Here is a 72,089-nt window from a genome sequence, read left to right as displayed (position 1 = left end):
GACGTTGGTGTGTTGGTGGTCCTTGTCGTCTGGGGCTGGGCGCTCATGTATGTACCGGCTCACTCCTGGTGGCCGATTGGCGGGGCCTGGGGGCTGTGGCCCGGCTGGGCCCCTTCCGGGGGGTGGGATGCCCTCAGGCCTCTGGCCTCTGGGCCTGAAGCTCGGTCCTCTCTGGCACAGCTGGCTGCTGGCAGAGCCCGCGGGCACGCCACTGCAACCCCCTCTGGCCTCTGCTCCGTAGCTGCTGGGTGACCTCTCATTTGGGGCTCTACTCAGCTCTTCCCAGGAGGGTGGCACGGTTCCCCCCCTTTTGGTGGTCCTCCTCGGGTCCTTGTACTCTGGGGCCTCTGGATATCTGGGGCCTGGATCTCCTCCATACCTGCTTCATACCCTGGTGGACGGGGCTGTGGCTCCCCCCACACTCCCTAGCAGATCATTACATGGAGAAACCTTTGGAATGCAAGCATGCTGATCCACACAGGTATGCTGCCTCAAAGCACATTGTGCGCTGTCTATCTTGCGTGCTGCACAATATCGTTTAATATTTAGTATCTACTGCTAGCTAGTTTATTGTGATGGTGCTTTTTTTTTTTTCTTATTATGTTGCTCTTTGTTGTTTGCTTTCTCTTCTGTTTTTTTTCTCCATACAGGTGATCCAGGTGTTTTGTTTTTTTTGTTTGTTTGTTTGTTTGTTTTTTCTCTCTTCCCCCCCTTCTCACCGTCTCTTCTCCCCTTTGGTTTTCTTTCTCTCCCTCTCTTTCTTTCACTCTTTCTCCCTGTCCTATCCCACAGTCATGTCTGTCCCGTTTGTAGCAACTGAAAATAAAATAAATTCATAATTATAATAAAGGTCAATCAAATGGACCAATATGGCAAGGCCATGATGATCCACTTGGTAAAATAAATCCGCTTGGCATCTTTCTTGGCCTTAAGACAACAATTCTGATGGCTAAAGATCCAAACGGGACAAAAAGAAATAAAATAAAATAAAAAAGAAACGTACAAGTGAATATCATCAGCATAACAGTGATAAGAAATGTCCTCAAAAGAGCCCATTATATGCTGGAGGCGGAGAAGATAAATTAAAAACAATAAAGGCCCCAAAACTGACCCTTGAGGGACACCATAAGTAAGGGAGGTAGAGGATGACCTAAAATCAAACATTTGTCTTCTCATTTCTCAGCACAAATGCTCTGAAGAATAACATCCGGCACCTTCTTTTGTTTCTGATTGGATGTGATGGACAAAAGCAGTGTTTGTTATTTTCATTCTAATGTGGACGGAGACCGCCACAGAAAAGGATCGGTGATGGAGATAAGAGGAGAAGCACTCTAAGGCAGTTCCAGATACACCAACCCAATTTTTCAGCCTTTCAATGAGGATGTGATGGTCAACTGTGTCGAAAGCTGATGTGAGGTCCAACATGAGTAGAACAGAGCATTTACCTGCATCATTATTCATCAAGATATTTCTTGAGACCCTAAGAAGGGCTGTCTCCGTGGAGTGAAATCGACGAAAACCGGACTGAAACCATGTTTATGTAGAGCTGCCATAAGTTGCTGAGCCACAACCTTTTCTAGAAGCTTAGTAATTAACGGTAACTTAGAGATAGGTCTGTAGCTGCTCCTAAGAGAGGGGTCAAGCTGAGGTTGTTTTAAAAGTGGGAGAATAGCAGCGTTTTTAAAATAAACCGGAACTATACCAGATGCCAGTGAAGAGTTGATTAAAGTGAGCACACATGGGCCAATAGACATTTTTGAATAATGATGCAGGTATAATGTCAAGTAAACAGGAGGATGCTTTCACTGAATTCACTAATTTTACCAGCTCAGGTAGTGAAACAGGAGAGAAAGTATCCAAGATAATGGGCCGGGATGGGGTAGAGATCGAGATAACAGGTGCTGAGTGTGTAAAATTCATTCTCACGTTATGAATTTTTGCGGGTCGTCCAGCCCTGGCCGTGAGGTGTCCCTTATTTATTTTTCAGGGAGTTGGCAACCGTAGATGAACATCATTCAGAGAACAGCTTCCAGCTTCTTTTGTTCTGCTACAGTTTGGATGGATTTGCATTGCAAAGAGACTGAAGTGGATAGGGTCAGGAGGTCAAAGGTCAGAGCTCCTGTGGGTCTGAGGGCGGCCTCACGCTGGAGAAGGATGAAGGAGTCTGACCTGAGCCAGTGTTTGACATGAACACATCAGCACTGCTGTCAGTGAGCCTAACGACAGCCGTTAGCATCATTTCAGTGTTTCAGTCATAAAAACACTTCCTGTCTCTGTGGTGGTTACAGTGACATCATGCAGTTTGTGCTTTGACCTCCAGAGGGCGACAAATCAGCACAGACAGAGAGCTCCATTCAAACTTTGCTGCCATCAGTAATAATTCTTCAAAGATAATCATCAGTGTTTGAGCAGCTATGATATCAGGGACAATCTAGACATATGTGACAATACTGAACATGTCACATGACACACCTTAAACATCATGTGATCCACTCTCAGTCTGCACTTTCATTCATGACTTCAACAGGTTGAAATGAGCTTTGAAGAAACATCAGTTTAGTGCTGAAATATTTAAACACTGAAGGAAGAAGCCTAACAACAGCCGTTAGCATCATTTCAGTGTTTCAGTCATAAAAACACTTCCTGTCTCTGTGGTGGTTACAGTGACATCATGCAGTTTGTGCTTTCACCTCCAGAGGGCCTCTCTGTTGCTGTGTGCAGCAGCCTGTGTCACTCATGCAGTCATGCACTGCGGTCTCATAAGGAAACTCAGCTTTTTGATATAAAGTTTTTCTTGTTCATATATATATATACATACATACATACATACATTGGGTGAATGTGCAGTAGTAGCAGCCAGCAGGTGAATTCTGTACCTTGTCTGGACTGTTGTGGGAAGGACTCTGTCCTTAGTCTATGGTGTTTAACACTTTTGCACCACAAGGAAAAGGCCGGACGGTGAACGCGCTTGTCCACAAAGCTGAGGTCAGCAGTACAGCCACCTCCGGGTGGTCCGGGCAAATCCAGGTTTTGATTGCATGATTTTTTTCTATGAAGTGTGTAGAAACTGAGGAATGCAGTAAAGAGAAGTGTGTGTGTAAGAAGTGCTGTGGGTGTGTGTATAACCGAGAGTGATGGAAAGAGATGTGTTAAAATGTGGACAGAAGAATAAGAGAGGGAAAGTGTTAATGAGCAGTGATGAAAATGATATTAAATAAATGTTTTAGTGTGTTAGCACAGGTGGCTGCGGAACTGGATCAACGTCCTCCACAAGCACAGCGGCCGGAGCAAAATGATAGATCAACATAATTGGAACCACACCAGCCTGTGTTTTGGCTGAATATTACACAGCTTCACTCCATGTACACCTCACGATGAAGAACAAGCTTCGAGGGCAATCAATCTCTCCCTGAAGAGAAAATGCAGTTCGAGAGCAACTGCGTCGACTTCAAGACTCAACAATGTGAACACACAGCAACACTGCCCTAAACCTTACAGGGTTCAGCAGCATGTACACATGCCATAGTGGATGGAAGCATGCGCTCCCAATCACAAGCTGGGAGGTTCACCAGCAACATCAATGTGTGTGAATGGACTTGAGAAGACTGTCTCAGTTTCACATTTGCTATACTGGGAACTGAAATGGCAAAGACTGAAAAGAGTGAAAGACAAAAGGCAAAGCTGAAGAAGAACGGCCCCCTGGGCCTCTGACACGCCACCACCGTGAACTGCTGCCGATGCAGGAGAGAGACAGAAGCTGTGAGAGGTGGGGAGAAGAGAGCATGGAGGTCTGTTGTTGTTAATGTGAGAACACATGAACGTTGGGCTGGAAAACTGTGGCCGGCTGTCTTGTGGAGGTTGATAAAGAGTCCGTAGGATCGCTACAAAGGTAAAACTAAATCACACACAAACACACATAAACAGAGAAATGTGAAGGAAAGGCAGCTTTGAGGACAAAGCCCTGCTGAACCTGCAGCTCCACTGCACACACAGCCATTAACCTGCCTACTAACACACACACATGCAATGAAGATCAGCTTGTTATCTGTCGTCAGTGTTAAAATTGTGCAAATTTCACAGACACTTGTTATCAAACGCTGAGTGTATCCACTGCTGACAGTTAACTCTCTGGGTTACAGGACAACAGTTTAACTTTTGTGGGAAAAAATTCTGGTTTGACCAACCAGTGATCAGACAATAAGTTTAGTTGTTAATATAGTAAATTGTCAAATACTTTCTGCTTGATTGGTGCAGCACAAGTAATTTACTGTAAGAAGTAAATTCTCTTTTGTCATAATATTTTGAACACGCATCTCTGTCCTGTCAACTTGGTGGGTTAATAGCTGATATGCAAATTAGCTGATTGTTACTAGATCAGGGAAGGATGGGGCACAGGCCACCCCCACAAGCAGACTGGCCACCCCAGGTGCCACCCCGAAGCTAAAACAATAAAATTCAATCAAATATCAAATGTCCGATTATGTTTTCACAGTGAAGCTCAGATATCCGAGTGCAAGTGAATGCAGCATCGGCTTCTGCACTATGAGCATCACGTTAGCAAAGGTAGGAGAGCCAAGCAGAAAGATGGCACTGCAAGAAACAGTTTTTCGGAGAAAGATTAACAGGTTAAGATAGCTGGACAGGCCATCGGACATACCGGGTGTGCTGATGACTTATTTTTTTTTATTTTTTTTGTAACGGCATGAACAATGAGAGGTGGTGGATTGGCCAGATGCAGGTCGATGTGTAGAAATAACTCCGTTGTTTGGTGGTGGCTATGGCAGGGCTTCCACAGAGGCAACAGGTGGATGAGGGAAGGGGAGGCAGGAGGAGCAGAGACCCGAGGCAGCCACCGGTCCGAGTGTCAGGTGAACTGAACTTCAGGTAAGAAGTTATGACCTGCAGTCTATCTGGGTCAGATATGAACTAAGTTTAGGTGGAGTTATTTTCGTTGTGCTGACTTTTTACAGTCAGTTACAATAACTCGTACTGCGTGCTAGCTAGCATGACGGAGTTTCTATACAGCTGTTCGGTTGCTATGATGTTACTGATAGTGAACTTTATTTTATTCATAAGGTTAGTTAGTAGAGTTGCCAACGGCTCCTTAAAAAATGGAATGGTCCCTCATTCAGAGACAATATTACACGTTTGTATTGAGCTGAGAAGAGACGCAGTTTGTCCCGAACTTTAGCTAGAATGGAAAAAGACACAAAGCTGGATTTATTCTGTCTTTATGCTGCACAGCTGCCTCTTCTCTCATCCTCTCCCCTCCCTCTCCTGTTTCTACTTCAATCATGAAACTGATCGATGATCAGCTGATCGGCTTTTCTCTCTTGTTTATTTATCGCCCACTTTGTGCCAGAAAGAGGAAACCAGCAGATGTCGCGCTAAACAACAGCAGCACGTTTAAGCTTGATCAGCTGTTGTTAGAATGTATTTAATATTAATTTCTAGTATCAGCTGATGTTTGCTGGAGCCACAGCTGTAAAGCTGCTGGTCATGATGGTTTGGATATGTGGTGAGAGGGAAACATGAAGATGAAACCAGGAGATGTCCTTACTGAATCATCAGAGCTGTGATGGAGAAACAGGTTTACCTTTTAGGTGACATGGATGAGTTGAAGTTATGAACTGTTTCTGAGAGACAAATAACACCAGGATCCTTTTCTAAGCAGCTGACAGCTGGTAACTGTGCAGGGGCGGGTCTAGCAAAGTGTTGCCAGGGGGCCAGGTAGGGCATTAACAGGGAAAGGTGGGCACAAAGAAATACTTTTCTTTCTTATTCTCATTTAAAATATCTAGCTTTTATTAAATAATTATCTAAATCTTACAACCAAAGTTTTTATCTGATGTAAAATGTATAGAAATCATACATATACCAACAAGACTGTACATCACTGTCACAACAGGGTTTGTTTTCAGTCAAAGGCTTTATGGCTTTAATACCTGGGGGGCCGGTCTGTAGTGAAAATGCCCGATTTTCTGTCCCAGTCCAGCCCTGCAGGTTAATACTGGCAGTGTCACCATGCCAGCTGACTGTATTTCATCATCAGCCAGTGTTGTTCTTTATCAATATTACCAAAGTTTACCATAAGGCAGCATAGAAAGTATTTACTTGCTTTCAGGTTTTATTCAAATGTTAGTCTTTTCAGTTGTTTCCCCACTTTTTTCCTGTTTCAAAATCAAACACCAGTTTGTGAGAAGATTATCTTCTTTTTTTAACAGGCAGATAAAGTTTTGCATTGGCTAATTTGTCAATTGTTTGTTACAAATGTTCGTATTTTAATATTCAAAAATGTTTTTGCCCAAAACATATGTGCACTATATGTCAGTAAAAATGCTATGCAAATATTGATGTCCTTGAATGCTGAGTAAACACTGACAAAGCACTGATTGTATCTCTTGTACTTTATCAACGCAGTATCTAAAAACTTTGCACCGTAGTGGTTAAAATCTCATTCTAATAAGAGTTAAAAGTGCATTTGGTTATTAGGTTTATAGGATTATTGAATTATGGTTAACGGTTGGTAGAATTGTTTTTAACATTATCTGCCAATTACATCTGCCACCCTTCTCCAAATCTGTGCCCCTACCTGGCCCCCCCAACAAACATTTCTAGACACGCCACTGGCAGCAGCCAGAGTATTGCTGGAAGAAATCATCCCAAGGGTGGAATCTCCAGACTGAGATTGAGACTGGGTGCTGATCAGAAGTCTTCAGAGACCCAGCGAGAACTAGGAAACACTCATGCCAAGCTCCAACTCAGCGACAGCAGAGCAGACTCTGTGCCACCCAAGAGGGATCAGCGAATGAATGCAGATAACACCTGCTTAAACAACCAATCAGTTTCCCTGGAAAGCTTAGTATGTTTTTAAGTTAAGGAGGTCGTTGGTGTGACGTTAATAATCATTTTATAAATGATATGCATTCACATAACTCTCCGAACATCACAAACTCTGTTAGAGTCCTGAGCCTGAGTAGAAGTGATTGGAGTAATTATAGCATGCACGTTTTACAGCAACTTGTGCGCATTTTGTAGGGTAGGTAGACTGATTATCTAGCATGTCAGTTCCTGATGCGTAAGTGCATTAGGCCCTCATTGTCTGAGTAAACATAGTAACAATAGTTGTGAGTTCTTTTGACATGTGTACTCAGCTTTGACATGTTGTTTGACACTGTAAAGTAGGATTTTGGGTTCATCACATTTCAACGATTGATTTTGATAGGTCTCAAACATGCTGGAAGCACCTAAAAAATGAGGTTGTTCTTCTAGAGTTAAATGTGGTGGTTTTGGTTTCCCCAATCACTGCTGTGGGGACAGTAAAGATAATTGTAAATGCCTTTGAGAGGGTTTACACTGTGTAAATGGGTCTACAGTAGTAACGAGTACAGCACAATGTACTGACTGATAGAGAGGAAAGATCAATCTCTCTGTTGTAAATGTAGCTCAGAAGTGTTTGATATATGTTGGCTGTGTGGAAATTCATGGCTACTTCTGGGTTTTACCCCAGACTTTGGGAAGCACTAACTTTGAAGTTAGTTTAGGTTTGTGGTATTCACTTAGGTTATAGTCACTGTCCTTGATGGCAAACATCTGGACAGGGCAAAGCAAATGGCACAAAGGAGTGTGTGATGTTTGGTCAGGCATGTGTGCCTCAATCCCTAATAACACTGGGGATGGGGGTCTTTTACAGAAACTGTTAATAAATTGGGAAACATGGGTTGATTTAATGATAAAGTGGAAAATATATCACACACTGAAAGACTTCCTTATCTCAACAACAGGTTCTTATGAAAGAGCAGCTTGATGTAACTAAGGGTAAAGTTTTCTTTGCAGATGAACAACAGAGGCTGTTTCATTTTGTATATGATCTCATATTGTGTTTTCTTTTATGGTATCTGCCATCCTTCAAACAAAGGGTGGAGACTCAGATGGAGCGAAGATGACCATAAAGTGTGAATTTGTTTTTTTCCTTCTGACTATAGGGAGGATGCACATTATGGAATTTCTTTGAGTACGTAATTGTGCTGATGTTCAGTAGTTAGAAAAGAAATCTCCATGTTTTTATGTGATTCTTAATTGTGGCATCACAAAGGGTGGAGTGTGGTGGCGGATTTCTTTTCTCATGTATTAATCACATATTTAATCACATCACATTAGTTATAGTAATATCACTTTCTCACTTTACCATAGTGAGAGCACTCCTGTCACTAGTTTACATGCACGTGGAAAGTTACCACAGGGAGGCCGTTGTAATGGGAGACGTTAAACAGATAGTGGGACTCCTGCTTATCAGGGATGTAAATCTTTAGGTGACGGCCAAGCAGAAAACAAGGTCATAATTCTCTCTGTGAGGGAGGAGGTATGGCCCCCTGTGAGAGGGGGGGGGCTATACCAACATGTGAGAGTCTGTGGATGTTCTTTGTCTGTGTGTCTGTATAGAAGATGTGAGGGCGGTGGCCACAGAGATGGTCCTGGTGTTTCACTGGGATGCTCTCTCCACATTGCAGTGTGTTTATTAAACCCACAAATCAAGCTCACTGACTGTGTTGCAGGTTATTGTTAAATTTTCCATAACAACATCAACTAAAGAAGGATTTTAATTAATTTTTGAATACGATGGAATATTTCAGTTAACCCTTAATGGCTTTGAGGATAAGTGTCCTTTAATTTATGAGGAACATTATCTGTCTCGCTCATGTCTGCGGTGGGCTCGCTTAGCAAGGGTCGAACCTTAGGACCCTTACTGGATACAGACGCCCCAGAATGAAGAGAATATCTATGGTTTTGTAGTTTTTCTCAGGAAATCATCCTTCAGTCTTCCTCAGTTTCTTTAAGTCACCAACTGGACCTGCTTGCTGAGATTTGGTCAAACCTGCAAAAACTGAAGTTTATGTGAGACGTCGTGGCCCTTTTTACACATGAGCTCTGGTTTCCATTTTATCAAGATATTTGCTAATAAATAACTTTTACTGTCAGCTGACCAGGAGGGCAAAGTGGTAGCAATCATGTACAACAATGTGTATAACCTCACACATTTTTCCCAAACTGAAACCAGATCAGTAAAGTAGATGAGATGTCAGTGAATAAAGCACAGGGGCAAGTTAAAGTAAAGTCTAATTTATTTATTGGTTTAGGGCTCAGAAAACAAAGAATCACATGTTGAAATTAATGCACAGGAAACATCAAATTAGTATTTTGTCATGGCTGTGTGCAGGCTGGCAGGGAGAAAGGACCCAAAATGCAGGACTCAAAGGCAGACGTAAACTCGAAAACACTCAGCTTTGTTGCTGATAGCAACAGAACAGGAACTTTACTAAATTGAGACAAAAACAAACTAAGCAGGCAGGCAGAACACACAGTAACGTGAGAGTACGATGCAACAGGGAGCACAGGAAAACACAGGGCTTAAATACACAGGAAGTAATCAGGGAATGGAAACAGGAGGGGAACACAGCTGGAAGAAACCACACCCGACGAGACAGGCGAAACGTAACCTGAACCCACAGAACCAACAAAAGATTATTAAATCCTTGAAAGCTTCCTTCCTCAAAGGTTAGTGATGATTTTCTAAAAAACACTTGGTGGAGCGTTTCAGTCTGATTTCATCAATAATCCAACTCAGTACATCCCATCCACGCAAGCATGTGTTACCTGCTCAGCTGATCTTTAATGATTCGATGTTAAAACTTTATTTTTAAACAACTAAAGGTTTTAACTCCAGAGAATTTTGCTCATTCGGGTTACTTCAGGGTTAACCCTGAGTTTTCTGTCCTACGGAGCTGGTTCACAATCTCAAACAGCTGCAGCTGAGAGAACATAAACTCAAACTGTCAGGAGCAGGTTATGTCTTTTAAAGCGTGCTTTCAGTGACATATTGATTATCTGCTGGGTGAAATGTGTTCGTGTGATCAGAAAATGATTCTGCTCTGCTGATGAGTCTGTTCCACTGCCACAAACATGAAACACACACCTCGATACCTTTTCAACCAACCACACCTGTGAAATAAACAGCCATACTGAGCGTTGATCGCTTTTACAACAGGATTGTATTTTACTGGTATTTCTTTTATACTCCTTTTTTATTCCTAATGTCTGTTGTGTTGTAAGGAGCGTTTTCTGTGGAAGATGGGGAAACCCTGGGTTAACTCAAGTTTATATCTGTTTATCCTGATAAGTAAAAATAATACTAATGAAGGGTGATCAGGCCTTTCCTCAAGATCTGCCCCAAAAACAATCAGAGCTCATATTTGCATAATTACTTTATTTTTTATTCAATTACTTTATTGTGTACTTCAACTTTCAGCGTTGCAACGCTGAAGTTTGTCATGCTGGATTTAATGGTGACATTAATATCTGTGTGAGTCAGATCATAGCCATCAGCTTTTCCTCTGACAAACCCTCTCTCAGGAGTGCGATACATCTTACGATAAAGAGCACTATCAGTGTTTGTTTCCCCGTCAAAGACTCCGACGGCGCACCAGTTAGAGTACAGGCCGTAGTCAAAAGGAACCGAGAACAGGACGGCTATTTTCTTATCAGCTCTGTCTGCAGCTGTATCGTAGAGATCGTAGGTGAAGACTCCAACAGATCCTCGCGCTGTGCCGCCAGTCTTAGAGAACAGAGCGCTGCCACATTCAGAAGGCCCAAGTTTTGTTGGCAAAGGGATTTGGCAGAGTCCGCTAACAAGATGCAGACTAGTGAGAAAAAGAAAAATATGAATTAATATTCTTATTCCAACAGGACCCGAACTCTCATAATGAGTCAGGTGGATGAGTTTGTTTAGAGAAAGAAACATGGACAGGGCTATTGCTGCTGAGATGACAACATCGTGTCAGTGTTCAGAAGAAATTTACTGCTCGTCTGATTCCTTCTGTTACTTTTATCAGTGAGGTGTCAGGTGATGTGCAGGCAGCATCTCAGTCACAGTAAGAAGTGTGGTCACCTGGGGTTTTGAAGGGTGTAGCCCTCAGTCTTGTTCGTAATATGAATGACGGACTGCCGAGCGCCCATGGTGTCCGCAAACTAAAGAACAAAAAGAGAGAGAAGAACGTGTTCCTGTCTGTGGGAGCATCTCTGTTCGTAAGACAGTAAACGTGATACAAACACCATCATGTCGTCCACTGTTACAGCCCCAGTGCTCCACCCTGTGGGACTTTTCCAATAAGAGAGACTTTACCTAAAAAGTTTCCTTCAAAAGGCTCTGCAGCTTTATTATTTATTAAAAACAGTTTGAACATGGAGCACTGTGTGTGCGAGCAGCTGTGACTCACGTTTCCACAGCGAGCGCTCCGAACGAAACGATGACAAACAGATTCTGAACACGTCAGAGAAAGGAACATCTTTGTCTGTGTTTCAGTCAAATAAACAAGCTCGGACTCACAGTGATGAGATGAATTCAGGTGATCGGTCACCAGTGTTCGTGTGCAGTCCTTGCAGTCTGACTGAGACCAAACAATCCTCTGTTTGTACCCTGAAAGTGAAGCAGAACGTCTGTTCATGAACTAAAGGAGATTTGTAGAGAGATTTTTTTTCCCTTTCCAGAAAAAAATACTACCTCATTTTTTTTCTGGAGATTCGAGAAAAATGTTTTTTTACTCTGACACGTTTTGGTTTATTTCTTTTTGATTGGTCACTAAGATATTTAAAGCAAATCCCCCTCTCGCCCCTGTGGGCTGTCTTTATTGTTCAAGCTCGTATTTGATAGCTAAAGGCTGCACACTAAAACTGGTGATTATTCACTCTGAATTATTCTTATAGGTCGTCCAACTATAAGGTTGCTTTGAAGGTAACATTGTGGTGTTTATCCAGTTGGATTAAGTTTGCAAATGTGCAAAGGGCTGATTATGTTTGCAAGCAGCATATTCCATTAATATTAATTGCAAATCACTGAATGCAGGACATCATGATCGGGAGCTAAATGAAAGCACAGCTCACTCAACACAAGCTGAACAGCAGAGAGGGAGGAGAGCAGTGAAGAGTAACCCATCTGGCTACACTAAGTAACAGTTACTGTGGAATAGCTCAGGCCGCATTCAGTGTGTTTCGTCTGATTCCTGGACTCTGATCACGCACTAACAGGTCATGGCGGACACGCTCGGCCTCGTTGGGCCAGCTGTGAGTCCGTTACCGTGAACTATGGAGCGGCAGATTTGTGCTGGAACTGAGCTACACACAGCTGATGTTGATGTGTGCATCGGAGACCATTCAGATGGAAACCTGCAGACCCACAGAGCTGAGAACTGTCTCTGCACATCTGCCTGTGTTAGAACAGGAAGTAGTTTCTAATTTCATCAAGCTTGTCAACTTCCTGTGGTCGCAGCGATGTTAAAAACAGGAAGTGTGGTTGCTAAGCTGTTGCTATGTGTGCTGATGTCACACAGACTAGGATGAGGTGCAATATATTGGACAATTCACACAATTCACAGTATATCGGTTTAGTATTCACCTCTCTCGAATAAAACACCACCAAAAATGTGTTTTCCTATTAAAGGTGACAAATTTTGTAATGTAATGTGATGCGTTACACACAAACAAGCCTTACTGCTCGTATTTATCAGGTTTTCTCCTCGTGCACTTAACAAAATAGAAATACAGGTGTAGTTCATTACCCCGTCTGCTTTTTGTAAAGATGACTTTATTCTGATGTCATTGTTTGATAGAAACACGTCTGTCTAGTGGCTAGAATGCTGGCAGTGCGCCCAGTCACCGCTCACTGTTTTAGGACATTTAAATGCAAAAATGAGCCAAGTTCTTGGGCACATTTTAATGTCCGGTAAAGTTAGCGTTGTAATAGCAAAAAAGTATTTTTGATGCAATTGCATTTAAAAACAAAAGTGACATTTTTTTCTCCCCTCTGAGGTCAGTGGGAGGAGGCACAGACCCACCATTTAAACTGAACCCTTTTTGGTTACACACTTTTTGTTGTGAAGTCACAACAGTCCAATGGGCTTGTACAGGGCGATGGCTGTGTAGATTTTTACCAGAGGTAGAACGTGAAATATTTGACTCGTTCTATCACTGAAACTGATCCTGTGACTACTGCTGTTTCACACTAATGGATTCAGAGGACTCGCCAAGAAAAGAAAAGCAGCCCAGTCAAGAAGAGCAATGGAAAAACAAGAGAAAAACAAAGCAAAGTATAAGAAAGATTATAGGAAAGTACTTGACAAATCACTCAAGAAACAAGACACATTGCTAATTACATTATCGTATTTATTCAATTTACACTGAAATATTGATCCAATTTTTAAATACATTCAATGAGTTAAAGAAAACTAAATTCCTGCACGACTGATTTTTCACAAGGTGCCCCTGTGTGTCTACCATCCTCTCAGTGTTGGGATGGTGAATGAAGGAGTTTTGTGCAGTTCCAGCAGAGACACTAAAACACAGCAGTGATTGTGTCCAAACAGACAAACATGAACTAAATGCAGTGAAGCTGCTGTTTGTCTGAGTGCATCAAATGTCTGAGGGAGCTCACTGCACAGGAACGTTTACTTTTATTTCACTGTGAAGGCTGAACCCTCTCTGAAGTCAGCAGCATCATTTCAGAGTTTTAGAGTCAAACATTTCTAACAGGAAGTGATCAGAAGTCTACAAAAGGCTCTGAATCCTCAAACACTGAGAGGAAATCTGCTGTTCAAGCTGCTGATCGTGTTGTCAACATTTCAACACTAACTCCAGATGTTTCCAGTTGCACATCCATCACATCAGGGAAGTTCTGGCAGCAAAAACTGATCAAAGGCTGAAAACACTCATTTATCTGTGAGCAGCATCAACTTTTAGACAACAGGAAACATCAGCAAGCATTTTTACATCAGTCCCAAAATGAACAGAGCTGCTGCCTCCATCTACAAACTGCCCCACATGCAGAACCACAAACTCCACCCTGCACTGAGAACTGAAAAAGTCTTCACTGTTACTTTTCTACAGATCATCACTGAAAATATCATAACTGACTCATCATGGAGTCTTTTTTCCTTCAAACTACAAACATCCTGGACATTAAATGTTTCTGTAAACAGCAGCTGAAACTTCCAGGAACTGAAGACAAAACTTCAGACTTCAACACAAACAAATGTATGAACCCGGTCTCTGCCGCCATCTTTTATATACAAGCTATAGATAGTCTACAGTGGAAATAATAATAGAAACCAGCAAACACACAATCACGAAAAAGCAGAAGTTATACTGATGTTAGCCAGGGAAACATTACAGACTGCTTCCATTACCTTCACAGCGTCAGTCACAAACATTTACTTCAGGAAAGTGAAATTAAAGTTTGAACAGGAAGGAAACACCCACAGAGGCATCTGAGGACACCGAAACAAACACACTCTGTGCTGCGTTCTAGTGCATCTTGGAAACTCCCAAAGCTCTGGCAGGTTATGTAAAGGTGATTTATTTCTTCCGGTTTTCCTGTTTGAAACACAAACATCCGTCATCACTTTGTTGTTCTTCTTCCTGCAGCGTTTGAATATTTAAACACTGAACTGATGTTGGTTCAAAGCTCATTTCAACCTGTTGAAGTCATGACTGAAAGTGCAGACTGAGAGTGGATCACATGATGTTTGAGGTGTGTCATGTGACATGTTCAGTATTGTCACACATGTCTAGATTGTCCCTGATATCATAACTGCTCAAACACTGATGATTATATTTGAAGAATTATTACTGATGGCAGCAAAGTTTGAATGGAGCTCTCTGTCTGTGCTGATTTGTCGCCCTCTGGAGGTCAAAGCACAAACTGCATGATGTCACTGTAACCACCACAGAGACAGGAAGTGTTTTTATGACTGAAACACTGAAATGATGCTAACGGCTGTCGTTAGGCTCACTGACAGCAGTGCTGATGTGTTCATGTCAAACACTGGCTCAGGTCAGACTCCTTCATCCTTCTCCAACATGAATGGTAAATGGCCTGCATTTGTATAGCGCTGTACTCAGTCCCTAAGGACCCCAAAGCGCTTTACACTACATTCAGTCATTCACCCATTCACACACACATTCACACACTGGTGATGCTACATTGTAGCCACAGCCACCCTGGGGCGCACTGACAGAGGCGAGGCTGCCGGACACTGGCGCCACCGGGCCCTCTGACCACCACCAGTAGGCAAATCTTGCCCAAGGATATTTGGCATGCAGCCAGGAGGCAGCCTGGGATCGAACCACCGACCTTCTGATTAGTGGCTGACCTGCTCTGCCACCTGAGCTACAGCCACCCCATGAGGCTGCCCTCAGACCCACAGGAGCTCTGACCTTTGACCTCCTGACCCTAACCATTTTAGTCTCTTTGCCTCTTTAATGCAAATCCATCTAAACTGTAGCCGAGCAAAAGACGCTGTAAGCTGTTCTATGAATGATGTTCAAAGCAGAGTTTCTGTTTCCAGCTCAGACGTGTTAAACGCTGCTGCTGTGCTACATTTGTCATTTCCTGCTTTCACTGCCATCCATGTCAAAGCGCTGAAGTCATCTGATCACTTTAATGCAGTAAAACAGGAGCTGTAAGTCTGACATTTATTTACTGTCATCACAAACACACACAGCTGGATCAGCACCCAGACAAAGGGCTGAAAAGATGAAAATCAGCATCTGATTTCTATTATATATCCTTTTTATGTGGATGCACTTTTCTATCTGTCGGTGCTGAAGCAGACGTCACTGATCACATGACTCTGAGGGATGTTTCCAGCACCTCACTGAATCTGAGCCATGAAGATTTAAGGTGGCTCTGAAAGCAAAGCAGGTCTGAGGCTACGTCCACACGTACCCGGGTATTTTTGAAAACGCAGATTTTTCTATGCGTTTGCACCTTCTGTCCACACGTAAACGGCGTTTTCTGTCACTGAAAACAGGGATTTCTAAAAACGCCGGCCAGGGTGGATATTTTCGAAAACTCCGTTTTTGCGTTTACGTGTGGACGAGAAAAACGGAGAAAACGCAGCGTCAAAGATATGCGCCTTTTTTGACGTCACACAGTGCGCCACGTTATTGTTTCGGTGAAATGAATTTCTACAATACTGTTACTGTTAATTCTACTCTCTGCAGTGTTTAAATGCTTACATATACACACAGTTACTGTCCCTCCACACATACGACTCGGTTCTGCTTCTATGCCCCAGCTTTGTTTACTTTTTCCCACCGAGGCTTCTAGACTTCTGATTGGCCAACATTTCTGCACGGTTAGGAATCTAGCTCCACCTGTTGCTTTGGCATGTTCATAGCAGCGTTTTCCTTCATTTCTGCCTTTATGTGTGGACGGGATTATTTTTTAAAATGAAAACGGAAAATCTCCGTTTTCAAAAATACCCGTGTACGTGTGGACAACCTGAGCCTGTGTTAGGAAGCTGTACCTAATAAAGTGGAGAGTCATGTGGTCAAAGCAAGGCCCTGGTACCCTGACAGAGAGCGAGCGCAGTCATCCTAATGTGTGACATCACTTCTAACCAGAGAGCATTCAGCTTTCACAGCAGCCAACATCCTGTCACACTGAGCATGTGCAAACACAGCAGCCAACATCCTGTCACACTGAGCATGTGCAAACACAGCAGCCAACATCCTGTCACACTGAGCATGTGCAAACACAGCAGCCAACATCCTGTCACACTGAGCATGTGCAAACACAGCTCTCAGCTTCCATCACTCACAAGCTCCACCCTCCATTTATGTCACAGCTGCTAAATTAGACTGAAGCCAGACTCAAACAGAACACAGACTGAAAGAGAGAGCGCTGCTCCATCTCTGGACCCAAATATATGTTCCACCACCACGCTGCAATGCATCCTGGGATAGGGTGGGCCCACCTGTCCTTCAAATCCAGGGAGAAGGAGGACACGTTTGTGGGAGCCTGGTTTTAATGTTTTATTTGGGAACAGAATGGTGTGTATGTGTGAGTTTGGTGATTGAGTTTTTATTATGAATTTTTTATGAATTATTATGTCTTTTTTTTATGTTTATGGACAACAGATGGAAATTAGCCCTTGGCTATAATCTGGTATGTTTACATTCATGTAATTTTTTTACATTTATGTTCATTACCATGCACTGTCCAAAATAAATAAATTAAATATTTCAACATTGAATTGATGTTTCTTTAAAGCTCATTTCAACCTGTTGAAGTCATGAATGAAAGTGCAGACTGAGAGTGGATCACATGATGTTGAAGGTGTGTCATGTGACATGTTCAGTATTGTCACACATGTCTAGATTGTCCCTGATATCATAACTGCTCAAACACTGATGATTATATTTGAAGAATTATTACTGATGGCAGCAAAGTTTGAATGGAGCTCTCTGTCTGTGCTGATTTGTCGCCCTCTGGAGGTCAAAACACAGTTTGTACGTGTTTTGGATTTTGTACGTGTTTTGGAGTTTGCATGTGTTTTGGATTTTGTACGTGTTTTGGATTTTGTAAGTGTTTTGGATTTTGTACGTGTTTTGGATTTTGTAAGTGTTTTGGATTTTGTATGTGTTTTGGAGTTTGCATGTGTTTTGGATTTTGTAAGTGTTTTGGATTTTGTACGTGTTTTGGAGTTTGCACGTGTTTTGGAGTTTGCATGTGTTTTGGAGTTTGCATGTGTTTTGGATTTTGTACGTGTTTTGGATTTTGTACGTGTTTTGGAGTTTGCACGTGTTTTGGAGTTTGCACGTGTTTTGGAGTTTGCATGTGTTTTGGATTTTGTACGTGTTTTGGATTTTGTACGTGTTTTGGATTTTGTACGTGTTTTGGAGTTTGTACGTGTTTTGGATTTTGTAAGTGGTTCAGTCTGGGTTTAGATCTCATGTTAGCGCAAACATTATTGCATGTTACCCACAATTCATGTGAAACTTTTACAGTGGAATCATTCACATGTTAGCTGTTGTACTGCTGGACCATTTCTAATGTGCATTTAACTGTATGATCTCTAATCAATGATCCAAATCATTGATTCAACTCATCAAAGCCCCAAAAATGGACTTTAAATACTCGATTTGTGACATTTGAAGTCAAATGTGAAGAAATGATTTCTGTCATTACTGCTGCAGACAGACAAATATCAAAGCTGAGTTTTTGTCAAAGTACAGGCATGATGAAAAATGTGTATTTCATTGTTTTCCATGTTCTAATAAACATACATCACCAGTTCTTGATTGAGTCTTTGTGTTACTGTTTGTGTGCACAGTCCATCAATGGGCATTATTAGCAGTTATCAGCCCCATAACTGTGGCTCAGATTGGCCCTCCTGCACCTGCTAGCAGGCTCAGTAGGTTGTTATCACCAATTGGTGAGCCGGATCGCTGTGTCACTGTTGGAGGGACGATGATGAATCCAGATCCAGTACAGAGAGACTTCACTTCACACTGAGACGGGTGCATAGCAGCTTACTACTGAAAATGTCTATTTAATCAGTTTGAATATGATTTCCTGATGAACAGAAACAGATTTCATAATGAAAAGACTCTTTTGCCACGAGCATCATCTGTATGATGGAAGTTGAGCCTGGCAATAGTTTTTTGCTAGTATATTACTTAACCTGAGGCTAACTTCAAAGCACGCCATGAGAGTGTTAATAACGTTACTAATGTTCAGTTACACTTTACTAGGTCACATCTGTGACACACGTCACTTAAATAAAGAAGGAAATATTGGCTCTGTTTTATCTGCTGGGCCCAAAAGTGACTCCTGTATTTAAACTGCTATGAATAACTTGTTGGTCTATAATATGTGAAACATGTGTCAAATGTATCCATCATGAAAGATATCAGGTCATCTTGAGCCACAAAAACATTCCTATCATGAGGTACACAGCAAATTCAAAAGTGTTAAATGTTTTGGTGTTAATAGTCTCCTTGCAAAAGTAGAGTTAATTTTACTCTAAGCAGAGTCACATTCTTTTAATGTAACTCTGAGGTGTAAAATGATAGTAGTTAAAATCAAGTGTTAAAAATGAGTGTTTCTATGTCAAATCTGGAGGTGTTACAATGGAAACATTAACTCTTGACCTCTTAACTCTGAACTCCTAGAGGGGCTATGACACCAACAGAGTAAATTCACAGACTCCGCCCCCAGCACGGCTCCAATCGAAGCTGAAGTGAAGCCGTTTCAGAACATTTTGCTCTACATATTTGAGTTGTTTGCCATGCTTGGTAAGTCATTTTTTTAAAGATTGTTTCAATTATTATTATGAGCTTTTACTTCTGTGGCTCTTTGGAGTTGAGACAAAGCTGTGTGAAAGGCATTAGCCATGTTGCTCGCTGATAGCATAATATTCTGTTTTAGCTAGCTGAAAGGTATTGTTTGCGGGCAAATACCACAGCCTTGAAAAAAGCTTGCATGTGAATTTTCAGTCAAACTTTTGGTCAAATACACCTAAAACAATGTGTAGAATGTGAAATGTTGGTATAATGGTGCTACTTGAAGCCTGAAAACGATCACCCATAAAAGAAAAACGAGCAAACAGCAGTAGCAGACGTCCTGACTGGATTCTACGTTAGCATAGATCCCTCCAGAGTTTTGTGCACACGGTTTAGGTAAAAATGAAAAAGGTTGAGGTTTTACATTTAGTTCAGTATTACCTGTTGCCTGTGTCCTTGTCTTTTGGGAAAATACTTTACACAAGTAATGGCTCAAAGAGGATTCCTTTTTTTTTTACTGTGCTGCAATTGTTTACTGGATTATTTGTGCCATTAATTAGTGTCAACTAATTTTTATTCAATCTCCGCACAGGATATGCTTGTGAAGATGGAATATGGGGGAGAGCAGAAGTGCGTTGAAGTTCCACAAAGTGATGAATGAAGGACATGCATATTGTATTGAAGAAATAAGTGATGAGATGCTGTTATTTGCATTTACCATGTCAGACCTTTTGATAAACACAATTCTAATGAAAGTGAGAACATGTACACTGTTACATCTTTCAGAAAATGTTTTGAAATTGTGGTGCACAGTTCAGAATAAATGTTTTTCAAAAACCATTGCGTCTTTTTAGTAAATGTTTATTTCCAAAAGAAATTTCTAGAAGTTCAGAACAGTAAAATTCCCGCTTTTTAGAATGAATTAGAAGATAACTCTTACGTAGTTAAACTAAAATACTCTTTGAGAGTTAATATATAAACTCTTAACACCAAGTGTTAAATTATCAACTCCAGACAGATTTAGTGTTTAACACTAAATCAGAGTTAACGTACCAACTCTCCAAAAAGAGTTAAATTAACACTCTCTGGTGTGGACCCATATAGACACTTTAATAGTGCTTCTCTCAATGACTATCGCCCTGTAGCCCTCACCTCAGTAGTGATGAAGTGCTTTGAACGCCTGGTCAGAGACTTCATCATTTCTTCACTACCAGACACACTGGACCCACTACAGTTCGCTTACCGTCCAAATCGTTCCACAGACGATGCCATCTCTCATCTCCTCCACACATCACTCACTCACTTGGACACTAGAAGGGGGAATTATGTTAAAATGCTCTTCATAGACTACAGCTCTGCATTTAACACCATAATTCCCTCCACACTCACCACCAAGCTGGAGCATCTGGGACTCAGCTCATCTATGTGTCAGTGGATCTCCAACTTCCTAACTGGCAGACCACAGGCAGTAAGGATGGGCGGACATGTCTCAGCCTCCACCACTCTCAGCACTGGAGCCCCCCAGGGGTGTGTTCTGAGCCCCCTGCTGTACTCTCTGTACACATATGACTGCGTGGCCACTACCAGCTCCACCACCATCATCAAGTTTGCTGACGACACCGTCGTGGTGGGCCTGATCTCTGATAACAACGAGACGGCCTACCTGAAGGAGATTAGGAATCTGGAGAACTGGTGCAAGAGGAACAACCTCCTTCTAAACGTCAGTAAGACAAAGGAGCTGATAGTGGACTTCAGCACTAAGCAGGAGAGGAACTACCAGACCCCCGTCATCAACGAGTGCCCAGTGGAGAGAGTGGACAGCTTCAAATACCTCGGAGTTCACATCACGCAGGACCTGTCATGGTCCTGTCACATCAACACCGTGGTGAAAAAGGCCCGTCAGCGTCTCTACCACCTCAGACGCTTGAGAGACTTCCAACTGCCCTCCAAGGTGCTCAGGAACTTTTACTCGTGCACCATAGAGAGCATCCTGGCGGGAAACATCTTAACCTGGTTCGGGAACAGCACCATGCAGGACAGACGAGCTCTACAGAGGGTTGTGCAATCAGCTGAGCGCACCATCCGCTCCGAGCTCCCTGACCTGCACTCAATCTACAGCAGGCGGTGCTGGACCAAGGCCAGGAAGATGGTGAAGGACCTCAGCCATCCCAACAACAGACTGTTCTCTCTGTTGAGGTCAGGAAAGCGATTCCACTCCCTGAAGACCAACACAGAGAGACTGAGGAGGAGCTTCTTCCCGCAGGCGATACGGTCTCTCAATCACACCACCACACAGTACTGACCCACACATATAGTTCTTACACACACACTGGACTTTCTGGACTTTGTTTTCACTTAAATCACTCTAAGCATATTTGCACTGCACAAGACATAATGTGGATTGCACAACACTGGTCACTATATTCTTCATTTCCAGTTAATGCTTGTACAGCTGCTGTTATTGTGTGTGTGTGTGTGTGTGTGTGTGTGTGTGTGTGTGTGTGTGTGTGCATATATATATTTATTTATTTATTTATATTTCTTCATACATTCTTATATAGTTCTATATTGTGTATTGTGTATTTTGTTGTACAGTTATTTTATTTTCAACTTTAATTTATATATTTTATCTTATTCTCCCAGTTAAATTTACCCTTCATTCTAATTTGTGTTGTACAGTTATTTAATTTTTAACCTTAATTTTTTATATTTTATTCCTTCCTAGTTAAATTTACCCTTTAATTCTTCATATTTTTTCCCTATCTTATTCATAGCCCCCTTTTTTTTTTTTTTCCCCCTCTTTAGGTCACGAGCAGTTGTCTAAGCATTTCACTGCATATCGTACTGTGTATGACTGTGTACGTGACAAATAAAAAATTTGAACTTGAATTTGAAAATCAAATCCGACAGTGTTAATTTGGACATGCTGGATTTGCTGTGTAGAAGCTGGAATCAGTTTGTTGCAGACGTTTATATATCTGATATTTATCCAGTTAAAAGCTGAAATTCAAAAATGTTTTTTCCAGAGTCGTCTTTTCAAGAGGAGCAGAAACTGCAACAAATATAACAACAGTTATTTAAGGCTGTTTTAAACGGCCACAAAGGAGCAGATTGGTTATAATGCAGCTGCTTCAGAGGAATAAACACTGTTTTTATTTCATGTGTAACACCTTTCAATGATGTGTTGACTAAAGTCTATTGACCAGTGTAAGTAAAGACATCACACACACACACACACACATGGAAACACTGAAACCTGTTTGTGGTGCAGCAGCGGTCCCAGCTGCTCGCCTTTATCTAGACTGGGTTGGCTGCTTATCTCAATATAATCATTGTTTAAAGTTCTCAGTGTTTCTGTGTTGCTTTGTATAGGATCTCCCAGCATCATCACTGTGCTGTCCAATCATTGTGTGCGAGGTTAGCCTTATAGTGCGATGTGTGTTTGCACAAAGAGAAGCATGTGTGTCAAATATAAATAAGCACAGAACAGAAAAAGCTGCTCGTTTCTTCTGTTTAGAGTCAAGTTAGTGTTTTGTGTCTTTGTTTGAGGCCTGATGTCAAGCAGAGGTGTGTGTAACTGCACTGCTCTGTTATATGTGTGAAGTGTGTGCTTCTCTTCAGCATCATCTTTGTCACTGCTGATTCCTTTGTGTCATCATGTGTTGAGAAGAGAGAACAGTTATAACGGAGGAGCAAAAGGAAGCCCTGAAATCTGCATCAACAAGGAAGTGTTGGCTCACCAGTGATCCCAGCAGAGCCACTGGTTTGGCTCCAGTTGTTCTAGATTCAATGATGTTGTTGCTACAGATACATGTCAGCATCTTTATTGTAGTAAAGTCTTGTAACCTGAAGATAGAAACAAGGCAGCAAACAGCTCCATGATCTGATCTTAATGATGTTGTTTTTATTCCTGTCTGTCAGAACTGGATTGGAAACTATCAAAGGTCTAAAAACAGCCTCGACCCTCCCACAGAGCAAACTTTACACACGTCATCTTTCAGCTACAATCTTTGTTGCAGGGATCTTCTGCCAAACAAGGCTGAGAGAAGATTTCTTACAGCTGTCATGTTGATGCTGTTTCAGTTTTTGGGCAAACACACTCATATATTAGGGCTGATATCAGGGCTGCACAAGTTCTTTGTGTTTGTGATCATGAATAACAGAAGTGTGCCTGTTGAAGATCATGTTTGCTGCATTATTATATGTCCTGTTATTGTTCTGTATTATATTCAGCTTTCAGCATCCTTTCCCAGCCCCCTGTTACACCATCCATACAAAGCCAATCTGACTGTGAGCCAATGTGTTTGTTTGTGTTGGATCAATAGATTTGACAGACTTGGTTCATCCAGAGGGAAACAGTCCAAATTCAGATCTAATGAAGTGATGGAGGCTGTTTCCTACCACGGTGCTGATGTGTGACTAACAAGGCTCATGGTCTCCAGCAGACAAGCGCCTGGAATGAGGTGAGCTGAGTGTTGCTTTGGTGGGTCTGTGCCCACGTCATGCATCAGGATTCATGTTGGCAATAGTTCATATCTCTGTTCTTCAGCCTTCATCACAAAGCTGTGAAGGAAAAACAAACATCTAACAGGATGTGATGGATGCAAAGTCCACTGAGCTCTTTGTCATTTACAAACTTGTCCAACCAACAAGAGCACAGATGAAAAACACAGTGACAGTTAAAGGATTTTGCCATATATGAGCATAGATGACTTTCATATAGATTTTCAATGCAGGCTTTTGGTGAGCCGCTGGGTTCTATCTAATAATCATCTCAGCATTTTACAATAGAATAACTCTTTACTAGCTCTTCATTTATTGTTATTGTACATGAAACAAGGAAGCTGTTTCTCATTGGATGTTAGTTTCATGTTCATCAGGATCATTTTCTAAAGAGCTGATATTGAGACCATTTACTGCACTGGCTGCACATCCTGTCTACATTTCTCTGTGTGTGCTGTGTTTGTCTTTCATGTTTCTCCATATTGACACAAACAGATGAACAGCAGTAGATCTACTCTTCATCTGTTTGTAGGCCCAGTGAAAGATATGAAGCAGAAATGGTGTCATCAGGAGAAGAAGAGGAGAACAAGTCCGGCGAGGAGGCAGCAGCTCTTAAAGATGAAACAGCAGCTCAGCCCTGAGCTCAGAGAGCTGCACATGAAAAAGCTCCTCAAGCAGATCCTGTCAGAGGTTTGTTATCAACAGGAGGAACTGTTCATATCATAGGATGAAGGATGCTGTCAGCTGGATGAAGAAGGTTATTTAATGGCAAATGTTCACATTGAAGTCAAATTGTTGTCATTGACACAAAACAGGGACTCATTTGTTACCACAGCCAGATGCTGAGAGCCATTTCCTTGATTATCTGATGGGCTGACGGTGAAAAAGTCGTCGGACTTGGGAAGGAAACAGAAGATATTTCAGAGGCTGCAGCAGATTTCTTTGATTCGGGGCCTTTTTCAGCTTTATTGGACAGAGCAGTGAAGATAAGTGACAGCAAAGCAGAGGGAGAGAGAAAGGGGGCGTGGCCCGGGTCAGAATCAAACCAGGCCAGCTGCTCTCCACCTCGTGGTCACCTGCTCATCAAGTGAGCTCCACCAGCAGCCCTTTCACACACTTTACACTGTCAAACACTGTGTGTGGACCTCAGCTAACAACAGGCTACATTTAAGTCTGGACTACATGCTTTTATATTGTTTTTATTCCATCAGCAGCTCAACATCATGAGCAGCTTTGACATAAAGACATCAAACTCAAGCTGACTTTAAACTACTTTTAATACAGGGGCTCAAAAACAACAGCATCTTTATTATAGCGCTCGGAGTCTGATGTTGGCTCATGTGTTGTCACCAACATGACGTTCTACTAGTCAAGGCCTCACCTTAACCCACTGATGCTGATCACACAGACCCACTAATAGAACTGTTTCATCAGGTTTCTGCAGCGTCACCATTAATGTCACATTTAATCAGACACATTTACATTACAAGCCCACTACAACCATTATCAACATTTAAATTACATTACACATCTGCACTGATTTAAAGTATTTTAACCTGGGTCATTGTTTCAGATTTCCATCAAACATTCTGATTCAGATCAAACTAACAATCCAAAGCAGCAACTTTCAAATCACTGGATTCTTCTTGGTGGCTTTCAGGTGAGCTCGTGTTACAATCAGCTGCTGTGTGTGTTGTTGTTGTGTAGCCGAAGCTCTGACTCACATTTCATATGTGACCAAAGGAAACTTGGTGCTGTGTGACACACTTTAGATTCTCTGCTGCTGCTTTGAACTCTTCAAACTAAAGAGCCAAACTGATGATTGACTGTGCAGCTCTGACATGGCACCAAATGTCCCTGTTCTCAGCTGCTGGATGGACGTTATCAGAGCTTTTTAGTGCCACACGGATCACCAGGAGCTCCTCCTCGGTCTGCAAACAGGCTCAGCAGCTCTGATCATTGGAGTCAGCACAGAGTGTGGAGACATCTAGTGGTCGTGGAGAGTAGCGCCATCAAAGCTCTGCTGGTGAATGTAGTTACTGTAAGGTCTCTGATGGAGCTCTGTGATTGGTGGATTGTCCAAACTAAATCAAGTTATCAAGTTTCTTTGTCCTCTGATAAACCATGAAAGGACGATCAGCTGATCAGCAGTCAGGACGTAAGTATCGTGACCAGTGATGGGAATAACGGCTTTACAAGTAACGGCGTTACTAACGGCGTTACTAGCGGCATTACTTTTTTCAGTAACGAGTAATCTAACTAATTACTATTCCTATTGTTACAACGCCGTTACCGTTACTAACAAGAAAATGCGGTCCGTTATTTTTTCAACAAACAGACGGTTGAAGCTGTGTTCAGCTTACTGCACCTTATATCAGCTGCAGGAAGTAGCTGTAAGTAATCTGGACGCTGCAGCTTTAAGCAGCTGCGCGCTCCCGTGGACGGTGATCACGGTCACTGTCTAACACAACACCTGGAGCTCAGGGGGCAAAACAATCGCATGAGTGCTGCTGTTTGACTGAGGAAGAATAAAGTAGTCGTGGTAAGCCAATCACACAACCACTTCAAGATGACAAAGCAACAAGGTGATATATACCAGTTTATAAACTGTGTTGATAGGCCACGTAAAACCAGAGTCATGATAAACAATATATACGCCTGTTTTTCCTCAATAGTTACGTCACGTTTACTGTCTAAGGACAGCGCAGCGAGACCTCTCTGCTTATGAGAGAAAAGAACGAAGTTTTAGGAGTGACTGCGAGAGAGAGAGAGAGAGCGAGCAGAAAAAGAGAGAGGGAGTTTTGAGATGTGAGAGATTTGTGACGTTTAGCGTGTTTGGAGTGTGTAGTTAATGTGTTGTCTTGTGTAGTTAGTGTGTGGTGTTGTGGATAGTTTTGTGTTGTGTGTCAGAACAATGAGGCAACTGCTGTCTCCAGGTAGAAACAGGAGTGATACACCTGCTGCTGTCAGACCTGCAGGTATCAGGCTGTGATGTTTCCTTTATAGTGGACAGAAATTATGTTTTTGCAGTGGCACAAATAATTTCTGTGACATCTTATTGAAGAACAGCTGATTGTCCTGTAAATAGTTTGAAATGGTTATTTAAAAAATCAAAGTAAAAGGTAAATGGATGCAAATAACTTTGTTGTTTGCAAAACTTGTGCATATGATTTTAAAATTGACAATTAATATTTGCATTTAAAGTTATGAAATATGATTCATTAAACATGTTTGTGGTTGTTACAGTAAAAATATAACTTTTTCTACTCTGATTTTATGTTTTTTGTCCCAGTATCCCAGTAACGATTAACGCGTTTCTGATTTTGGCATAATAACTAGTTACCGTGCTCGTTATCACAATAATAACGTAGTTACTGTAATGCGTTACTTAATAACACATTAGCCCCTACACTGGTAAGAAGTATAATGGTTTAATATTAGTCACATATGTATTCCCCCATACTTCAACACAATAACTCAGATAGGGTAAAAATAATGAAAAATATAATATTCGCATTGCCTTGTAATCCAATATATATCTAACATTACCCAGGATATAAATACTTTTAGCCTACTTTTTTTTTAATATGTTCAATATTAGATTTCCATGTTAACTTGTCATCCACTATTACACCCAGAAAATGCAATTCTGTCACTCTTTCAATTAATACTCCCTCTATAGATAATACTATCTCTTACACCTTTACACAATTTCCGAATATCATAAACTTAGTTTTTTTTTTTTCCAAATTCAGCGATAACTTACTGACATCAAATCATTTTTTTTTCATTGCAATAACCATAATTTTAGCCAGTATTTTCAAGTTTTCTCCAGAATTTGTGTCGTCTGCAAACAAAACAAAATTTAACATTTTCGATACATCACAAATGTTGTTTATATATAAATTAAAAGGTTTTGTTCCTAAAACATAACCTTGAGGGACCCCACATTCTATTTCATTCTTTCAGATGAATTACCTAAACACTGCACATACTGAAACCTATTATCTAAGTAACTGCTTAACCAGTTCAATACAATTCCTCTCACACCATAAGTACTTAACTTGGAAATCAAAATAGAGTGTTTCAGAGTGTAAAAAGCTTTTTTTTAGATCAATGAATACCCCTATAGTATATTTATTATTATGTGTTCTGATGAAATGTCTTCAATAGTATTCGTTAATGCAGTGGTTCCCAAACCTCTTTGCTGGGCCCCCCTTGTTTTACAAGAAAAATGTTCACCCCCCCCCATGTGCACATTGTCGAGGAGGGAAATTATTTTACTGCTATTGTTAAATAATTGTCATTGCATTAATAATATAATCTGCAGCATGGATATTGCATTCCAAGGTTTAAACAGTGTCTCTTTCAGAAAGACTGAGTTGCAGGCTGACAGGAAGTTGTATGCAGAAAGAAGCAGGAAGTTATTTTGAGCCGCAGGCTAAGACGAGGCTTCAACAATGTAACAGATAGCTTTAAGAAGGCCTTAAGCAGTTATGACTATTTTATACACAATGCATATCTGTGCTTATTAAAGAGTTGGAGCTCGGTCAATTAATTGGGGGTCGGAAGCTTTGTTCGGCGCGATGTTCGGACAATCTATTGTGCAAGTGACTTGGAGCCATAGAAGGAATCGCAATACATGCTTACAAAACACTTATATCAGGTCATTTTATATTAAGGTTTAAGTAGAGGTTCTTGATTAAAACATTTATTTAGTAGAAGACATACACATAGTTTCAGTGAGCTTCTGGTCTGGTAAAAGGTCAGAAGTGCAACAGGTGAATTGAGAAAGAGCATTTGAGGACGAGACACAGACAGTAGGTGAAGAGGTGACACAAAGAGCATGTGAGGTCAACACACACACACACACACACTTTAAATTAGATTTATTTAGAGGAGAGGTTAGTTATGTTTGGCTGTAACTGCAAAATTGTCTTGGTAAAAGAGGAACCGTTTCTTGGTGTCTCGGCAAGAAAGAGGAACAAGACAAGAACTGAAAGGTAGACAGGAAGGGCTAGTCATGAAAATAGAAGATGATTTTCTAGGTGAAAAGTCATGATGATGTTGATCTGATCTATGTATAAAATGTATCTGTGACGCATGAAGGGGCGTCAGTAAACAAACCCTGATGCTATAAAATATCTGTTCATGCTTTGATTAAGTCGAAGACTACTTCCTGTCTGCGTACAGAGTTGTCTTCCCACGCGTGTATTCATTAAAATCTTCGTTTGACTTCACCCGGCCGGATCGGTGTGGTTATTCTTCGATCACCTCTTGTACCCTTCCTCAATATTGAATCTTAACATTTGGGGGCTTCGTCCGGTTATTGAGGAGGGAGAGTTGGAGGTTTGGACGGAGAAATCCGGGGTCTTGGGTGGTCTGATGGGCAGACATGAATTCCAGTGGTCTAAGTGAGTGGGCATAAGCCGGCTTATCCAAAAGGTAAGGCACTACCTGTTGAATTATTTCCAAAGTGTGCCAAATTGGACATGATAAAATTTAAGTCTACTCACTGAAGTTACTGGTGCATGTCTGTTTTGATTTTGATGAAAATCTCATGAGTTGAAGCAGTTAGAGTTCTGCTAAGAAGAAATGAAAGTAGTTAAGAGTCTGATAAGAAAAGTTTAAATACTGGGTTGAAGTCCCAAAGAAATTGAGTTAGAGTCTCAAGTAGTTTGGTAGGGAATTGGTTATTGTGTTGGTTAGAGTCCAAATTTGGTCATAAGAGTGGACCTGAGCGGTCATTTTGTGAGTTGGAGTCTCCATTTGACCACTAGGTTGCACCTACTTCAGTTATACACTTGTTTCGGGTGTTGATTGTTGTTTCAAAATATTATAAATTATTCTAGAACGGCAGTTCGAGTCTGCTAGGAAGCGCAGAGCCCGGAGGTTACGCTCCCTCCTTGTCGTGGACGCGCGACATTGACCTCTCGGCGAAGAGGGTTAGTTCAGTGTGGTTTAGCTGTGGGGTACAGGGCATCCCGGAATTAAGCTAGGAGTTAGAGTCTCCTTACCGTTTGCAACGGTATCTGCGCTTTTTTGGCCAGCAGAAGTGGTCTTCGGGCGTGTAACTTTAACTTAACACTTCGGGGTAAGCCTTGGCTGTGAAATGCCAAAAATAGAGCTTCAGGCAAAGTTTGGGTTGGTTGACGCTTTTAAATTGAGTTAGGGATTTTAGAAATGAGGCCAGAAACAGTTAAAGTCTTGATACTGGTTAATTGATCGCAAAAAACGGTTATGTTAAATTTGTCGAAATTCGATAGGTGTTAAAAGGTTTAAAATCTGTGCAGTTGTAAATATAAGACGTCTCTGTATTAAAAAGATCTCTGTGGGTCGAGTCAGCAATGCACTGACTGCCTGCTGCTATTCTTAGATGAAGAGTGTGTGTGCATGCAAATGAGGCAGCTGATGCAGAGCGCATGAGAGGACTATGCTTTCGGTTTTGTGTGTCATTCAGCTCTATAACTATTGTTTGCAAATGTGGATAAATGTCTGCAGTTAAAATGCTGGCTTAGTAAATAACAACATTGTAAATATATGAATGGTGACAGCGTTTCAAAATAGAATATAAGAATTGTTTGTGTTTAAAACCAACGTTTAGGTAAAGAAGATTTAAGGTGGATTTGAAGGCATAAACAAAAAATAAAAGGGTTACAGTCTGCAAGGGTTGTTAATTCATGAGCTGACTGGATGCAGAGTAAGTGGAGTGGTCATCCTGAGAGGATTGAATGATGCTCTAACTCTGTGGTCAAGTCAGACATAGGCTTTAAGCAACCATGAGCCACTAATAAGCGTGACAAATTAATGAGTATGTGTAAATTAAACTTGTTGAATAGTTTTGATAGGAGTAACTCAATGAGCACGCAATAAAGTGGACTTTTTAGGGGCAGTTTATCACTGACACCATAAAAAGCAACTTAATTAGTAGTTCAATAACAAATTGTAAAGATAACCTTTGTTATTTGATAAGAGAGAGAAAATTCAGGTTACATATAGTGAATAAATAAGGAAATGTTAATCTCTGCGTCATTCCACACTGAAATTTCAATTGTAGGGGATCATTTGGAGGTGAATTGTGTAGGACACGGGGAGACAGAAGAATCTCCCCATGAGTTTTCAGTGTGCATAGAAATTGAGGAGGCTGAACTGGAAGCCTGCCTGGGTCGTTGTTTTTGTTTATTTGAGGGTCTGCTGGAAGTTTGTGAAAACGACCACCTTGATATGTGGGAGCCTTCTCGGGCAGCGATTTTTTTGTTAAACCTGTGGCAGGCTGTGCAACATGGAGAAAGTTTTGACATAATGTCATAAAGGTGATCTCTTGGTTTTAGACTTATTAGTACGGGACAAGTTGAGGGACCCTTGAGGGTGTGTTGCTGTAAAGTATATAAGGGACGCGCAGCGCCGTTAATGGGTTTAAAATAAATGAAAAAACACTAATCCGAGGAACTATTGGAGAGGTAAGTATACGGAGGTGAGCGCGTTGCGCATAAGGGTTGCTGGTGTCATATATTAACACTTTGAGGGCGAATAATTTTGATTGAGTGTCAACGCTTGAGAACGCGAGGACAGCGTCTAAAGTGCTGGGTTAAACTTTGTGTATCACCGAGCAGGGGAAGAGGAGCCAGTGGTTGCGAGAACAGCGAGACGAAGACTGAAACCGAAAGTTAAGCGTGTCTGGGTGACCTAGACCAAGAAGGAAGAGTCGACAAACGCCATTGGAAGAGGTAAGTCTGTGTTTCAGAGAATGGCTGACAGCTCGGGTGCGACACCTAGTGGGAAAAGGGGATGCAAACCTCTGAAGGATCAGCTTGAACAGCTTAAGGAAGCTATTCGTTTGGCTTCACCTGGAGCATTAAAATCAGCAGAGAAAGAGTGCCAAGTGATGGAGGTTGAGGTAAGCCAACTTATTACATCCCAACAGAAAGGGCTGGGTGATAAAATACCTCTGAGCTTGGTGTTAAAAACTGAAGGAGAAGTGTATGGACAAATGCATGAGGCCCTACGTGCGTCCATAGAGGCATTAACGGCATTGGAGGTTATAAAGCAGAGAGTAATGCAGGGAGGGCCAGAAGAGGAGAATGAAGACCGTGCGACGTCATCAGAAGAAGAGGACGAGGAGGAGGACGAAGATGGAGGACCTGAGCCCCAACTAAGTACAAGCCTAATTTTGAGGAAAAGAAGTGTGAAGAGAGACCAAGCACAGAGACAGCCCATATTTAGGAGCTCAAAGGGAAAAGGAAAGTCGAGGAAGAGTAGAAAAGTGAGTTTTGAACAAGGAGCTCCTGACCCTGGTTTAAGTCTGCCTCTGATAGCAGGTCCAAAGAACGAACCAGTTTATCGCGCCTATAAGGTGAGAGATTTGGAAGCATTGGTTAAACAACTTCCACCAATAACCAAGGGAGAACATTGGGAAGGAGAAGAATTAGCGCTGGGCGACTTTCGCGCTTTGGCCGGACGTTGTATGCTGGGTGGTGGGTTAGCAGATGTAGAGCAGATAGCTCAAACAACCAGATATGCAAATGACCTGAAATATCATGAGGTGCAGAGTGACTTAGCAGATGCAGTTCGGGAGAAGGACCCAACTCCTAACTCTGGAGCCATTCCAAAAATTATTTGGGATCCCAAAAACACACCCAGAGAGTGTTTAGCTAAAGCAAAAGAACAATGGTTGTTAGGAACAGGAATACATCCGGGGAAGGAGGGTGAAAGTAGAGCGTGGTTTCGTTCGGCAGTGCTGGCAGGGCTGCCCAACCAGGTTGCAGTTGACTTGGAAAAGAACCCAGATTTTGCCGTTGCAGACTCGGTGCAGTGGGAGAGACATGTGACCCACAGACTTCAGCGGGAACAGGATTTGACGAACAAACAAAAGAAAGAGTTAGATGAAGTACAGACGCAGCTGCTTAGGCTGCAGCTGGGTGAGGCTCGCGAAAAATATAATGCGAAGAAAAAAGAACTGAAAGAACTAAATAAGACTATAATGGTGGCAAGGCCTCAGTCCGGTCCTGTGCCTGACTGGCCAGATCAGGATCCGGGTTTCTACCCTGATGACCGTTGGCCCGCCAATGCACCAAGGCAGCGTCAACCCGTAGGGAATTGGGGGACCGGTGGACCGCAGAGAGGGCGTGGTGGATCCGTGAGGGGAGGACAAAGGGCTCGGAATCCAGGGAATCCTAACAATGTGTCTTGGACTGGCTGTTACAGCTGTGGAGCAGAAGGACACTGGTCCCGAGAATGCCCTGAATCGCAGCGAAATTATCAGAGGCGAGGCTATCAACCCCAGGCACGAGGAGGCCCAAGACAAAGAGTTGCTTACAGGGGAGCACATCAGGCTCCAAACCCGAATGCAGCACCAGCCCCCAGTACCCAGTAGCCGACTGGGGCTGGGAGGGGGAGCAATACTGATGGAGCCCGGAGAAACTGAACAGCGTGGGGACGGCAGAACCTATGCTGTCAATGATGATGATCCAGCATTGACACAGCTGGGAAAACAGACTTTGAAGCACCAATATGTGGTGTCCTGACAGGTGCCTGGAAAATCTCATGGGCAGGGACCTGCTTGTGAAACTGGGATCACCTTCAAAGACTCAATATCTAGTCCAGAACTCTGAACAACCCACTGCCGAAATCTACTGGGGGAGGCTAGTGGAAGAAGGCATTCTGAGACATTATCAGCTGTGGAAACCCTGGATAATGAGCCTGGCCGTCTATTCCCCACCGCGAGATCCTTTCCACGTTACACTCTTTTATGATAGGGAAGATAATGATATCTATCGGGAACAGTTCCAGTCTGATCTTGAGGGACAGACGTGGAATGTGCAAACACATAACATTTATGTTGGACCAGAAGGTGTGGCCGCGGCTGTGAAATTTACTGATGAACAACTGCCTTGGTACAATGTGGGAGAGGATTCAGCCCCTCACATTACATTGGCGGTCCACGAGGGTCATGGGCCAAGAGATCTGGGACCAATGGTCAAGCGGGCGCTGGACAACGCATGCTGGCAAAGCACCCAAATTCCAAATGTCTGGTATGCACCAAAATGTAAAATATATCGCATAACTTGTTTGTCCAACGATGCAGTGATCTTAGAACATAAAGAAATCTCCAGAATACATGGCAGGGAAAGAATGGATCATCCTGATGCAGTAGCTGAGCTCTCAAAATTGCCTGGTACTTTGTGGTCCGCAGGGCCCACAGATGTAGGTCTAGCTAACTGTTCGCCTGTCCTGTTCCGGCTGAAGTCTGACATACCATTTAACAGACCATAATAGAAGCACAAAACTGAAGACCAAAAGTGGTTCACATGTATTGACCTAGCGAATGCATTCTTTTGTCTCCCACTGCACGAGTCACTCAGAGACATTTTCTCATTCACATACAGAGGCCGCAAATTTAGGTACACACGCCTACCACAAGGCTTTGCACTCTCACCAGGAATTTTAATCAGGTGTTGAAAGAGGCATTGTCCCCATGTCAACTGCCAGGGGGCTGTACATTAATACAGTATGTTGATGATCTTCTTATTGCAGCCCCGTCAGCAGCGGCCTGTACGGCAGCATCGCTCGTGGTGTTGAACAGATTGGCGGAGTGTGGCTTCAAAGTAAGCAAAGAAAAACTGCAGTTGGTCCGGCCAGAGGTAACATTCCTGGGCCGGGTGATCGCACACAGATCAGTGGGGTTAATGAACACACACAGAGACAGCGTTCATTTCACTAAAACAGGATTTGTCAAGAGCCACAGATCTGGCCACACCTAACTATGATGAGGCATTTTATCTTGATGTTTCAGAAACAAAGGGAGTTGTGAATGGTGTGTTGTTTCAGAAAAAAGGGGGAGGTAGGGATGTACTTATGTATGTTAGCATAAGATTAAATTCAACAGAAGCAAGGCATCCCACATGCACACAACACGCAGCAGGAGTAGCAAAGATAATTCAGAAAACAGCACACATAGTGAGGGAACACCCACTGAAAGTGCTTACTACACACAGTGTAGTGGCCTATGTGAACTCACAGGCATTCACAATGACTCCACTGACGCAACAAAGGTTCAGCAAAATTTTAGAGGCGCCAAATCTGATATTCACACATGAAGGAATAAATATGGCAGACCTAATGGGGTCAGGAGAACCACATGACTGTATTAAGAAAGCCCAGGTTGAAGGAAAAATCGAGGGACAACAGTCGGCCCAGAGAGCTGAAGTGATAGCCCTAACTCGAGCCCTGAGGTTGGCTAAAACATGAGAGTGAACATCTACACTGACTCAGCATATGCGTTTGGAGCAGCTCATGTGGAACTGGCTCAGTGGAAGAGAGTCGGGTTCAGAACGGCCACTAATGCACCCATCTGTCACAAAAAGGCCCTGGAGGACCCAGACGAGGTAAGTATTATAAAATGCAAAGGCCACTCACAAGCAGACAGTATGGTGGCAAGAGGAAATCAGAAAGCTGACGAAGCCGCAAAGGAAGCAGCGGGCTACAAAGGACAGAGACAACTGGTGCAGGTAACCCCAGAAGAGGAGGTTAGCACTAACAGCATGGAAGAAGTTAGACAGGCTCAGGAGGAGACATCCCCAGAGGAAAAGGGGGTGTGGGAAAACAAAGGAGCCTGGCAAGATGGCGGTTTGTGGAGGGGGCCAGATGGGCGTCCCGCTTTAACGGCCAAAATGGCGGAACAAAAGGTGAATGAGGCTCACGGGCTTGGTCACGTGGGAGTGAAACAGATGGAGAGAAATTTGTGCCGATGGTGGCATCCTGATTTGAGAAGGATGATACTGGAAAAGGCCAGAACGTGCCTAATTTGTGGGGCACACAACCCAAAGCCAGCAGTAAAACCTGAAGCTGGTAAGTTTCTCATGCCAGAAAGGCCAGGAGAAGAGGTCGTGATTGATTATACCGACATGATTGATACAGGCCCAGGTGGGGTGAGGTATTTGTTGGTGTGTGTGGATGTTCTGACTGGATGGCCCGAAGCATGGGCGACCAAATGTGAAGACGCGAAAAGCGTGATTAAGTGCTTAATCAATCATTACATTCCAAGGCATGGGTTTCCCAAGAGAATTAGATCAGACAATGGTACTCACTTCAAGAATAAAGATTTGCAAGAGGTAGAGAGGATGTTGGGAGTGCAACATAAGTTCGGGACGGTCTTTCATCCTCAATCTCAAGGAAAGGTAGAGAGGATGAACCTAAATTTGAAAAACAAGTTGGCTAAAATTTGTGCGCAGACAGGGCTAAATTGGGTCGCAGCCCTGCCCATTGCTTTGATGACCATAAGGTGTTTATGATGATGTTAACTTTGTATTTCAGGTGCAGTTATAACTATTTTATACATATTGCATTTTGTGCTTTTAAAGGAGTTGTGGCTCAAATTTGTCTCTGGAGGGTCATGAGCCTTTGGCTAGCGCTATGATTAGCCAATCTACTGTGAGGATAATATGAGTTCATGAAGGATTGCACACGCTTACAGACACAGAGTTAAGAAACACACATGACAGTATTGATTCCAGGCAAAAGGCCCTAAATTCATTTAGCTTTTAACTGAACTTAAAGAAGGACCAAAGAGGAAGGAAAGCATATATTTTGGTTAAGTCTGATACATTAGAATTAGAAGGTATTGTTACATTAAGGGAGCAAAATGAAATAAAAAGGTTATACCAAAACAGGTGATAACATAGGAAATGTGAGGTTTTAAAATGAAGTTAGTGTTAACACATAGGAGTTGTTTCAAGGCAGCATTTAGCTATGATGAAATGTATACAGGAGTAATTGCTTATATGCTTAAACTTAATTGATTAAAGTGGTTGTTTTCTTTTGGAGTAGATTAACTTGCAGCAGCGACAACTTGTGCACAGGATGTTGATGATCAGATAAGGGAAAATAGAGCGAGCAACTGGACGAGAAACCAGCGCTTAAAAGAATTTTAAAGGGATGAGTAACGTTGAAGAGTATACATAAATACAAGTCAATAAGTTAAGAAGTTAATTAGGATCAGGCTTTTGATTAAAGAGTCCCAGATAGGATAAGTTAGGGAGATGCAAGAGAAGGTGTTTTGTTTCCTTTGCAGAAGATCGATCTCGGCGACCACAGGAGGGGCGAGGATCCTGGAGATCTCGAGGTTCGAGACCACCAGAGAAGGGTCTGCGTGAGGACACAATGTATTGTGACCTCTGGTGTTCCAGAGGTCAAAAGGGGGAGTGTCGAGGAGGGAAATTATTTTACTGCTATTGTTAAATAATTGTCATTGCATTAATAATATAATCTGCAGCATGGATATTGCATTCCAAGGTTTAAACAGTGTCTCTTTCAGAAAGACTGAGTTGCAGGCTGACAGGAAGTTGTATGCAGAAAGAAGCAGGAAGTTATTTTGAGCCGCAGGCTAAGACGAGGCTTCAACAATGTAACAGATAGCTTTAAGAAGGCCTTAAGCAGTTATGACTATTTTATACACAATGCATATCTGTGCTTATTAAAGAGTTGGAGCTCGGTCAATTAATTGGGGGTCGGAAGCTTTGTTCGGCGCGATGTTCGGACAATCTATTGTGCAAGTGACTTGGAGCCATAGAAGGAATCGCAATACATGCTTACAAAACACTTATATCAGGTCATTTTATATTAAGGTTTAAGTAGAGGTTCTTGATTAAAACATTTATTTAGTAGAAGACATACACATAGTTTCAGTGAGCTTCTGGTCTGGTAAAAGGTCAGAAGTGCAACAGGTGAATTGAGAAAGAGCATTTGAGGACGAGACACAGACAGTAGGTGAAGAGGTGACACAAAGAGCATGTGAGGTCAACACACACACACACACACACTTTAAATTAGATTTATTTAGAGGAGAGGTTAGTTATGTTTGGCTGTAACTGCAAAATTGTCTTGGTAAAAGAGGAACCGTTTCTTGGTGTCTCGGCAAGAAAGAGGAACAAGACAAGAACTGAAAGGTAGACAGGAAGGGCTAGTCATGAAAATAGAAGATGATTTTCTAGGTGAAAAGTCATGATGATGTTGATCTGATCTATGTATAAAATGTATCTGTGACGCATGAAGGGGCGTCAGTAAACAAACCCTGATGCTATAAAATATCTGTTCATGCTTTGATTAAGTCGAAGACTACTTCCTGTCTGCGTACAGAGTTGTCTTCCCACGCGTGTATTCATTAAAATCTTCGTTTGACTTCACCCGGCCGGATCGGTGTGGTTATTCTTCGATCACCTCTTGTACCCTTCCTCAATATTGAATCTTAACAACATGCACAAAAACATCCTCCAACCACACACACACACACACATATTTTGCTCCATTGCGGTTTATTTCACACCTCAAACATTTAGTGAACAATTAAGCAAATACAAGTAATCTGCAATAAATTACAGGTAGTAATAAAATAAACTACTAACTCTTTTACGCTACGTCCGCACCTACACGGGTATTTTTGAAAACTGAGATTTTTTAAAACTCCTTTTTTGCGTTTACCTGTGGACGAGGAATACAGAGTTCGTCACGCAACGTCAAAGGTATGTGCCTTTTTTCACGTCACACTATTGTTTACATGAGATGAATTGCAGAATAGCAGATAGAGACGAAATACTGTTAATCTGACTATCTTCAGGTTTTACACGCTTAAATATACACACACAGCTACTGTCCCTCTATTTAGAAAGGCAGAGGAGTCACGGTGTGATTATTTTACGTGTAGTTGTTTTTTTCCTGTGTAATAATGTTCAACATTGCTATCAATACATTTTTAAATCCCTCTGCAAAATGGGTTCAAAAACATAAACAGCTGTGGGATATTGTTTGTCCGTGATTTGAACTGGGGGAAAAAATTGTGGCAGGATCAGCCTGATATTATTTGTATCCCACTGTACCTTTACTGTATAAAGAGCTAACATCTCCAACATGTCAGGAGTAGTTAGTCATTACAACAAGTGTTTGTGAACTAAAAATCAAGAATGTGGGATCCTGTTTGTCCGTGATTTGAACAGCCCAGCGCTGCTCCCAACGAAGGGGAAAACAATTCTGCAGGGAGACCTACCTCTGCACTTGTGCAGGTGAAGCCAAAGGGAAGACATGCTTCACCATATTTTCTAGTCTTTGGCTTAGAATGAAGTTGGTTTGGAAACATCTCATGCTTTTCGTTTGTGTAGGCGCCCGTGCCAGCAGTGCCCAAGCGTTGTTTTTTTTTTCCCTTTTCATGCCGCGCCCCCCCTGCAATGGCTCTGCGCCCCCCCCCTAGGGGGCGGGCCCCACACTTTGGGAAGGTCTGCATTAATGCTGTTGCCGTTGATCTGTTTCATTGAAATCCGAACTGACTTTCACTTAAAAGTTGATGTTTTTCAGTAAAACTATCAAATCTTTGTGCAAAGAGTTTTTCAAGCACTTTAGAAAACTGTGATACCAATGATACCGGTCTATAATTGTTAAAACTATGTCTGTCTCCTGATTTATAAAGGGGGATAATGTTTGCCACTTTCATTCGGTCAGGAAATAAACCTGTATAAAACAAAAGATTAAAAATATAACAGATAGGTTTGATTATACAATCCAAGGTCTTTTTTACTATAACCATGTCTAACCCATCACAGTCAGTGGATGTCTTATTTTTAGATTTTACTGCAATAGCTATAATTTCTTTTTCAGTGATATCCCCTCAAAACATAGACTTTACCACTCTATCTCCTTTCCATTTGTCATTCTGAATCATCCTGTTTTGTAATTAAGTTTGCCAGATTTCTCATAATTAATACTAACTTATTTTTATAAACTTTATATTTCATTTCAGCAGGCTTTGTTCTAAGTTTTATATAATCTCTATACAGTTTATTTTTCTTTTTACACACATTTTTTAGCCCTTTTGTTATCCATGGTTTACCAGTAGTTTTCTTTTTCTTTTGCTTATATAATACCAGTGGACACACAAATAACATCAGCTTAATTTTCTCTTCTTCAGTAAGTCTGGCCCATTAGCAAGCAGACTTCTACCATCCTCCTGAAGAACTGTGAAGCAGGTTTGTCATTCCAAAATGAATAAATGCTGCTTTTACAATCACCTGGAATTGCTCTGTTTTGGCTTTCAGCTCATGTGCACCATTGATAAGCTGCAATCAAGATCAGCAGCTTTTTAGCATCTATTTTTATCAAGACTTGATTCTTCCTTTCACTCATTTTGTTTTCTCTCTGATCCTTATTTATCTTATCCTGCTTTTGCACAACTTCATCTGTTTCGATTTTCACTTTTTGCACTTGTGCTTACTTCTTTGAAATGACAGTGTTTTTCCCGTACAGCTCCACGCCTTGGTGTTCCCCTGGACAAGCTGGATGAGGTGACCAGGGAGAGGGAGGTCTGGGCTTCTCTGCTTCAGCTGCTGCCCCCCCATAAACACAAGAAAATGGATGGATGTATATTTCTGAGTGAAATGATGGCTGAAGTTAGATAAAGTTCTTATCTGCCTGCTAGTGAAATGGTGATTATTTTGGACTCAAAATTACATGTGTAATAAGTTAATAAGAAAAGTTAATAAGAAAAGACTTTTCAAATGGCTGCTGCAACTTTGCTATTTATTAGATAAATCAGATGCATACAATAATATTATGACTGCATTAGATATTGTCAGCTCATATGGCTGAAGGTATACAGAACAGTTTCAAACATCAACTGATTGAATCCATGAATTTGAAAACGTGCTTCTAAGTGAAAGATACAGACATGTACAGACTGTTCAACAGTCAGAGTAAAGTATTTGAATTGGAGAGTTACAAGTATTTACTTGACCATAAACTGTGTTTTGAACGTCATGCTGATGTTGCTACTAAAAAAGTTCAGCAAAGACTGCTCTTTGAGCTCATCTGAGATGTTGTCCTTGTTTTACACACGTTTTATTGAATCTGTTGTGTCTTTCTGTATTGCTGCTTGGTTTTGTAACATGACTGTGAAGAACAAGGATCGGCTGGGACTTTTGGTAAAAACTGCGAGCACAATCTCAGGGCATTGGCAAGATGGACCTTTGGCCATTTATAGCAAAAATATGCTTATGACGACTCATTATATTATTAATAGTTTTAACCACCTAATTCCAAGTGAGTTTGACTTGTTGCCCTCTGGATATAATTTTATAAAACCTTTGAGGAAGACCAAAAGATTTCCCCTTGTGGGACGATAAAGTATTTGAATTGAGTTGAATTGCTTCTCTAACAGGACACTATTTACACTCAACTCAGCACAGACACACTGAGGACCCAAACCAGACTCTGAACCCAGGATAAAGAGTTTGAGTGAATGTGGTGTTGAAGGTGTGGAGGTGGATCAGAGTGTCAGAGGAGACTCTGTAGAAGGACAGAGTGCCAGCAGGACAGTCCACATACACTGCTACTCTCTTAGAGCCAAAGGAGGAGGAGATGGCTGATGTTTCGTTATTGTGCCAGACAGAACGAGGACCATCATCAGAGCAGTTCAGACTCCAGGACTGATCATTAAATCCAAACTCAGCATCTTTACTGTCTCCTTTCCTTCTAATGCTTCTGTAACTCACTGATATATAAACGTCTCCTCTCCACTCGACCTCCCAGTAACAGCGACCAGTCAGACCATTTCTACACAGCAGCTGAGGCCAATAACCAAATCTGTCTGGATGATCAGGATATGACTGAACCTCCTCCACATGTGTCACCTTCCTGTTGTTGTCAGACAGTTGGAGCTTTGTGTGCACTGTGTTTGTGTCGATTGTGAGTTGACAGGAATCTGATGGAGAGAACAAACACAATCCAGCTGCAGTTATTGATCCATCATCTGTTCATTGATTGACACTTTGATGATGACTCCTGACATGATGAAGATGGTTGAATGTGTGCTGCTTTGTTTTCATGAATCCCATTAAAAACACACTTACACTTCCTCAGACCTGGTCTCAACCATCGGACTCCAGCAGGCTCCACCCTGAAAGGAGGAGGGGGGTCAGAGCAGCACAGTCAGCATGCACACATGGACAATACATGGCTCTCATACACACACTGTTAGACACTGATAAAGGAACAGTCCAACATTTTCACAAATACACTTTAATCCATACATGGATCAAACTGCTGATGATTTGGACTGATCCTGGATCTGTCAGTACACCACTGTATTTAATGAAGTTGTCAGGTTTCATGGGTGAGTTCAAGGTTGAGGGTGAATTCATGATTTGGTTTTGTTTTATGAAAAATGTATCCCTAGCTTTTCTTGATTATCATTTCGTTTCCCTTTCTAATCCCTCTCTAAAAGCGCTATACAAATACAGGCCATTTACCATTTACTTCCTTTTGAGTTATGGTCAGTTTTTTTTCCCCATTTTCCCATTAATTAGATTTTGTTCAGCTGTGATCCCCGCCTTTCCACTTTGCCCTCTTTTACATTATTATATGTATATTTAAGTTCTTGGTTTTCATCCCCTCATGCTGTGTGGTCTTGCCCTGTTTGATTTTCTCATTTGTGAATATCAGCAATTAGTGAAGCCTTGAAGCTTGTATTGAAAAAAGATTAATTACTCAATGGTTTTCAACACAGTCCTCTTTGGTGGCATTTGGTAGAAAATATGAAGAGTAGCTTTAATCTGGAAATGAAAACAAACTGTTTCACTATGATCACTCTGTCTGCAGAGCTCAGTTCATAAATTCTATTTAATATCAAGTGAAAATTCTGTGTGATATCAGGCTGCCATTGTGGTGCTTTGAACATTTAATTTTGGGGGTGAAAACATAATGTTGTGACTATTTGATTAATAAATAATTTTGATGATGGTGTCTTCTTGCAGATTCATTGTCACTTTCTGTCAGGTAGTCACACTGTCATGACATTCTTATGGCAAAGGCAAAAAACTTTCCCTTTTTAAACGTGGTCGGGTTGTTGAACTGCATAAGCAGGGACTTTCACAGCACGCCATCGCTGCTGACGTGTGATGGAGTAAGACAGTCATTTGGAATTTCTTAAATGATTCTGAGGGTTATGGAACAAAACTGTCAAGTGGAAGATGCAAAAAACATTTCACCAGCACTGAGCCAGAGGATCCAATTGGTTGTCCATCAAGACAGTGGACGATCCTCAACTCAAATTAAGGCCATTACTGGTGCCAACTGCAGCCCTATAACCATCTGACGGCACCTGAGAGTGAAAGGCTTCATAAACAAATAACGTCTTCAAAGGCCTCGTCTCCTTGAATGCAACATAACTGAACTTTTAGACTTTGCAAGAAAGCATCAAACATGGGACACTGAAAGGTGGAAGAAAGTTTTATTCTCTGATGAGAAAAAAATTTACTTGGTTCTGGTGGTATCCAATGTTACTAGCATGACAAGCAGATCCCATGTAAGAGGTTTTGTACGCGCCACAGTAGAGGGGACACCATAATTGTCTGGGGTGCTTTTTCCTAGTGAAACAATGTGCTCCAGGACAGATTTAAAAACACAGACTGGAATAGGTTCACCCACACAGACCTGGACCAGTACGCCTCATCTGTACTGGATTACATCTCCGAAACCACAGACAGTGTCACCACCCAGAAACGGATCACCATGTACCCCAACCAGAAGCCTTGGATGAACCGGGATGTTCGTCTTCTCCTGAAGGCCCGCAACACCGCCTTTAGGTCAGGAGATGCACACGCCTACAGTACAGCCAGGGCTAATCTATAGAAGGGCATCAAAAAAGCCAAACACCATTACAAAAAGAAGGTAGAAGAACACTTCTCCAACTCCAACCCCCGACGCATGTGGCAAAGACTCCAGACCATTACAGACTACAGGACCACCAAACCCTCCCCCGCATCCTCTGATGTCCCCTTCCTCAACGAGCTCAACAACTTTTATGCTCGTTTTGAGCGAGGGAACCCCACAACCACAACCAAAGCAGACATGACGCCAGACCACCAACCTCTGACTCTCTCCCCCACCGATGTAGGAGCGGTGCTGAGCAGGATCAATGTCCACAAGGCTGCAGGTCCTGATGGCATCCCCGGGCGTGTTCTCAGAGCATGTTCTGGGGAGCTTGCAGGAGTGCTCACAGACATATTCAACCTGTCCTTGGCCCACGCTGTGGTACCGGCCTGCTTCAAATCCACCTCCATCGTCCCGATACCCAAAAACTCCAACCCATCTTGCCTCAATGACTACCGCCCAGTAGCACTCACCCCCATCATCACTAAGTGCTTAGAGCAGCTGGTCCTAGCACACTTCAAATCCTGTCTCCCCCCCACCCTGGACCCCCACCAATTCGCATACCGCCAGAACAGGAGCACAGAGGATGCAGTCTCCATCGCACTGCACTCTGTCCTCTCACACCTGGACAACAACAACACCTACGCCAGAATGCTGTTTATAGACTTCAGTTCAGCATTCAATACAATCCACCCCTCACAACTCATCAGGAAACTGACAGACCTGGGCATCAGCTCCCTCATCTGCAAATGGTTACTGGACTTCCTGACCAACCGCCCCCAACATGTCCGGCTGGATAACCACTGCTCATCTACCATCACGATGAACACCGGTGTACCACAAGGCTGTGTGATGAGCCCTTTCCTCTACTCCCTCTTCACCCACGACTGCAGACCTGCTGATGGTTCCAACACCATCATTAAGTTTGCAGATGACACCACGGTGATTGGCCTCATCAGTGACAACGATGAGGCCGCCTACAGGGAGGAGGTGGATCGTCTGGCTGAGTGGTGCGACACAAACAACCTGCTGCTTAACACCGAGAAGACCAAGGAGCTCATCGTGGACTACAGGAGGAATGCTGACCCACATCCACCCATCCACATTAAGGGGACGGCTGTGGAGCGTGTGAGCAGCTTCAAGTTCCTGGGAGTCCACATCTCCGAGGATCTCACCTGGACGACCAACTGCTCCAAGCTGGTCAAGAAGGCTCACCAGCGCCTCTTCTTCTTGAGGACTCTGAGGAAGAACCACCTGTCCTCAGACATCCTGGTGAACTTCTATCGCTGCACCATCGAGAGCATCCTGACCAACTGTATAACAGTCTGGTACGGGAACTGCTCTGCCTCGGACCGGAAGGCGTTGCAGAGGGTCGTAAAAACTGCCCAGCACATCGCCGGAGCACCACTTCCTGCCATAAAAGACATCTACAGGAAGCGGTGTCTGAAAAGGGCTGGGAAAATCATCAGAGACCCCAGTCACCCATCACATGGACTCTTCACCCTCCTGCCCTCTGGGAGGCGCTACAGGAGCCTCCGGACTAAGACCACCAGGTACCGGAACAGCTTCTTCCCCACAGCTGTCAGACTCCTGAACTCTGCCTCCTGACATCTGACCCACGTTAAACTCATGGACTGAACATACACACCCCCACAATGGACAACTGTACCCTCAAACACACAATAATAACATGGAGTGAACCACCACTCACAACCACTAGCACTTTATATAGCCTCTGTAGAATTATCCACATATCTCACTTATCTTAACTGCACTACTGTATAGCTCTGTGTAAATAATCATTCTGTACATTCGATAATCTTTAATCCTACAACTGTTTACAACTTGCATAGTTCCCATTTCTGTATAGCTGTATATCTCAGATTCCTGTAAAGTTATTTATTTCATATTCTGTATAGTTTTTCATATTTATATCCTGTTCATAGCCTGTACATAGCTTGTACTCACTACAGCCTGTACATACTTAGTTATAGAATATTCACAACATACTTCATACCGTGTACATTATAACATAATAGACCCATTTCTGTAATATACTTACATATCTATATTATTGCTAATATATATTGTAATATATCTATATCACTAAAGCACTTCTGGATGGATGCAAACTGCATTTCGTTGCCCTGTACCTGTGCATGTGCAATGACAATAAAGTTGAATTCTATTCTATTCTATTCTTTGTCTCACTCCCATTTCTTCTTGTTGCATGTTTTTCTGTCATTTCTCAAGTGGTCTTAAACTTTTGTTCTGGAGTGTATAATAATGTACAACACACTGTGGTAGGCTGGGAGTAATGCTTGCCCTCCACAAAAGCATGTGGAGGTCAAGCCTCAACATTTTGGAATTGAACACTGGACAGCTGGTAAGAATTCTTTCATTTAGAAAATCCAAAATCAGAGTGATTTGATATGAGCTAGTGATCTGAGTGACTTGATATTGAGTGAGTGACACTGTGAGTAACACTGAAGGGAAATTAGTATGTGGAAAGAGTAAATTTCTTTGGAATGGCTTTAGAAACTTCTAAAATTTGAATTGAAATGACATATCAACTACGACAGTCCTACAACATCCAGAGCCTGAAGGAGCTCAGTGTAAACCTCATCCACCCTAGACGTCCAGTCACCAAGAAGTTGTTAAACTATCTCAGTGACCTTGCCGCCAGTAATGGCGAGTCATCTCCCTTGTCCCTATACTTTGCTTCCTCTAACAACAGTGTGGTTGCAAGATTAAGTAGGTGCTCTAAGTATTCCTTTCATCACCCAACTATATAACGATTTGGGAACACAGCTGAATTTAATTATAAATGACTCGAGAGGAAGCTTAATAATATCCTATCTGCAAGTCAAGTTAATTTTGTGGACCTTCTCATCTTTGAGGTCTTTGTAATTGTAAAGGTAAAATTTGTGTATGAGTATTAACAGCCACTTTTTTGAAGTCCTTATACATTATTCCAGACTTTAAAAATCGACAGGTCCCTGGGATTTATTTTCCAGCTCTCTAAAGTAAATCCCAGCAAATTCCCAAGTGCCATAGAGCAATAGATGCTATGGGCTTATCACGTTTGCAGAGAAGTACACTGAACACAGTATTTTTTAGAGTGAATTGTTAAATGGTGTCATTTTTATGCTTACCATCTCTACATTGTTTTAACTCTGTGATGAAAGGAATTCCTTTGTCCCCCTCCCCAGCCTCTCGAGGTTCTGGGGGGGGGGGGGGGGGGGGGGGGGGATGTAGTGTTTTATCACAAGCACATTCTTGTGAAGGTCTGTTTGATGTTTGGTAAGCTTCCTGCCCTTTGTATGGCTTCACTGTGTTATCTATGGTAAACCATACATTGGGTGTAGGGGAGACTACCCTCTTTATGACCAAGGATGTTGCTTCCTGCTTTTATGACTCTTTTGGTCAGCAGGAGCACACACACACACACACACACACACACACACGCACGCACACACGCACACACACACACACACACACACACACACACACACACACACACACACACACACTGCCTTGTCTTAGAACCATGTGGGCTTTGCTTTGCTGTGATGTGTATTGTGTGTGTTTTCCCAATAAAAGTCAGCGAGAGGAGGCCGTCGTTGGGGTCATTTTGTGGTAGATACCAACGAGGCCTCCCTTACAAGTAAATCGATCGATCGCTGACTGTCTTGTTTTCTTCATGATGAATAAGTCTCTAAACCAGCGGGGCTTGTGGAAACACAGACCCAATCAAAGTTCAAGCAAAGATGTTAATCTCGAGAAACACTATGGTCAGAAACGACCTCCCCTCCTATTCATTATTTCTCACTTTCTGACCATGGTGTCCAGTATTTCTTCATGTAAGTGATCACAGAGCTTGCCGTCATCAGCTTGGTTAATGTTTTTGTTTTCCTAGTGGCTTTGATGAACCAAAGGGATTGGAAATGCTAGAATTAGCTCATCTTGAATGAGCCCTTGATTTTTGATCTATTTTTAGTTATTTTGTCCCTATTGGCTGCTGTAGCCTATCACAGTTATCATAGAGCAAGCGGTGGGGTACACCCTGGACAAGTCACCTAACTGTTGCAGAGCTAACACAGGGAGACAAATAACCATTTACACTCACACCTGTGGGCAATTTATAATCACCAATTGTCCTAACCCCACTGACTTCACATTTTTGAACTGTGGGAGGAACATACATGGATCTATTTACATTTTTATCTAGACTTTATGAACAGATAGATTTATGAATAGATTTGGCAAAAGGCACTGTTCCCCCAGACAATATCTTATTTTTATATTTGACTGTTGGTTTTATTGCGAGCAAAGAAAAAAATGTTCTTAAAGAAAGTGTAACAGTTTCCAGCTCTTCCTCCTCTATCAGACATTCTCTCCATACCTGAGAGTGTCCAGTCTCCAGCCTGAATCCTTCAGTCCAGCCGACAGCAGCTTCATTCCTGAGTCACCTGGATGATTGTAGCTCAGATCCAGCTCTCTCAGATGGGAGGGGTTGGAGCTCAGAGCTGAGGCTAGACAAGTAAAGCCTTCCTCTGTGATCAGACAGCCTGACAGACTGCACACATAAAGCAGCTATTACTATGTGAAGATGTTAAATAATATGTATTTTTCTTTCAAGATTAGATTTATATAATTGAATGTACTGATGGTTCACAACAAATAGCATTAGTGATCGCAGGTAGTGTCTACATCTGCTTTTGGAAACTATAGAAACCACAAAATGAACCTGTAGTGTGAGGGATTTTAAAGGCTATGAAAAAGAGAGACATCATGATTTGTACACATTTCAAGCAAGGATTTGTACACATTTGTTTTACACTGGGACTTAAATGCAGCTTAAATTTGTGGATCAGTGGAAAGCTGGCAGCATTAAATCTGTCTCAAAACTCCACATGGGCATGCAACATGATCTGTGCGGATCATATTGTACACATTTGCAACATTTTTGATACAGATTTCTCTCCTTATTTTACAATTCTGTCCATCTTGGGATACACATATGTATGGGAGCAGGTTTTTTCGAACATGAACTACATGAAGACACGCTGCAGTTCTGCATTAATATTAAACTTACCTTTTGCAGCCATAAGCATGTACGTATGTATGAAATATGGAGGAGCTCTGCAGTGATGTTCAAAAACAGAAATTAGACTAAAAAGTGAGAACAGTATCATTTAATATATTTAAAATGTACTGAAGTCATAACTACACATAAATAGTTGTCATTACTATTCTATTTTAAAATTATTGGCCTACTGCTATGATCTATTTATTTGAAAGTAGGCTATAGTTTTCCACAAGTGTGAACTCAAATAAACCTGCAAAATTATTTTAAATTTAAAAGTAGCCCTGAGAGTGGGTTTTTTTCTCTTCTTTAAAGTGTGTGTTAAACAGTTTTAAAAGAATAAAAGGTCTTCTTATTAAGACATCTTATTATTCTTCTATCAAGTATATGTATCATCCTCTCTGAATTCTGAAATATGTCCATTTGTCACTCCCCCACCCACACCATGAACAGAGAAAGAAATGCACATTTAAATTCAGGAAAATCGATTCAATTTAATTAAATTGTTATAGTGCTAAATCACAACTGTTTTTGTTATTTCACAACAATTTCAGACTCAGCTTTATTTGAGGCTATCCACATTGAAATTTGATTAAAGGTTCCAGCTTCTTAACTGTACCATTCTCTTTTTAAAGGGACCAAAAGTAATTGGACAATGCACACAAAGGCTATTCATGGGTTTGTGTAGGCAATTCCTTTTTTATGTCATTATTAGTTAAGTAGATAAAAGGTCTGGAGTTGATTTGAGGTGCGGTGCTTGCATTTGTAAGATTTTGCTGTGAACAGACAACAGTGGTCGAAGGAGCTCTCCATGCTGGTGAAACAAGCCATACTTAAGCTGCAAAAAAAGAAAAAATCCATCCAAGAAATTGCTACAATAACAGGAGCGGCAAAATCTACAGTTTCATACATGCTGAGAAGGAGAGCACTGGGAACTCAGCAGAGCAAAATCACCCGGATGTCCATGAAGACAGTGGTGGGTGATCACAGTATCATTTCCATGGTGAACCCTTTTCACAATAGCCAACTAAGTGAATAACACTCTTCAGGAGGTAGACATATTGATATCCACGTCTATATCCAAGGAACTATATCTATATTGTGACTATTGGATATAACCATATCCAATAGTCGATATCCAAGAAAAAAGAAAACAGAAATAGGACAAATGGAAATAGGAAAAAAAAAAAAAAAACGAAACAGGAAAAAAGGAAAATGGAAATAGGAAAAAGCACTTCCCTTGTGTTTCTTCCCAGAAACACTTCCCTTGTGTTTCTGGGAAGACAATAACCCGACGGACCAGTTGCAGGAACCAAAATATGGTAAGAATTGCATTGTGAGACAATTAAAAGAAGTAGAGGATCTATCGGTTTCATTAGAAAAGAAAAGATGAGAGCTAAGTGTGTTAGCTTAACTATTAGCCTAAAAATCCATCATCAGTATCATATGAATCGTAACATCAAAACACGCTTACCTAGCATTTTCTGGTTCATGTCTAATCAATTTAATTGATTTGACATTATTAGGTATATTCCAATCAATGTACATTTGTATTATTGTGTAGTTGGTTATTTGAATTGAATATAAGGGAGTAGATCATAATTTTTCTGACCATCTGTTTAATGACAAAAGGATCCAGGTTCTCATTATGGATACTGAAAGTCGATTAAAAGGAGGCAGACCAAAAGAAATTAAATGATTTGGGGTGGAACATAATTTGTTTTCAAGAATACTTTCTGAACCCACTTTTCGAATAAAAAACAAAGCAGCGTCATTCCTGAAATCTTGCAAAAAATAATAGTTTAACAAATCCAATTGCTAACTGTCTGACAAGCAGTAAAGCAGAAGAAAGGATTTGACTAAAAATGGATGGAAAAAAAAAAAAAAAAACTACACAAAGGTTGAACAGGTAAGACCACAGACGATTGCAGATTTCAAATATCTAAGCTTCCCATGTTGAGCTTTGTCTTTTGACTTGGTATTCTAACTTAGTTTAGGTTCTCTTTTTATTCAGTCTTTCCTCAACCAGAATCCTAAATTCACAAAAAAACCCAAAAAATACAAACCTTGAAACAGAAGTCTATTTTTATGAAACTATTCTAAATTTATAAAATGGTAATATGAACAAGAAAAATACAAGAAAGAGAAAATAGTGCCACCTGACAACTCTTTAAGAGTCAGTTGTCTATGCAATAAAAAAAAATTTAAATGTCAGTGATCAGTGAGAAAGTCTTAATTCTGACCTGAGAGCTTCCAGTGAACATTTTGGACTTGCTAGTCCTGCAGACAGGAGTTTCACACCTGAATCCTCCAGGTTGTTGTTAGTCAGGTCCAGCTCAGTTACACTGGCGGACGGGCAGCCGAGGACCGAGGACAGGGCTTTGCAGCTTCTCTCTGAGAGGTTACAGCCACTAAGTCTGAAAAACAAAATTGTTAAACAATATTTGCAATGAGTTAACTGGTTGGAGATTTTTATTTTAAAAATAAAAGCATTTTTAAAGTAAAAACTAGACCAGAAAAAAATAATATAATTAATATGAAATATCTAAAAAAAAAAATGCATTTAATTAATATTCCATGTTTAACTTTGCGTCATTTGCACATTATCTCTAAAATTAGAAACATCCTTTTTCAAAGTGATGCTAAAAAAATACATCTCTTACTTATACACTTGACTGCTATAAATAAATATTATGATGTTGTCCTAAAAACTTCCTTTAAAGCCTTTAGTTGATCCAAAATTCTGCAACAAGATACTGACAGGAGCTAGAAAAAGAGAGCTTATTTCTACCTGTTAAAAGGGAGCTGTTCATTGACATTGACAATCATTCGCACTTACATTTACACCTGCATTCACACCAATGGGCAATTTAGACTAACCAATTAAACTATCCCCACTAACTGCATGTCTTTGGACTGTGGGAGGAAGCCAGAGTACCCAGAGAGAACCCACACAAACATGGGGAGAACATGCAAACTCCATAAAAGAAATACCCCAAACTGATAGTGGAAATGAACTCAGGACCTTCTTGCTGTGAGGCAAATGCTATTTAAACCTCCTTGAGCTGATTGTTGTGATTTGGATGAATGTAACTGAATTGAATTTGGTACTGAAAACAAACTGTGAACCTGTTAAAGTATTGTTTTTGGCCTGTGATTAAAAAGTGGAATCTTGTTAAATCACTGTACATTTTAGAGCCCAATCTTGAAAAGTGACATTTTAAAACATTGCTATCTCTTTCCAGTCCCTGGCATGACTCTGCTATAGCATTTTTGATCAGCTGCAGGCTTTTCAAGAAGTTTTTAGAACATCCTGACAACAAGAATTAGGCTCCTATCAGTACTAAAAGTATCATATAGTTGATTGTGATGCTAACAATAATTAGGCGCCTCTGTCTCCTATATAGCTGTATACTGTTTTAAAGAGCCAGAAAACCATTAATTTTTTTATTGATTGCAAATGGCTGTGTTGTTGTTAAGTAGAATTCACAGATAAAAAAAAGAAAAAGTTATAATCATGTATGTACTTACAGAGCTTTGTTGGAGGCTTTGACCACTGGCAGCAGCCTCAGAAGAGCCTCCTCTGAAGCAGAGTATTTCTTCAAGTCAAACACATCCAGATCTTTTTCTGATGACAGTAAGATGAAGACCAGAGCTGACCACTGAGCAGGAGACAGTTTATCTGTGGAGAGACTTCGTGAACTTATGGATTTCTGGATCTCCTTTACTAGAGAACGATCATTCAGTTCATTCAGACAGTGGAACAGATTGATGCTTTTCTCTGCAGACAGATTCTCACTGAGCTTCTTCTTGATGTACTGGACTGTTTCTTGATTGGTCTGTGAGCTACTTGCTGTCTGTGTCAGCAGGCCTTGTAGGAGACTCTGACTGGTCTCCAGTGAAAGACCCAGGAGGAAGCGGAGGAACAAGTCCAGGTGTCCATTTGGACTCTGTAAGGCCTTGTCCACAGCACTCTGGTAGAAGTGTTTCTCTGCAGATTCTCCTGTTTCAGACTTCTGGGAGGTTTGTTGTTCTTCCAGCAGATGGAGTCCAGAGTTGATGAAGGTCAGATGGACATGAAGAGCAGCCAGAAACTCCTGAACACTCAGATGGATGAAGCAGAACACCTTGTCCTGGTACAGTCCTCTCTCCTCTTTAAAGATCTGTGTGAACACTCCTGAGTACACCGAGGCTGCTCTGATATCGATGCCACACTCTGTCAGGTCTGATTCATAGAAGATCAGGTTTCCTTCCTGCAGCTGATCAAAAGCCAGTTTTCCCAGAGACTCAATCATCTTCCTGCTCTCTGGACTCCAGTGTGGATCTGTCTCAGCTCCTCCATCATACTTGACCTTCTTCACTTTGGCCTGAACCACCAGGAAGTGGATGTACATCTCAGTCAGGGTCTTGGGCAGCTGTCCTCCCTCTCTGGTTTTCAGCACATCCTCCAGAACTGTAGCAGTGATCCAGCAGAAGACTGGGATGTGACACATGATGTGGAGGCTTCGTGATGTCTCAATGTGGGAGATGATCCTGCTGGTCTGTTTCTTATCACTGAATCTCTTCCCAAAGTACTCCTCCTTCTGTCGATTAGTGAACCCTCTGACCTCTGTCACCATGCCAACACAGTCAGGAGGGATCTGATTGGCTGCTGCAGGTCGTGTGGTTATCCAGAGGCGAGCAGAGGGAAGCAGTTTCCCCCTGATGAGGTTTATCAGCAGCACATCCACTGAGGTGGACTTTCTAGGGTCAGTTAGGATTGTAGTTTTGTGGAAGTCCAGAGGAAGTCGACACTCATCCAGACCATCAAAGATGAACACAACCTGGAAGTCTTCAAAGCTGCAGATTCCTGCTTCTTTGGTTTCAGTAAAGAAGTGATGAACAAGTCCCACCAAGCTGAACTTTTCCTCTTTCAGCACATTCAGCTCTCTGAAAGTGAATGGAAATATGAACTGGATGTCCTGGTTGGCTTTGTCTTCAGCCCAGTCCAGAGTGTATTTCTGTGTTAAGACTGTTTTCCCAATGCCAGCCACTCCCTTTGTCAGCACTGTTCTGATTGGTTCATCTCTTCCAGGTGAGGCTTTAAAGATGTCTTCTTGTCTGATTGTTGTTTCTGGTCTGTCTGGTTTCCTGGATGCTGTTTCAATCTGTCTGACCTCATGTTCATCATTGACCTCTGCAGTCCCTCCCTCTGTGATGTAGAGCTCTGTGTAGATCTGATTCAGGAGGGTTGGGTTTCCTGCTTTAGCGATCCCCTCAAACACACACTGGAACTTCTTCTTCAGGGTAGATTTAAATTCACTCTGAATCCACTTGAATTGCCCCTTGGAATGTCCTATATGTATCAAAAAACAAAACAAAAACAAAAACCACACAATCAAAGATTTGTCATATGCATATGTTCCGAATGTATGTTGGTCTATCTTACTGTTAAGGAGACGGTCAGCCAGTTCCTTCTGATTCATTCTCCTCAAGACGTTCAGTGTGATCTCAACAAATGCCTCTCTGCTTCCCTGGTCTTCTTCCTTACTCTCCAATAAACCTTCACCCTCACTTCTACCCTCTAAGAATTCTGGGCAATCTGGACTCAAATCCTTCTGGATTTTTTTCAGTTCGTTCTTTACAAAAGTGATGATTTTCTCCTCCAGCATCTGGAACCAAAAGGTTGAATGAGTCACACCACAACGTCAATCAATTGCAGAGTCAATGGAAAGAGAAGAGAAAAAAGAGAAGCATACAAAACAGAAACACCAAATTGAACAATACACAAACTCCAGGAAAGACAAAAAACTTTAAGAGAATCTAGTAGTAGTTGTATTCTATTATATAAACATCAAGGCAGTATAAAGAGAGAAGTGGAGAGGAGAAGCTTGGTACATTACAGTAATTTTTCCTGTATCCTGAGACCATAGTAACATAAATAAGGGAAGCTAAAGGATTAGCCATCCAGCCAATAGTCTCTGTCACGCTACCAGGTTTAGTAAGAATTTTCTTTTGTGTGTGTGTGTGTGTGTGTGGGGGGGGGGGGGGGGGGGGTTATAGAGTCGTTCTGCAAGAACAATTTATTATTCATAGCTGAGGTTTAAGTTATGCCATGGTCAGTGAGGTGGCCCAATTATTAGATGCCCAAGTTATGGGAGGTAAATACTGACAATTGAATTCCACTCACTGAAAGGATGAAAGGAAAAATAACTGGAGAGCCTGGATAAACCCTATTGAGGTAGCATGGTCTCAGAGAACTAGCCTATGTGTATCTAAACATGGACACGGAAGAAAAAAGTCCCCTTCTTGGATACGGACTTACTTGATACAGAAAAGCCAAACACAGGTGCCATCATACCAGAGAAAGTGGCTTAAGACTTTTGCACAATATCATAATTTAACAAAATTTAAAGGATAAATCAAAAATATTAAGTCATAACATAACAGAAGAAAATGCAGGTCCCGCTTGTCTTCAACAATGCTGAGCTGTTTATCCAGTTTGGTTCACCTCAGCTCCTATATTACACTCCACTGGGCAAGTGGCTCTACATCCTGAGCCAAAACCCACAGACCCAGCATGGAGATGATTAAAGAGAATACATGTAAAAGTAGTTGTTGTACATGTACAGACCATAAATATGGAGTCCAGGTGTGTTTGATGGTTTTGGGCAGACTGACCATGGGGAACCTCTGAGGTCTCCTGGTCCACTCTGTGGAGGAAATCATGAAAAGTAAAAAGAATTCAAATAAAACTTAAAAATTCAAAAAAGAAAAAAAAAACACTTTGAAAAAACAGAAAAATTAAATTAAAAAACAACAACAACAACAACAACAACAACAACAAATAAACAAAACAATGAACCAAGATGGCTGCCCCAAAGATGGCTCCCTTTTTTGATAGCAAAGGGAGCAAAAGAAAAATATTCACTCTTAGACATCTCTGATTCAAAGACTTACTCCAGTCCAATTATTGAAGACAGTCTGTATTCAGGACTGTCCTATATTGAGTTGCCAAATACCATAGTATACCTCAATCTCAGATTAAGTGACAGTGACATGCAAACTTTTTTTTTTGCACTTATTCCATTTTATTTGGCTGTTTTTTCTTCAAATGAATGTTTAGGTACATATTAAAGTGTAATTCAAAACCTTTGTCTATTTCAGTGTAACAGTCCAAAGGATAACTTTTGGTTTTATACAGGGAGTTTCAGATCTCTTATCAAGCATTATGACAAATTATTATTTATTTATATATATATATATATATATATATATATATATATATATATATATATATATATATATATATCAAAATTTCAAAATCCCTGGTAGCCCTTCGGGCAGGGACTCTTCAGTTTTTGGTAGCCCAAAATAAATTTAAGTAGCCCGAATAAAAAAAGAGCAATTTTTGGATTAATGTTTTGTTTCCTTTACAATATTATACTTTAATGTATAATATTGTAAAGGAAACAAAACATTAATCAAAAAATTGTTGAAAAACAAATTACAACATTGTATAAAAATTACAATCATCAACTCAAATACTTGGTTCTAATTGAACAGAAATTTCTATGAACTTGTAAGAACTGTGTAGGACATGAATCAGTCTGTGTCAGATCCTGAATTTGAAATTTCCACTGAAGTCACGGGTAAGAGACAAGTGGAACCAAGATCGAGGCCATTTGCTTTTTAAAGTTTGCAAAGACTGCTAAATTTTGCCAGTGGTAGTTCACTCTTTGCAACATAGTAGCTGTTCTAAACAGATTTTTCAGGTTTATTTTTAGTATGTTATTTGCAATTGGTGTTTGTTCTGGGAAAGATATTGCAGACTGAGCAATAATGCATTTCTTGCATTTCTCATGGGTTCTAATGGGGGCCTTTCTTAAAATGACTGGTCCCAGTAACAAAGGCGCTTGTCGACTCAGAAATCGAGAGAAAACCAACAACACACCCGGCAGAACACTATGTTATTTACACGGGTGCAAATAAGTGGTCCGCATGTGCGCATTCGCTGTCAAAATAAAAGACGCGCACCAGATAAGAAGTTGCAGCGCGCGTTTGCGTCCATATAAAAAGCACTGTTTTTGTCCGCTAGAGTGGGATTTTCACGGCACATTCCGCACCACATCTCTGTGCGTTCATCATTTGTTTGAAGCCAGCTCACCTCCTGCAACCACTTTTCCGAGAATACGTGCTTCTTTTGTGGTTCGGACTCCTTCTGACATTTGTTTGGAGGTGGAGGAACACCACAGTAATTGCTTAAAGGAGCTTCTTCGACATCTTTAAGGAGTTCTAAACAAATGTCTGTCCTCCTCCAGAAAATCTTATGTATGCAAACACGCGTTGCAACTTCATATCTTGTGCGCATTTTTTTATTTTTTTTTGACAGCGAATGCGCACCTGTGGACCACTTATGTGCAGCCCCGGTTATATAGCTCGTCATATTGCAGCCACAGAAATTATTTTGTCCATGAAACCATAAAGCTGCACTTTCTTTTTGCCTTATAGTCTGATTTGTCATAATTTCTCCGTTTTGTGGTAAGCTTTTCTTTGGCTGTCACTTCTTCACCCTGACCTGTCTTATTTGGCTCAGCAGAACTAAAATATATATCCTGCTGCTTTTACACACACACACACACACACACACACACATAACGGTCAGCGATTCTCTGCGCGGTCAACCTCTCATATGTTTAAGCTTGCTGCGGGAGATTTCACTTGTCATGTTTGCATAGTAAGCTAATGATTGATAAGACGATGTCAGAGGAATTGGTGCGCAAATTATCATCACTCACCAATCAGTACTGTGTGTTTTTAAAGGGATGCCAAATGCTGTCATTTTTCTGTAAAGCAAATTTACCTTGCCTTTGGGTATAAATAAAGTTACCTTACCTTACCTCGCAGTTCGCGCGATTGCAAAGTGAAAGCAAAAAACAAGCGCAAATTCAAACGTGATTTCAATATGTCACATATTGACAGTACCTCACCGATGCCGATGACATAATTACCCAGCTACATTTCCGAAAGAATGCAAAAGCATTGACATATTGTAGCGGGTCAGGGATGTTCGGGGTTCTGTTTGTACAGTTATGTTTTGTTTATGTTGCCATGGTGACGCCCTCTCGCTGCGACAGTGTGTCCTTCCGGGGTCAGAGGGCGCCCTGTGCGTTGTTGTTGCTGTTCTGTTGCCGCGCTGAGCAGTTAGCTAGCGGCAGTGTTCTTCTGCAGATGTCAATAAATGGCTGTGCTCCCTGGCTAGCTCACGGGAAGCAAGACCAAATGATACCTCCGTCTCCTCCTTGTCTGAGCTCGCCACATTGGTGTCAGAAGTGGGATAGCTCACCCTCGCCGTAATGGAGAGAGACATTCAGAGGCTGGAGCAAGCTGTCGAGGAGAACATTCCCCACTTGGGAAACTGGCGATTGAAGAGAGAGGATGTGAGTGGCCATGTAAGTCCCCCGACGGGTCCTGATGGCACGAGCGCACCGCGGCGGCGGCCCGTCGCGACAGATGCTAGGGCAATGCTTCATGGGCTACCTCTGTCGACCCACACGCCGAGCCCCCAACCGTAGCAGTCATGCCTACCACGCCAGTTAAGGCACCTGGACATTTGCAGGACTTTGTGTGGGGTAATGGGGTCGTCGGGGACGACTGACCCCTTAGGTGGGGGCTATGTAGCGGGTCAGGGATGTTCGGGGTTCTGTTTGTACAGTTATGTTTTGTTTATGTTGCCATGGTGACGCCCTCTCGCTGCGACAGTGTGTCCTTCCGGGGTCAGAGGGCGCCCTGTGTTGTTGTTGTTGCTGTTCTGTTGCTGCGCTGAGCAGTTAGCTAGCGGCAGTGTTCTTCTGCAGATGTCAATAAACGGCTGTGCTCCCTGGCTAGCTCACGGGAAGCAAGACCAAACGATACCTCTGTCTCCTCCTTGTCTGAGCTCGCCACAATATATTTTTCCTTCCTACAATAGCCCGACGGGCAGGGCAGAGATAGATTTTGGTAGCCCGACTGGAAAAATCGCTAGCCCCGGGACGTCGGGCTAGCGATTTTGCAAGCCCTGAGATAGATAGATAGATAGATAGATAGATAGATAGATAGATAGATAGATAGATAGACAGATAGACAGATAGATAGATAGATAGATAGATAGATAAAAAAAAAAAAACACCCAGCACGCCCCTGCAGGCGGTTTATCCTTCAAGCTCGGGTCCTCTACCAGAGGCCTGGGAGCTTGAGGGTCCTGCAGTATCTTAGCTGTTCCCAGGACTGCGCTCTTCTGGACAGAGATCTCCGATGTTATTCCCGGGATCTGCTGGAGCCACTCGCCTAGCTTGGGAGTCACCGCACCTAGTGCTCCGATTACCACGGGGACCACCGTTACCTTCACCCTCCACATCCTCTCGACCTCTTCTCTGAGCCCTTGGTATTTCTCCAGCTTCTCGTGTTCCTTCTTCCTGATATTGCTGTCATTCGGAACCGCTACATCGATCACTACGGCCGTCTTCTTCTGTTTGTCTACCACCACTATGTCCGGTTGGTTAGCCACCACCATTTTGTCCGTCTGTATCTGGAAGTCCCACAGGATCATAGCTCGGTCATTCTCCACCACCCTTGGGGGCATCTCCCATTTTGACCTCGGGACTTCCAGGTTATACTCGGCACAGATGTTCCTGTACACTATGCCGGCCACCTGGTTATGGCGTTCCATGTATGCCCTGCCTGCTAGCATCTTGCACCCTGCTGTTATGTGCTGGATTGTCTCTGGGGCATCTTTACACAGCCTGCACCTGGGGTCTTGCCTGGTGTGATAGACCCCAGCCTCTATGGATCTTGTACTCAGAGCTTGTTCTTGTGCTGCCATGATTAGTGCCTCTGTGCTGTCTTTCAGTCCAGCTTTGTCCAGCCACTGTTGTGGCAAAATTCACTCACAAAATTGTGAGTGAGCCCACTCCCTTGGATGAGAAGCAACCCCACACATGAATGGTCTCAGGATGCTTCACTGTTGGCATGACACAGGACTGATGGTAGTGCTCACCTTTTCTTCTCCGGACAAGCCTTTTTCCAGATGCCCCAAACAATCGGGAAGAGGCTTCATCGGAGAATCTGACTTTGCCCCAGTCCTCAGCGGTCCATTCACCATATTTTCTGCAGAAGATCAATCTGTCACTGATGTTTTTTTGGAGAGAAGTGGCTTCTTTGCTGCCCTTCTTGACACCAGGCCATCTTCCAAAAGTCTTCGCCTCACTGTGCGTGCAGATGCGTTCAAACCTGCCTGCTGCCATTCCTGAGACAGCTCTGCACTGGTGGCACTCGGATCCTGCAGCTGAATCCTCTTTAGGAGACGATCCTGGCGCTTGCTGGACTTTCTTGGACGCCCTGAAGCCTTCTTAACAAGAATTGAACTTCTTTCCTTGAAGTTCTTGATGATCCTATAAATTGTTGATTTAGGTGCAATCTTAGTAGCCACAATATCCTTGCCTGTGAAGCCATTTTTATGCAACGCAATGATGGCTGCACACGTTTCTTTGCAGGTCACCATGGTTAACAATGGAAGAACACTGATTTCAAGCATCACCCTCCTTTTAACATGTCAAGTCTGCCTTTCTAACCCAATCAGCCTGACATAATGATCTCCAGCCTTGTGCTCATCAACATTCTCACCTGAGTTAACAAGACGATTACTGAAATGATCTCAGCAGGTCCTTTGATGACAGCAATGAAATGCAGTGGAAAGGGGTTTTTTTGGGATCAAGTTAATGTTCGTGGCAAAGAAGGACTGTGCAAGTCATCTGATCACTCTTCATAACATTCTGGAGTATATGGAAATTGCTATTACAAAAACTTAAGCAGCAACTTTTCCAATTTCCAATATTTAGTAATTCTCAAATCTTTTGGCCACGACTGTAGTCTTCTGGAGAGGGGTGGACTCCGTCTCAGTCTGAAGTTGCCCTTGGTGAGAGGCAGCGGGCTGGGGTGGGCTTTCTTGTATCCCCTCAGCTTGCTGTCTGTATATTGGGGTTTCTCCCGGTGGATGAGAGGGTTTGTTCTCTGCACCTTCGGATTGGAGAATGGATCCTGACTGTCGTTTGCACTTATGGGCATTTAAAATGTATAGTGAAGGTGCGCTTGGAATGTCTGGCAGAGACCCTGGTCCAAAAGATCTTCAACTCACACCTTCAGCAGAGCTTCAACAACCCTCCTAGTGCTGCGGCTGCAGTGATGCAGACGCTGTACCAGACCAGCGTGGTGTAAAGACAGCTGAGTGCAAAAGCAAAGCTCTCAATTTACTGCTCAGTGTCTTTGCTGTTCCCAGGACTGACCTAATCTGGACAGAGATCTCAGATGCTGTTCCCGGGATCTCCTGGAACCACTCTCCCACTTTCCATCTCACTTCCCTTAAGGCATCCAATTACCACAGAGATGACTGTTGTCTTCACTCATCACCCGCCACGCTTTCAGTCTTTGGTACTTCTTGAGCTTCTTATGTTTCTTATTCCTGATGTTACCATTACTTGGAATAGCCACATATAGCTACATCTATCACCATGGCCTTCTTCCTGTGCTTGTCTGACACTCTTTGTCCAGTTTGTTAGCCATAACCAGTTTGTCAGTCTGTATCTCGAAGTCCCACAGGATTTAAACCCTATGGGGTTTGTCCTATTTTTACCTCTGGACTTCCAGGCCATGCTCGGCAAAGATGTTCCTGTGTACTATGCCAGTCACTTGGTTATGGCGTTCTATGCATGCCCTGCCTGTTAGCATCTTGCACCGTGCTGTTATGTGCTGGATTGTCTCAGGGGCATCTTTACACTGCCTGCACCTGTGGTCTTGCCTGGTGTGGTCTATGGATCTCGTGCTTTGAGCTTGTTCTTGAGCTTCAGATTAGACTTGAAACTTTCCTTTTTGATAAAGCATATAGTTAGACCTGGATCAGATTACCCCAAATCCTCCTTTAGTTATGCTGGAATACGTCTAAGCTGCTCGGCAATCCTCATGATGACACTCATGCAACTGTTTCTTCTTCACTCACCATGTGTTTATACACCTGTCTGCATTTAATGTCTTTTGTCCTGTATTCCTCCTTTTTATATTCTGGTCTCACTTACAACAGACTCCAGAATATTTGTTTCCTAACCAACGGTGTAGTAAGATTTATTAGTAGGACATGTGGGTCAGATTGACTCTGCTGTGAGACACAACAACAGCCTAACGTTCCACACATCCTTGTGTCCCACTCTGAAACGTCCATGCCTCTTTTGAAAAGAAAATCTTTTTTTCCTTACTGAGGGATAACGCAGTCTGAAATACTCGAAACACACTCTAAAATGTCCATGCAGCAACACAGCCTACTGTGGAACACAGCTCAGCCTGTAAACAATAATTCACATCCCCCCACCCTGAGCCTAGCTGTGCTGCATGTTTCTTCCTGTTAAAAGGGAATTTTCCTTCCCACGCTTGCCAAAGTGCTAGTGGATCATATGATTGTTGGGGTTTTCTTTGTTTTCTTTGTAATATTGTAGGATTTGTACCTTACAATAGAAAGTGCCTTGAGGGTACTGTTTTTGTGATTTGGTGCTATATAAATAAAATGTAATTAAATAGCTATGAAGGGTTCTTCCGCTCCCATATGCTCTTCTAATATTGCGTGTCTCCAACGTATTTGGTGCTGCTGTACTCATATTGTCCACCTGCCATGTGTGTCATTCAGTGGAGAATATCTTGTTCATTCTCCTACTAATGAAACACCTAGTACAACGTCCATTTGTTACACATTCATTCCTGCGTTTGTGAAGAAAACGGCATTACATACATTAAGATAGAAATGTGTGAAGAAAGATGTGAACTGAAATTAATGATGCTGGATAACTTATTCAGAAGAACTGACTAATTTACAGCCTATAGACACATTACCTTTTTGCAGCAGATGAGCTTTGTTGTTTAAAAAATATTTCATACTCCTTTGACTGGTCACTCTGTAAGGACACAGAGCTGGGTGGAGGTCCAGGTTGGTTCCTGTGAATAATGATGGAGCAGTGATGTGAGTGCTGAGCTGTGACATGGAGAAGAGTCATGGACAGTTAGAGATGGTCATCTCACCTCTGAGCTTTGGTCTGGCTCTCATGTTCCCCACACAGAGTGCTTTTAGAGGGAGGGGCTCCCTCCTCTCTGTCCTCACACTGATCCATGCTGCTCAGCTCACACACACACTTTCTACCTGCAGAGGAAACACAAATCATTCATGTGCACATCAACTGAAATCCTCCTTTCCATCATGTGTGCTGGGGGGGGGGGGGTCTCTGTGCCCTGAGTGCTCACCTCCTCCTTTTTCCTTTTATATGAAAGAACTTTCTCGTGGGAAATTCAGACCTACCAGCTTTAGTGGCTGCATATACTGATGTCTGAAAGTGTTTTAAATTATCCTTAAAGTCTGGCCTTTCCACTGAGTTTGGTTCTATAAACAGAATCTATGATCATCTCCTCCACCTGCTGCTGTGGAGATTCAGAGAAATAAATCTACCATAAGAAAAGAGAAGATAGTAAAAAGAAACTGATCTTATCTTTTGTTATTGGATTTCTCTGTTTGGGAAATATTCCACTCATTCCACTTGACCTGGGTAGTGAATTCAATCAGGGCTTTTTTTATCAAGTCCTAGAGACACTAACATGAAAACATGTTGAGCAGCTCTCTGACTTGAAGAACACGCTTTAGCGTCTTTTGAATTTTTGTGTGTTGGATGTTGATGGTGTGTGAGCAAACTTTTAACAGTTATTTCAGTTAACTTAAGTCAAAAATGATGTTAGCCTTCATATAGATGTGATCTCCCTTTGGACCTCAAAGCTGAGCCTCACATGTTTTTGGTCCTGGGATTTTGATACAGCAAAGCAAAACTGTCAGAGTTTAAATACTCATGCTTGAAGATGAGGAATCATATGCAGACATTAGATACAGAAGGACTTATAATGTGGAGGGAGCTGCTTATTGGGGTTAAACCCAAGAAAAAAGAACACAAGCAGCTCCCTCCTCTATGTGACATCATACTCATGAGGAGGGAAACAAGCTTTTTTATGATGTTGGGTGCTTTAGCCAAGGATACTTCATAAAAGTTCAAACAAACAAAACTAGTAACCCCATGCAGCACAGCTGACCTTTGTAAGTATCAACAATAACAACATGCTATTTAACAGAGCCATATAAAGACTAACATACATCAGCAGTTTATTTGATTTGCACCCTAATTCACTGATCGGGCTGTGGTCGACTCCTTTGTCACGTGGTGTGAGCAGAATCATCTGCAGCTCAACGTGGCAAAGACCAAGGAACTGATCGTGGACTTCAGGAAGACCAGGAAACACTTGACCCCTGTTTCAATCCAGGGGGTCAGTGTTGACATTGTGGAGGACTATAAATACCTTGGAGTACACATTGACAATAAACTGGACTGGGCTAAAAACACCACAGCACTTTACAGGAAGGGCCAGAGTCGTCTCTATTTTTTGAGGCGACTGAGGTCCTTCAACATCTGCCAGAAAATGCTCAGGATTTTCTACGAGTCTGTGGTGGCCAGTGCGATCCTCTATGCTGTTGCATGCTGGGGGAGCAGGCTGAGGGTCGCAGATGCCAACAGACTTAATAAACTGATCCGTAAGGCCAGCAATGTTGTGGGGATGGAGCTGGACTCCCTCAAGGTGGTGTCGGAGAGGCGGATGCTGTCCAAGATAAAGACAATGTTGGATAACACCTCCCACCCACTCCATGACATGTTGGTCAGTCACAGGAGCTCGTTCAGTGAGAGACTGAGATTACCGAAAAGCACCACTGAACGACACAGGAAATCATTCCTGCCTGTGGCCATCTCCCTGTACAACGCATCCACTTAACACACTGTTTGCTGCTACAACTACACATGTTTCTTTTCCAAATATTTATTTATGAGTGACTTATGTATGTATGTATGTATATATATGTATATATTGTACTATTCTTAGTTAGCGTATTGTCTGTCTTGTCTTAATGTTGGTTTAAAATGGAGCACTGTAACAAAAAATTATTTCCCCCAGGGATCAATAAAGTATTCTGATTCTGATTTATGTTATGTAAATAGAAATGTCCCACGTCCTGTTATAACGCTAAAGACAAACTGCTAAAGAAGGAAACAAAGCAAACTTAGAGTTTCTTCACACACCAACTACAGGCTCCACGCCACACCCGGACACTAAACACGGACACACAGGTGAGCTGCTTCCTGGAAGGAGGCGGGTTTAAACCTGAAGCTCAGCTCAGGAGGGTTGGAGCAGAGCCAACAGTTGATGTCTCCACTTTCTTCTTCTTCTTTTTTGAAGAACAAGTTGAATCTATACCTAACACACATGTAAACAAAACATTCGTTTATGATGTCCGCTCTCCGTCTGCTGCTGTCCCTGCGAATAAAAAGTCCCGGAGCTCTCCGGTCGAGCTCAGGCAACATTCAGCGTGTTTTATCTGATCACACACACTTAGAGAAAATGGCGGACACACACTCGTTGAAAAACATTACACACTGACTTTAATGGAGAGACCGGAAATACAAACACAGTTTGTTGTGTGAAGAAATCCAACATGAGCTGAACAAACAGTAAAGTTCCTAAAGACAAACTGTTAAAGGAGGAAACAAAGCAAACTTACAGTTTCTTCAAACACACACACCAACAACAAGCTCCACTCCACGAAGCTCAGGAAAGTGAAAGTAAACTTTGAGCAGGAGGGAAACACCCAGAGAGGTAGTGATGTGACGTTCTGTATCGAGGCTTCGGAGCGTGTGTCGAGTAATGGAGGGGGCGTTTCCGCGAAGCGCGTATCGAGGCTTGCTTCATTTATGGGAGGAGCTGAAAATGATGACGTCCGAAGCCTCGCTGCCCGGCTGTACCACGTGACTGGTTCATGAAGTGGTTCGAACTTTGCCGCGAGCTATGACAGCGATATAAACCCCTCAGACTTCATTCAAAATGTGGGTGTTTGATGGAGAGTTGTTAGTGAGAGTTTGGAGACAGTTTGGAGGTTTATGAGAGTGAGGAGAGAAAGTCAGGAGAGAATGGAGCCAGCTAAGAAGAGGAGGATGTCCTCCCCTGTGTGGGAACATTTTGATCTTATTCCTCCCAACAAGGTATGTAAATTTCTACAGAAGATGTATTTTCATGATACTGATGGTGCAATACAATTTATGTTGAGCTGTCTTGACTTTTGTACAAGGTGAAGTGTTTGCTATGTGCCAGGGAGCTGGGATATAACAACAACACCTCATCCATGCTTAGGCACTACAGAGCTTTGCATGAGAATAAGGGGAACACCGATTGTGGAGCAAGACCAGGTGAGCCATCAAATGCAATGATAATATAGGATGCAGTAATGTTACTAAATGATATAACAATATTATACAACTGTTATAAGTTACGTATGTGATATTTATATTTGTGCTTTGTCTTTATTGTCTTTCCTCAGGAGAACAATCTCAAATAGATGAAGACCTGGTCAGCATGGTGATTGAAGACTCCCAGCCATTTAGCATTGTGGAGGACAAAGGATTCAAAAGATTTGTTAAATCATTAAATCCTAGCTATGTTCTCCCCACTAAAAAGGTCATAAAAGCAGTGAAAATGTAGTTTTTACAGAATAAAATGTGAACAGGCAGGACTGAGGCTCAGTGTGTAGCTGTCCATACCTCAACGTTACAAAAGCACAACCACTGTCCACACCCCAACCACACCTCACCTCACAGTAAATGATCATTTCCATTTTAAGCATTTCCAAATAATCATTTCCCATACTGCCACTATAAATATACACAGTATACGGCATCACTACAATATACATGTTTTACACACTCCTTTTGTTGTTGACATTTACAGGCTGTGTGCAAAAGGCCACACTCTTCAAATTCATGCCAACTAATATTTTTACGTCCAGTAGGTGTCCTGCTAGAGCAAATGAAGCTTCAAGGAGCTTTGCGCTGGGGTGAACCAATTGGATGGAAAGCTTCAGTGCTTCATGAAGCTTCATCTGCCCATCACTACAGAGAGGCGTTTGAGGACACTCACGAGCATCGAAACACTGTGTGCTGCGTTCAGGTGCACCTCAGAAACTCCCATATTGTTGGCAGGTCGTGATTTATTTCTGCCGGTTTTCCTGTTTGAAACACAAACATCCGTCATCACTTTGTTGTTCTTCTTCCTGCAGCGTTTGAATATTTCAGCACTAAACTGATGTTTGTTCAAAGCTCATTTCAACCTGTTGAAGTCATGACTGAAAGTGCAGACTGAGAGTGGATCACATGATGTTTAAGGTGTGTCATGTGACATGTTCAGTATTGTCACACATGTCTAGATTGTCCCTGATATCATAACTGCTCAAACACTGATGATTATATTTGAAGCATTATTCCTGATGGCAGCAAAGTTTGAATGGAGCTCTCTGTCTGTGCTGATTTGTCGCCCTCTGGAGGCCAAAGCACAAACTGCATGATGTCACTGTAACCACCACAGTGACAGGAAATGATGCTAACGGCTGTCGTTAGGCTCACTGACAGCAGTGCTGATGTGTTCATGTCCAACACTGGATCAGGTCAGACTCCTTCATCCTTCTCCAGCGTGAGGCCGCCCTCAGACCCACAGGAGCTCTAACCTTTGACCTCCTGACCCTATCCACTTCAGTCTCTTTGCATCTTTAAATGCAAATCCAACGAGACTTTAGCCGAACAAAAGAGGCTGGAAGCTGTTCTATGAATGATGTTCATACCAGAGTTTCTGTTTCCAGCTCAGACGTGTTAAACGCTGCTGCTGTGCTACATTTGTCATTTCCTGCTTCCATGTCAAAGTGCTGAACTCATCTTATCACTTTAATGCAGTAAAGCAGGAGCTGTAAGTCTGACATTTATTTACTGTCATCACAAACACACACAGCTGGATTAGCACCCAGACAAAGGGCTGAAAAAATCAGCATTTGATTATTATTATTATTATTATTATTATATATCCTGTTTATGTGGATGCACTTTACTGATCACATGACTCTGAGGGATGTTTCCAGCACCTTGCTGAATCTGAGCCATGAAGATTTAAAGCAGCTCTGAAGGCAAAGCAGGTCTGAGCCTGTGTTAGCAAGCTGTACCTAATAAAGTGGCAGCAAGGACTCAGTCAGTAATGATCAGAGCCAGCAGGGGGCAGCACAGAGAGGCGAGGCGCTGTCAGAGAAGCAGGCTGACATCAGACTGGTCATATTCCATCATCTATACCTGAAATAATCATCAAACACATGCAGAGCAGAAACATGTGGAAACATCTGGAGCTCAGTCTCAGTTTGATTCCTTAGAGGTTTACCTCAGTCCTGCTCCTCTGCTTCCTGTTTACAGCGCACATCATGCTGTGTACTGAGAGTCATGTGGTCAAAGTGAGGCCCTGGTACTCTGACAGAGAGCTAGCACAGTCATCCTAATGTATATCATCACTACCAGAGAGCATTCAGCTTTCACAGCAGCCAACATCCTGTCACACTGAGCATGTGCAAACACAGCAGCCAACATCATGTCACACTGAGCATGTGCAAACACAGCAGCCAACATCCTGTCACACTGAGCATGTGCAAACACAGCAGCCAACATCCTGTCACACTGAGCATGTGCAAACACAGCTCTCAGCTTCCATCACTCACAAGCTCCAGCCTCCACTTAAAAGCCCAGAACAAAGCTTGTGACCAACACAGCGCAGACAGAGGTGATGTCCACACTCTGTTTCTGGGTGGGAAACTCACCTGTGGGCGTGGCTGTTCCTCCCCTACAATCTCTGATGTCACAGCTGCTAAATTAGACTGAAGCCAGACTCAAACAGAAAACAGCCTCAGAGACTCAGAGAGAGCGCTGCTCCATCTCTGGACCCAAATATATGTTCCAACACCACGCTGCAATGCATCTTGGGATAGGGTGGGCCCACCTGTCATTCAAATCCAGGGAGAAGAAGGACACGTTTGTGGGAGCCTGGGAGTCTGGACGGCCTTCGTGGCCTCGCTGTGATGTCATGGACCTTCAGAGGAAGCAGAGGCTGAATTGAAACACACCTGCTGACTTCCTGTGTTCTGCTCTGACAGCTGCCATGTGTCACAGCCTGGATAATAAAGCCATCAAACTTCACTCAGCTCCAGTAACACCATCAGTGTTTGATGTCCACAGGATTCATCAGCTTTAACCACGATAGAAGCAGGAAGTTAAGATGAACCATGTTGTGACTGAAGGACAAAGCTGAAACATACAGATGTGTATAGATGTGTGGAAAACTAAGCAGCAGCCATGTTTGGAGGCTCACTGAAGTCCTCCCAGCTGACAGTAGAAAAGTCTGATTTTTACTCTGAAAGCCACAAACATGTTTAATGAATCATTTTTAGAACTTAGAGAAACTGTTCATGTCCAAGATCTTTCCAAACACCAAATCTATACAAGCTTTACATGAAATGAAGCAAAAGTAAACTCAGGTATTATCTGTACAAATACTTTAAAGTGTTCCAACAACAATCAGGTGCATATACAATAAGGCAAGGCAAAGCAAGTTTATTTATATAGCACAATTAAACAACAAGGTGATTCAAAGTGCTTTACAGAGACATTAAAAAACAAAAACAAATAAAAAGCACGATTTAAAATTGATTTAAAAAAACAGTAGATAAAAATCAGAACAGTAGATAAAATCAGTAGTTAAAATTTAAATTTAAAATTTAAGCTTAAAAGTGCGGATTTGCTGTTTTATTCAAATGCAGCTGAGAACAGGTGAGTCTTCAACCTGGATTTAAATAAACTGAGTGTTTCAGCTGATCTGAGGCTTTCTGGGAGTTTGTTCCAGATATAAATGGCCTGTATTTGTATAGCGCTTTTCTAGTCCCTAAGAACCCCAAAGCGCTTTACACAACCTGTCATCCACCCATTCACACACCCATTCACACACTGGTGATGGCAGCTACATTGTTGCCACAGCCGCCCTGGGACGCACTGACAGAGGCGAGGCTGCCGGACACTGGCGCCACCGGGCCCTCGGTGGAGCATAAAGGAGCATAAAAGCTGAATGCAGCTTCTCCGTGTCTGGTTCTGACTCTGGGAACTGATAAAAGACCGGATCCAGATGACCTGAGGGATCTGGAAGGTTCATACTGGGTCAGGAGGTCATTGATGTATTTTGATCCTAAACCATTCAGGGCTTTATAGACCAGCATCAGAACTTTAAAGTCTATCCTCTGACGGACAGGCAGCCAGTGTAAAGACCTCAGAGCTGGACTGATGTGGTCCACTTTTTTGGTCTTAGTGAGGACTCGAGCAGCAGAGTTCTGAATGAGCTGTAGTTGTCTGACTGATTTTTTAGGTAGACCTGTAAAGATGCTGTTACAGTAATCAAGCCTACTAAAGATGAATGCATGGACTAGTTTTTCCAGGTCCTGTTGAGACATCAGAACTTTTATCCTTGAAATATTCTTGAGGTGATAGTAAGCTGACTTTGTTATTGTCTTTTTTTTTTTTTTTTCTTTTTTTCTTTTTTTTTGCTAGGGGCTAAAGCTGAATCATGTTGCAGATGTTTACCAGCAGTAATTTTTCTCTTTTGCTTGCCGCTTAACTTGCACAGTTAGGCAGAGTTTTATATCCACTTTATATGCACACATGGAACCCAGATTAATTATAAGTGTGAACTAAGCAGTAAACTGCTTAAAGACCATTTTTATTGCTCATTATGAAGCCATTTATTATCTCTTACATTAAATCACACTGGGTTTATGCATCATATTGTTTTGCATTTAAAGCTCCACACTACGTAAATAGGCTTATACTTTTATTATATTCAATTCTGTGCAGTTCTTACGCACAGAGAGCGTGTGCGAAATGTGTGTCTGCGTGTATGGCTTCAGATTTATTTGTATGTTTCTGTCCGCGTGTCTGTGTGTGTGGGGGGTGCAGTGTGGCCGCAGTGTGTGCGAAGGAAGTAAATGTGCAGCTGCACAGTAGTTTATCCTTCATTGACAGTCAATATGTGCTGTTACCTGGATAGTAGCAGCTGTTTCTCCTTATCGCACAACATAGAGTAGAGGCCTAATCCACACGTTCATAATTGCTTGGCGTTGTTTACCTGCAGCTGTATATAAGCTTGCTTGCTTTGCCCTATTTAAAATGGAGCTGTATAAAAAAGAAATTACTCAGAGATTATTGTTATTATTCATTTAAAGAGGAAATATATGGCTGATAATACATTTTACATCATGCAGCAGCTTGTGTTTGGAAATATAAAATGAAAAGAAGCAGGAAGACACACATGGAGAGAGTGAGGAAAAAGAGTGGGGAGAAATGTAGCGGTGGAAAGGTATTTTGCAATTCTCTTTGAAGTCCCTATTCAACAGGGTAAGCTGAATTTTCGGCAGTGCCTGATAGTGTTTCTGCGTAAATGCTTAAACCCCTTTAGAGAATTTTCATGGGCAGATACGCGGTGGCTTGAAGGGAGCGTTTATGTTACCTGGAGCCAATGCAGCCCGCAGCTTTGTACCTAAAGATGTACAGTAGTATTGAATGGAATCCCACAGAGGTTTGTCTATGACAGAATCTCGCTGCAGCATCGCTGTAAGCCGAAGCGGGGGAAAAAAGAGCTTTGAACAGGTTTAACCTTGTCAGTCTTTTGCTAGGCTCATACACTTGCATTTATATACATGAACACAGACACTGAAGGACAAAAAACACTAGGACAGACATTGATATACACGCATACTTAAAAATACGCCGGTGTCCATTTAGAAAAGTTTTTAAAAAGCTTTGTGGTGATATCCGAAATGGCGACTATTGCTACAGGTTTTCATTTTTTTATTCCTGAATATATTTCAAAGTTGCTATTATGTAATGCAATATTCAGATATTTTTAATGTTATGTAGAAGAATAAAAGTGGCAAACACACAGGTGTGGTAAAATGTCTGCATGGAGCTGCAATCTTGTTGTCAAAGTTCATAGTGTTTCACAACATATTAGTGTGTGACAGTGAACCAAATCTGAATGCACCTCACCGTTTGATGAATTCCAGTTTAAACTGATTATGAGTCCTTATTTATATGCGTAATTATTTCCTTTTTTTTTTTTTTTTTTTAATAGGACGGGGGAAAGAATGAAAGAAAGAGGGGGAGAGAAAGAAAGAAAACCAAAGGGGAGAAGAGACGGTGAGAAGGGGGGGAAGAGAGAAAAAAAAAAAAAAAACAAACAACAAAAAAAAACTCCTGGATCACCTGTATGGAGAAAAAAAAATAAAAAAACAAACAGAAGAGAAAGCAAACAACAAAGAGCAACATAATAATAGAAAAAAAAGCACCATCACAATAAACTAGCTAGTCATAGATATCAATAGTTACTAAATAATAGACGATATTGTTCAGCACGCAAGATAGACAGCGCACAGTGTGCTTTGAGGCAGCAGCCGAGAAAGCTTTAGTCCACGTCTGTGAATACCCATGCGTACACCTGTGTGCATACCTGTGTGGATCAGCATGCTTGCATTCCAAAGGTTTCTCCATGTAACGATCTGCTAGGGAGTGTGGGGAGCCACAGCCCTGTCCTTTATGGTATCAAGCAGGTATGGAGGAGATCAAAACTCCAGACATCCAGAGGCCCCCAGAACACAAGAGACCAAGGAAGACCCACAGAGGGGCAGCTGCGCCACTGTCCCAGTAAGAGC

At 42.1% G+C, this 72,089-nt stretch overlaps 2 protein-coding genes and 1 long non-coding RNA gene across 6 annotated transcripts; 1 reads left to right on the top strand and 2 right to left on the bottom strand.

Moving 5' to 3' along the window:
* Window positions 1-9,131: 9,131 nt before the first annotated feature.
* On the bottom strand, window positions 9,132-14,289 carry LOC146578027 (uncharacterized). 3 transcript variants are annotated; one of them, XR_014889917.1, is made up of 4 exons: window positions 14,235-14,289; window positions 11,384-11,473; window positions 10,946-11,025; window positions 9,132-10,697 (listed from the first exon to the last, which is right to left on the bottom strand). XR_014889917.1 is itself a non-coding variant. In XM_085256998.1 (3 exons), exons 1-3 carry the CDS (start codon window positions 14,256-14,258, stop codon window positions 10,271-10,273), a joined length of 531 nt encoding a protein of 176 aa, XP_085113124.1. In that variant the 5' UTR covers window positions 14,259-14,277; the 3' UTR covers window positions 9,132-10,270. The 3 variants fall into 3 exon arrangements, 1 of the variants encoding a protein (XP_085113124.1); XR_014889918.1 differs by lacking the exon at window positions 14,235-14,289 and having other exon boundaries at window positions 11,384-11,815; XM_085256998.1 differs by lacking the exon at window positions 11,384-11,473 and having other exon boundaries at window positions 14,235-14,277.
* Window positions 14,290-18,964: 4,675 nt separating this feature from the next.
* LOC146578026 (uncharacterized) lies at window positions 18,965-19,959 on the top strand. Its single transcript, XR_014889930.1, has 2 exons — window positions 18,965-19,131; window positions 19,712-19,959. It is a non-coding gene; the product is annotated as an uncharacterized LOC146578026 (long non-coding RNA).
* Window positions 19,960-40,168: 20,209 nt separating this feature from the next.
* On the bottom strand, window positions 40,169-65,146 carry LOC146578025 (NLR family CARD domain-containing protein 3-like). 2 transcript variants are annotated; one of them, XM_085256209.1, is made up of 10 exons: window positions 65,043-65,146; window positions 62,477-62,594; window positions 62,291-62,392; window positions 55,014-55,092; window positions 53,829-54,051; window positions 51,932-53,735; window positions 50,644-50,817; window positions 47,717-47,890; window positions 41,511-41,557; window positions 40,169-41,362 (listed from the first exon to the last, which is right to left on the bottom strand). In XM_085256209.1, exons 2-10 carry the CDS (start codon window positions 62,563-62,565, stop codon window positions 40,839-40,841), a joined length of 3,216 nt encoding a protein of 1,071 aa, XP_085112335.1. In that variant the 5' UTR covers window positions 62,566-62,594; window positions 65,043-65,146; the 3' UTR covers window positions 40,169-40,838. The 2 variants fall into 2 exon arrangements, with proteins under 2 accessions (XP_085112335.1, XP_085112327.1); XM_085256201.1 differs by having other exon boundaries at window positions 51,932-54,051.
* Window positions 65,147-72,089: the final 6,943 nt, after the last annotated feature.

The sequence above is a fragment of the Mchenga conophoros genome, linkage group LG3 (genome assembly GCF_057382185.1).
Source record: "Mchenga conophoros isolate Kocher_MC1m ecotype Shallow Benthic linkage group LG3, M_conophoros_male_GT1.1, whole genome shotgun sequence".
Lineage (NCBI taxonomy): Eukaryota > Metazoa > Chordata > Actinopteri > Cichliformes > Cichlidae > Mchenga > Mchenga conophoros.
The sequence above is the reverse complement of the archived record's forward strand: the minus strand, read 5'-3'. Positions and strand labels throughout refer to the sequence as shown.

Coding starts and splice junctions, on each gene's coding strand:
- LOC146578025 (XM_085256201.1), bottom strand. CDS start 62,565: ATGGATCAGTGTGAGGACAGAGAGGAGGGAGCCCCTCCCTCTAAAAGC. Junction 54,052..55,013: donor ACCTGGACTCCATATTTATG/GTCTGTACATGT, acceptor TTTTGGTTCCAG/ATGCTGGAGGAGAAAATCAT. Junction 47,891..50,643: donor TGTTCACTGGAAGCTCTCAG/GTCAGAATTAAG, acceptor TTATGTGTGCAG/TCTGTCAGGCTGTCTGATCA.
- LOC146578027 (XM_085256998.1), bottom strand. CDS start 14,258: ATGTTTGTGACTGACGCTGTGAAG. Junction 11,026..14,234: donor TTGTGACTGACGCTGTGAAG/GTAATGGAAGCA, acceptor TTTGTTCTTTAG/TTTGCGGACACCATGGGCGC. Junction 10,698..10,945: donor TACACCCTTCAAAACCCCAG/GTGACCACACTT, acceptor TTTTCTCACTAG/TCTGCATCTTGTTAGCGGAC.